This window comes from Argopecten irradians, unplaced genomic scaffold (genome assembly GCF_041381155.1).
Source record: "Argopecten irradians isolate NY unplaced genomic scaffold, Ai_NY scaffold_0165, whole genome shotgun sequence".
Classification (NCBI taxonomy): domain Eukaryota; kingdom Metazoa; phylum Mollusca; class Bivalvia; order Pectinida; family Pectinidae; genus Argopecten; species Argopecten irradians.
This window is the reverse complement of record NW_027187632.1, coordinates 1-70,845: the sequence shown is the minus strand read 5'-3', so window position 1 is coordinate 70,845 and position 70,845 is coordinate 1. Positions and strand designations below refer to the sequence as shown.

At 35.1% G+C, this 70,845-nt stretch overlaps 1 protein-coding gene and 1 pseudogene across 1 annotated transcript; both read left to right on the top strand.

Annotated features, from left to right (window-relative positions):
* The first annotated feature begins 12,745 nt into the window (after positions 1-12,745).
* On the top strand, positions 12,746-35,718 carry LOC138311964 (putative RNA-binding protein EEED8.10; annotated as a pseudogene).
* Positions 35,719-46,481: 10,763 nt separating this feature from the next.
* On the top strand, positions 46,482-49,631 carry LOC138311963 (uncharacterized). The gene has a single exon (XM_069253081.1). The coding sequence runs from the start codon at positions 46,482-46,484 to the stop codon at positions 49,629-49,631; it is 3,150 nt and encodes a 1,049-aa protein (XP_069109182.1).
* The last annotated feature ends 21,214 nt before the right edge of the window (positions 49,632-70,845 follow it).

The window sequence follows — 70,845 nt, the reverse complement described above, 5'->3', positions numbered from 1 at the left end:
CAACTTTCGTGTTTTGATAATACAATTCTAATTCGATAAGAAAACCGATATACAATATAAGCGATACCGGAGATAATAGTTGCAGTTATTATGTATTTGTACATTAAATTCAGATAAAACCAGATGTCATTTAAACAATATGTCCATTATTGTTTTGATATATATAACGACACTAAGTATCGTCCAATTGACGCGGAATGGTTTTATCAAACAACTTTGATCATAAGCCAATAGCGTAGCTGGCAGACTGCGCAAGATATTAGAAACTGAAGTAGGCTACTAATATAAGACGATTTTTTAAAACCGAGAGTTACCTTATGAGATCGTTCTCTCCCGGGACTACGAAACAGTCCTGAGGAATAGGCCTGGCCTGGCAAATTGAGTCTTACCTTGTGGACATATGCTTGTAGGTATTGTGTAAGACGAGGCACTGTCGAATTTTGAGAAGTTGAATTAGTTAATGAGAAATCAGTAATATTTTTCATAAGAATTGGGTTTTTTTTCGGTCTGTTAATCACATGCTGAAAAAACTTTGTAACGAGGGATTCAAGACAGGAAGCAAACTATCAAGAAAAAGCTACATGTAACAATTAACGGTATCTAAGGCACAAAGAAATAGCTAACAATACACGGTAATACTAATAATAAAGTCTTGTTAGTATGGTCAATAAGGATGTTGTCAGTTTGACAAAAAAATAATGATGAATATCAAAATAAAATAATTGAACAAATATCAACAATGTAACATCTTGCAAAATTTATTGTTATTTATGTTATGTAAATAGCGACATCTTGCAAAATTTATTGTTATTTATATTATGTAAATAGTCTTGTCAAAGGAGGAACGTTGTCCTTGTTTTTCTTATGAACATCGAACTGTTTGGTTTTCTGTGACTGATCTTTTGTGGTTTTGACGATTACATAATGTGTGCGAATAGGGTGGCAAAATAAACATAATTGTCAATTCCATGAAGCGCGCTTCATATTGGATTTGTCTCTGCCCAGTTGGCATTCTTTTGGGCTATGAATGCCAACTAAAAGACGTTCAATGCTTATATTTACATTTGGTTACAATTTTATGTTGACAATTGTGGCGTCACAATGATAATGATGTCGTATTAAGCGATTGAAGTTCATAGCCTATATGACTGCCAACTGCGTTTAGTAAGATTACAGAGTGGAACTGCAGTAAAAATGTAAATATAACCGCAATGAATCCTAGGGAGATTGATCACTTACGGGTAGCTATCCATTGTGACGTCATTATTTTGTGGGTAAAAGGGGCGCAGCAGCACCAGTGGGAGGGCCCTGGGGTAAAGATACTATCGTTAATTCTTGTGGAATTGGAAGGTTGAGTTTATTACGTGAAACTGTTTAAAGGTTTATGCGCCATTATTGGGCTATACTTGACATGTTATTCTTTCTTCAGTAATCTATTGAAAACCATCAGGTTTGATGAAATAATCCAAATTGTCTTTATTTGTACTTACATGTGTCATGCAAATTAAAACCTATATGCATTGTAAGTATTTTAAAGGATTTGTGCAGTCAAAAAATGATAATTTCAGTTTATGCTGGAAATGGCTTTATAAGCACGTGTAGAAACCTCTCCGTTAATTCCGCGCGCTACCGGAATAACCTGTTAACCGTCGATATCGAGGTCCAAACTTCTGATCACCCGATTATGCATATTTTCTAGCTCTAAACCGTGTAACGTCATAATAGTTAGTCCGTGGCTTATAGCTGTACTATAACTGATGTGCTATCACTTACATCGACGGTCACAGGAAAAGCCGATCAACGATTTTTTTATAATTACTTTTGAGTGAAGTTAATCATACAATAACTTTGGCTCGAATGTAAATAACTGAAAGAGTGAAATTCGATGTTTCAAATACTCTTATTTATGCTCTAATAGCAGGTATCATCGTGTAATTATGAAAGAAAATCCACACAGAAATAAAAGATTAAGATTTTTTGGTCGAGGAGTTCAGCAACGAGTAAGCTTTAATTAGATAATATTTAATATTGTTTTCGGTATAAGTTCGGTATTGTTACTCCAATATCACGTAACTGATAACCGTCCACATTTTATTTTTACTCAAAATCTGTGCTGTGTTTGCATCGTAATGGTAGAAGGTTGAAATAAAAACACGGATTCTAGATATATTCATGCTAATTTTTGAGATTTTAATCGTAAAAAGATAGTGTTACATTATACTGTTTTTTTATTACACCGAAATTTACATAATATGCTATCTCAATCTCAGACTGATCCGAACATCATTTTGATATCGCTATCAAATTGGACTGATTAATTAATCTAAAGTTAGATATACGCTTGTTTGAATGTTTGAAATGGTTTGAATGTTTTGAAACTGAAAATATCTACATCATAAAGCTAGAATAACCATTTACTCGAAAAACTCAAATTGTATATCTAACGTTTGTATGTGCTGTATAGATGTAAAATACTGGCTTACCTAGCCGCGGATACTGTGACAAGCAGAGACCAACCGCCTATCATTATCTCTGAAAAAGTCGACACTACCCGTAAATCACGACCAAAACCAAAATAGCGCTAAAAGCTAGGCGATTCGTATGGCAAGCCAAGTTACTTTTTATTCTTTTATTCCGATATCGGATTGAATTTCCGATATCAGAAATTCAATTCCGGGAAATTCTAATTCCGATATCGGAAATTCTAATTCTGATATCGAAATTAGAACAAAAATTCTTGATATCAGAAATTCTGATTCCGATTCGGAAATTCTAATTCCGATATCGGGAATTAGAAAACAATTTCCGATATCGGAAATTCAATTCCCGATATCGGAAATTCTCTCTACTCATTATTTGCATTGCAGATTATACTTCATTTCCGATATCGGAAATTGAATTCTCGATATCGGAAATTGAAATACCGATATCGGAAATAGATTTACCCATATCAGAATTTGTTTTCTTATTTCCGATATGGGAATTATAATTTCCGATATCGGAATTAGAATTTCCGATATCAAAAATTAATATGAATTCCCGATATCGGAAATTGATTTCTCGATATCGGAAATTGAATTCCCGATATCGGAAATTAGAATTTCTGATATCGGAAATTGAATTTCTGATATCGGAAATTAGAATTCCCGATATCGGAAATTGGAATAAAAAGTAACTTGGCTTGCCATAGACGTATTATCAAAAAAAATTTGGCTGCACAAATCCTTTAATTCTCAAAATATTGGCACTTTTTGGTGGTAGATGAAATATCGAACGCTCTTCTTGAGTATTCATGAGTATGAAAATTAGAGCACATGGGATATCTCAACTTCGCTAGCCAAGGGCATTAGTCAGATTCTCTTTGAAGAGAATTGGGGATATCTATAACTTCAAAAACTAATAAAATATTGACGTTTAAGGATGTACTCCTCTGAGAAGTCAAAGTTTTCTTGTATTAAACTTTTTTTCTCATATAGATTTTTGGAAATAGGAGTTCATGCCATAAAAGAAAATAGAAGAAAAAACATATGTCCGTGTGCTCGTTTTTGAGCTATTGTCACTCAAAGATACCCAATTGACAAAATATTGGATTTTATATTAATTTTGCCGCTTTGATCATATACACAAGAGATTAAAGCCATAATTTCCTAATGAGGTGTTTGATATGTATGGATGTTTTTAGAATTTATTTTCTGGTTGTCTTCTTTAAAAATATACCAGTTTTGATCAACAAGACTTATATTTTTTAATAGAATAACAACATATGCTATCCCTACCCCTTAATTTTGAGCTACAAAATGCACCATTTTCAGTCATTTTTGCCAAAGATAGCCCTTTATAGAAAAAGTTCTGGTATTAAAAATTTTGTTACATGTAATATTTTGCATATCAACAGGGAAAGGGTTGTTCTTTCTAAATTAGGCAGAAAAATGGGGGGTCCGGGTGCTTACTTTTTTGTCCCATTTGAATATTTGTTATTTTTCAGTATTTTCGGGTAAAAAATAAATGTGCTCAAATAACCATTAAATGTAAAAATAAAGAGACAAAAGTGTATCATATCACACATTTATGCTCAATATCTTAATGACCACGAACCCAGTAAAGATTTACAGCAAAAATTAGCTCGATACAGCTAAAAATACTGGCGCAGTGATGATTTAAGTAAACACAATTTCAGTAAAAAATGGTAAAACTGTGGCTCTACCCAAAGCGAAAAAAGACACAATTTCAAAATGGCCGCCAAATGGGCCATTTCTTAAAATCCCCATATAAAAAAATCCACTAAAATAGAAATGTAATTTTTTGACAAAATTTTCAACTGGTAACTTCCTACAGATACTGATAGATTTTATTTGAAAACCTCATAACTTCTTTGATCTAGGCCTATATCGAAACGAGACTTCAACGGGACAGAAACCTCAGAAGAATACAACCTTAATTTTAATTTCTCAGGAGTTTCATGACTGTAAACAGTTACTATTGATATATTGGTACATCAGAGATTTTGATTGTATACTACTCTTAGATCTCTGAGTACATTAATAATAAAGTTTGTTGAACAAAAATTACGTATTATATAAGGGTACAATGTTTCCTAAAACACATTGTATCATATTATTTTACACAAATTGACTGATCCGACTATCTACTGAATTAATTAATCTAAAGTTAGATAAAAACACCAATGAGTTTTCCCCATTGCATTTAATACAGGCCTATTATATTAAGAATTATATTTGATGCTACAAAAATTATCTTCACATAATGTGAACGTTTTTCTCCACTAATTTGCATGTTTTCAGAAATGAAAACATAAAATATGAAAATTGAAAACAAAGTTCTTATGTATTGTCATTTGTTTGGCAAATATCTCTACTTTTTAAATCCAAAAGGGCTGGCTCTTATCTTTACTCAAAGAAAAAGTTATAATTGTTACAGCCAACCATCATAATTTGGTAAAGAACAGATACGTGACTTTGTTAAAATTAAATTGAGGTATGTCATTAGAAATGCCACAAAATATACATTTTAACTGAATTTTTGCTTTAGTTTTGGACTTTTCTTTCCATTCAAAGCCATTTGTCCGTCTCAAAAGCAACTTGTCTTTATCAATTGCAGTTATGAAAAGTTCATTTGTGAATATTGGTTTGTATGATTCATAAGTGTGTTCGAATAGTTTCATATAAAAATAGTACCAAAGTATTTTGTTTTTATATTTTTCCTTATTATCAAACTGTACCTTTATCTGCATCAGTACATGTCAGTAATTTTGTATTTGTACAAATCACAAATTACTCTATAGAACATTAAAATCCTGCTTTAAAAGTAACGTATATGTTACAACATACTTAATATATGACTGTAGAAATCATGACAGGATTATTGTGTTTTTCTATTTCATAAATTCGTCAAAATGCATCAAAGAAAAACGTACTTATCAGCGGTTTTGACTTTCTGCAATACTTTAGATGATTTTTCCTAAATTAGCAATAACGTATCTGTTCTCTTGGTAAATAGGTCTTTATGAAGTATTAGAAAATAAACGAATTCAATAACACGAATCTGCTTCAAAACTTGTAGTCAAAACTACAACATCGAAATTATCAAACGATAGATCAAAACTACTGAGTGGCGTCGATGAAGGGATGATTATGTTTGTACTATATTTAACGCTAAATATCTGTCTACACCGATTCCCATTGACTGCGAATGGTTTCGGCGTTCTTGTCATTTAATTGGAAAAAAAAACGACTCGCAAGGCTGACAGGTAGATGTGATAACTCAGGATAAACAGTTCGTCTAAACGAAACCTCACTTGTCCTTTGTTGATGTTTTGTGACATGAGGAAAAGGAATAATTCATTGTCATTGTCCTCGCCTTCCTTCACCTGAGAAACGTATCAGTCTACGTCATACTTGATTGCCACAAACAACCCTAAACTTACATTTTCTGACCATATCTAGTCTGAAACAAAATTGCTACAAATGAAACCAAGTTCACTCAAATTAAGGTTTACGTAAAAAAGTACAGATCCGTATACCAAATATGACAGGTACGTTACCAAATAAACCGATACGTTATTACATGTTTATATACACATTACTGTAAATCATATAATAACAAACATCCCAACAATATCTGGCTATAAATGTATTGAATTAGTCGATGTAACAGTATTTTTGTTGTTATAAAACTAAATATTACAGTTAACGACGGTTACATCGTTTTTCATCAAAACAGGGATACGGTGATTTTTTATTATTCCATATAACGGTCGTGTTTGGTACATTTTGATTATGTTGTTGTGTTGTATTAAGACCATTGTAACAAATAATCTATATAACTAATAAGCTTGAATCAAATACAGAGCTATACTAGTGTTAGGGAATCACGTACCGTGGTAGTTAATTAATCAAAGAAATGTTATATATGTAGTGTTTTAGCTAATGTTAACCAGGGTTAGTATACTTAAAGGAAAGTAAAGGTTATACTTATTGTCGAGTTTACCAGATCACTGGCAACACAACGACACGAATCTTTCCCCGCTAGTAAAACTTAATGGAGAAACTCTCGGACACTTGCCACGCTGTGTGTTAAGGCTAATTTCAAATGTTTTAAAGACAAGCGTGAGAAGAGGAATTTCTTTCGATATGGGTTGATTTTTGCCGATAACTCGTTTCTCGTCGGTAAACGTAGCTTGACGGCGACACTAACCCCTTCTCAACATTTTAAAAGACAACCGTTGTGACTTTATCGACTCCTAACCACATACATTTTAAACACTTAGGTCTGTATATATACTTTTGCCAAAAACTGTGATTGTGAATTGTATCTCCTGTGGGAAAGTGGCAATCTTAGGGTAGATCATCGAGTACATAGTTTAGTGTAAACGTATCAGTTGTGTTTGTTGTCGTTGCGTAAATTGTATACTTTAACGAATTAGATCGCACCTGTCCAGTTTAATTGTAAATGGTTGTGTCCTTGTTCAAGAGAAAGGGAATTATTAAGAATATGTTTAGTATTTTTATACATTATTAAGAGTACATTATCAGTCGAAAAATAAAATAAACCGTTTGTAGAGAGACATTTAATACTAATGATTTAAGTGTTGTATCATGGATTTTAATTTGTTTTGTTAAAAGTAGACTGGCACAGCATAAGTTTGCGTTGACGAATGTTTATTTTAAAAATGAGTTAAATAAAAAAATATCTACATGCCATTGTGTGATGCCATAGTATTTTGTCTATTTCTCATAGCGTACCTATTGCGCAATATCCTTTGATATAATTGAAAAGAAAAAATGTAACATTAACCCGTATTTCCCTTTGTCCACGAGTTGTATTTACGAAAGTGTCACTTATAGCTAAAAGAGGACTAAGTCGAAGATTCGTCACGAGAGCCATTATTTACTGTGATGATGAGATAAAAATCGCTAATTGGTCATGATGGAAACTACACTTGATTATTTTCGAGTGAAGATCAATCTAATAAATTTTAAGTGATGAAACGCAAACAAGAAAATACCAGAAAAGGTTATTTGTTTTAAGTCGGAACAGGTATATGATATAGGACACATAATAATTGAATATTTGCACTTTTAGTGGAGACTATGAAAGTGTGAAGATAATTTTTTGTAGCTTCAAATATAATTTCAAGGGGAAGTAACTATACGATTGTAGATCTTTTGTATTGGAGGTAAATTTGTGTAAGGACCAAAATATGTTCCGGTAGCGGGTATATTTTTTTGACTAATTACACGTGGGAAACCCCTTTACGCACGAAGCGACGGATCTACACGTAAAGTTTATTTGAACGATATATAAACAAAAGTAAATACTGAATGTAATTCAACATCGGGGAGTGCGCAGTAAGATGGCTAACATGCTAACCGGTAGGCAAGGGAGGTAACTGAGGGAACCAGGATTGTAGACTGGTACCTCCCTTGCGTCGCTTCATGAGCGGAGCGCAGCCTGGCTAGAGAACTAAGGGAAGGGAACCAGTCTACAAAATATTTATATTACTGCATGTGTAAACAACGAGAGGAAAACTGAAGTAATTCAACCAAAATAACGACTGTCAGCAAGGGATTGTCGGTATTTAAGGATGAACACATCTCAAATGTCAAAATGTTCTTATATAAACTTCAGTTATAATGATTTTTAACTCGGAGGAAAGTCATGCTCAGATAGGCATTAGAGACTCTAATCCCTATATTCGGACGTTTGATAGATGTCTCCTCTAGAGAGACATCTATCAAACGTCCGAATTAAAAGAGTATATATTCGGAGTTTGTTAGTATGTCATTCTCGTGGCGAGAGAACATTATACAAGTCTCGAATATAATAGCTGTAAGAGAGAGGAATCTCAATCGGCCTTAGCGATCATGCTCTAGTTACATTAATGATGTGAATGTATTATTGTATCACAGTATAAAAAATACCACTAATATAGTTCTTTATGGGTTTTTTTTCTTTATTACTTGTTAAAATATATTAATGACATGATAACGTACAAACAACTGTGAACTGTATATATTGATTCTCTACAGTAGCCCCCATCAAAATTAGTGTGCTTAAACATGTACATTATGTATTCTCCACCCCTAGGACTATCTCACTTAGATGTAAGCAGAACAGAACTGGTACTACAGTTATATTGAAGTTTTTTGCAGGCTATGTGATTGATCATATTTTTTTTTCGTCCTGAATTATACTGGCAATTGCATCAGTTTTTAATAGAGATATTCAAAGCTACGCAGTGAATAACTGTGTTCCGTTATACAATTTCGTTGATGTACATCAAAGGAAAATAGTACAATTAAAGAAAATATATTATCTGTGTCTGCCGTTTTTTTCCAGTTGTTTAAAAAGGAGATGTAGTCCAGGGAAAGAAAACAATATACGTATCTCGAAATATTAAACATTCCGCAGGAGTATGAAATAATGCCCTGTGTGTCGTAGTGGAGCACTGGTCCCCTTCGGAAAATCACTAAAATTTTTGGGCACAATTTTTAATAACTTTGTTTGTAGGTTTCCAATCCTTTTAAGCATATTACATACCTTGCAAATATATCATTTTTTTGTCGAAAACAAACATACAATCTGGTTGGTAAATTTTGACATACGTCAGTGAAATAACTTACAACTGTTGCTATACTAGTGTTTCCTTATTGATTTATTGTTAAAGAGTTGGCAGCTACATTATATGTAGGTCATATTATCCCTAATATACACAAAGGGGAATAAAATGTATAATTCCTTTTGATTAATTGCATGGAGCAACAAAATTTATGTTTCTATAAATAGGGGTGTGGGTACATACATAGATTCTTATTCCTGGTAAAATTTCAGATGATGTATGATTTGGTGATTTTAATAAGCTATATAGGTACAGAAGGAAGCTCTGATAGCCCATGTCAGAGGAGACAACTTGTGATGACAAATACAACCTCCAAAGAAAAATATTTGTGGGGAATATCCAGCGTACAGGGTGAGCTGTCCTTTGATCTGCTCTTTCTCACATCACATGTGCTGCTTAAATGATCATAGACAAATGGGGGGGGGGGGGGGGGGGGGGGGGGGGGGGGGGGGGGGGGGGGGGGGGGGGGGGGGGGGGATTTAGTACCTTTTTTAAATGTGTTTAGATATTAAAATACTTTGACTATACCTACATGTAACGCCAGAATTATGTAGCTGGACAGAAACAGAGTTATCCATCCTTTACAAGGGTGATCGTAACAAAAAATCAAAAAGAAATAACCCATGTCCTGGGATATAATTCTTGATATATCCATCTGGAGAGGGCCAGTAAACTTGTGCATTACTGTGACACATATCAATTTTTCATAGAAGTTTAAGGTAGTAGTATGATAAATCATGATACTGCAAATGTACCATTTTGAAATTGAAAAATAAAATTAAGATAGTCATTTTTAACCAAATTGGGTAGCTCTTCTAATACTTCTGTATTATATAACATAAAAATACATGTCTCTTTTACATACTTGTATCTCTTTCATTTCTGTTTTAATAGGTATAAACACTCATTAGTGTTACTAGTTGCACTGCAGTGGTGAGATCATGATAGTAAATGTTAAAATAATGTTGTATTCAAAATTGAAGGCCATCCTAGTACCAGATAGGGTAATGTTGAAACTAGGACAGACATAGAACAGTTCTGAGATTCTAAGGTTAAGTCCATGGAAAAGTAATGGTACTGAAGCATGTGTTTTATTGTATGCTAGGTGATAACAGCATCAATTGGAAAAACACTTCAGTCAGTTTGGAAACTGTGGATTACTGTTACCTTGTCATTAAGATCACCTGAAGAAATGGTCCCGGGGGTAGGTACATAGGTACATACAATGTATATATATTTATGATGTTTTGTTGATAAATATATTGTTACCGAACGTAGGTGTAGAATGGATCCCTAGGGTAGGTATATATTTTACCTTGTTATTTCTCCTATAAAATTAGTTTCTATATAAACTCTATTGACAAAAATTCCCAGTAAATTAACCGTCCTTCAAGCATTCAAAGAACTGTTAAAATTGACTGTTAAAATGTGCTGTGGGACTGGAGTGACCTGCGCGTACGCCACACCTACAATTCGTGACGAGTTCAATGCATTGTTTTGAGTCAATGGGTATAACGAAACAGTTATCTGAACTGGGTTTTCGGGCAAAAGATGATTTGTTTGACTCCTCCCACACAAACTGTTGCCACTCGGCCTTCGGCTTCAGGCAACAGTTTGTCTTCGGGTCCAACAAATCATCCTATTGCCTCAACCCCAGTCAGGGGAGGGGGGGGGACCACTTGCATTGCATCTTTCTTGAAACATATATTTAGAAAGTTTTTTTTCTTTATTTTGGAAAATATTTACAAAAGAATAGGAAAATACAGCCAAATTTCTCAAGAGGAAAGGGCCTTTATTTGGCCTCAAATGTAACTAAAAAAATCGCTGAGTAGGTATATCATACTGAGAGTAGGTTGGTGTACATGCAGACCTTGGATATAGATATGGTCTCAAAGGTAATTCTTTTACACCATCTTTATTGGTACCATGAGGAGGGAGTTATAATGGTTAGGTAATAGTGAGGAGGGGGGAGGGGCATCCACTAGGAATAGTCTTGGGGGATAATTACACTATGCAGTCCCATAAGCCAGAGATATAGAAATAGGTCCTTTGGGTACTGAATTTTTCTAGAATGTGAATGTAAAATAGAAATACTAGAGACAATCTCTCAAGATTGTTTCAAAAGCGTCGGGTTATGTGTTTGGTAATCAAACATCTTTTAGTTGAAAATTCTGAAACAAGCATTTACATATGATCATCATGATTATAAATGCATAATTTTAGGAGGAGAGAGGAAAATTAATAAAAAGACGAAAAGCTGGCATCTCAGGTAGTTAACTACACGTATAATTGATATTTATTTTTGCAGTATTGCCTTTTGTAACATTTAAAGACAAGGAGGGAATGACCAGTAGCAATGGAAGAAGCTAATGAGGAAATTGTGATAGATGGACGGTCTGCATCACTGCTTTCTCAGTTTTCAGAAACTAAAATTAGTATTAAATAATAATACCGTAATCTCTTTAATAGTTTTGTTGTATGTGTCTAAATGAAGTGTTGAAGTCCACAACATTAACCCTAACCAAAGGATGAAATGTCAGCTTTTTGATATTCTGAACTAATATTTATCTCACAATATATGTTTCCATAATTTATCATTCAATGGTTTACCATGTTGAAAAACCCCAATATAATTATATAGGAACAGTTTATCCTATTACTAAAATCATATTCAATTTGGTTTGATTATACAGTTTAGTAATTATGTCACAGGCAACTGCCAGGGTTTTTAGGTTCTAAAGGTTTTATTTCCTGTTTTAGACAGATGCGTGTGGCTCCTGCAGAGGAATCCAAGCGAGTGTCCTACACAGATGGGTGTCAATCGACAGCAGCTCCACCTCCTTCTGCACAGGATCACAACTGAAAATGACGCTGGGGGATTTTCGATGTTCTCAACAGGTAACAAAGATATTAATTAATTATATTTATTCTAACTTTAATTAGCTGAATGTATTTATATATGATATGAAAACATTGACATCAGTAATTACAGTCAAATATTTTTGACAAGAGGGGTACTTTTATGTCCTTACCATGTTGAAATAGAGAGGGTCTCATCATATCTCTCCATAATATTTTCATCAAACCATGTCATGCATAAATAAGCATGATCTCTTGCCCTGTATGTCTCTTTTATGTTTTAATTGTAAACATACTTATTTAATGGTGGTCAAATTTTCAGCGCAAATTCATAAAACTGTAAATATTGATGATTTATTAGCAGGGATATAATTGCAGCATAATTCGATGGTTCAATAGTGTAAATACACTTTTACAAAATTTAGCACTGTAGATAAATTAACACCTGTATATGAATAAGCACTTTTATATTAAAGACATTGTGAAAATCGTTTAAACAAAACTTTTGTTAAAAATTTTCAATCAGTTGTCTCAAAACAAATTTCCAACTATAACTTTTCAAATGTTTATATTACTGTAACAGTTATTGAATGCTACATTTAGATACTTGATCTGCCCTCCTCCATAGGATCACAAACCAGAACCTGACATGACTACCCTGGAACTCGATGAGTGTGGAGCATGCGAGATTTGAACGTTCTTTATGATGACAGCCTCATTCTCATCTTCTCCTTTCTGTCAAATCAAAGAACGCATTCGCATTGAAAGAGTTTGTAAAAAATGGCGCCACCTGGCCAAGAAGTCCTGGAGTCGACAATACAAGCTTCAGTTTCATAACATGTTCCAAGGTTTTATGAAAGGTATGTTATCTTAAAATAAGATTATAAGAAACATTATATTAGGTTGATTTTATTTTTTTTGTTTTCTTGCAATAAAGATGACAATATTTTTTCGTTTCTTAGGAAATTAATTTGCCTCATGAAAAATTACTTATTAGTTATTTGATTATGGTATATTTTTAAAGTGTTTTTTTAAAAAAAAAATAAGAAAGAAGAATGAAAAAAAAAAAAAAATGAGTGAAATGTATTACCTTGTATAGAATACAATACATGTAGATATGTAATGTAACGAGTTTATCAATGGTTTCTGCTCCGCTGGTCAACATAGAGCAGTGAGTTGATTGGCACTCACCTATTTTCAAAATACTATGGATACTCGAGTAAGGGATCTGTTATTTCAGTATGATAGCACTATAAAGTCAGACAAGGTTTTCTTGTTACCACACAGGAGACACATCGCTGATATTTTAAAAACTGTGTAAAGGAAACACATCGTCCAGATACATAATTGTTGTCCCTCAATCATATAACAGAGTGGTGTTATTCTGTGTTTACAGGTCTGACCGATTCCATCCTAAAACAGTCTGTTACTTCGGTGTGGTGGGGGGTGTATCTGCGGGCGCATGGATCTCTCAGCTTCATCCAAACTAACTCACCGACTTATGTGCAGACAGTATTGGTTAGTGTTTTTAATTCTGGTATTCCTAGTATTTATTACGACATTTTGATTTGAAGATTTTATTAGTTTAAGATCCTATTAACAGCCAGGGTCATGTAAGAAGTGCCAAGTTTGTTGGTGGAGGAATGCCGGAGTACCTGGAGAAAAAACCATCAACCAGCAATCAGTACCTGGCAACTGCTCACTTGGGATTTGAACTTGTGACCCACAGGCGGGTGAACCTGTGCTAATATGTTGAGACACCCTTAACAATCGGCCATTGTACAAATCAAATTACAGTTTAGTGATTCACAATGTAACAATATGTGTATTAATGGAGTCTGCACAGTGTGCAATGTCGAAAGTTATCACAGGAAAATATGTGCAGTCATTGCATTATTGATCAATATAAAACTTACAGAACAATTTTGAAAGAGTGAGCTCGTATTACATTTATGCATATTTAAGAACTTAAGTGCATGAATGATTGGGAATAGAAATTAATACTGAAATATTGAAACATATTCAATGTCCTAATGGTTCTTTGTCTTTGTGTCAGGTGTCCATGTCTTAACCTAGTTTATCTTAGTTATCTTTGTTACACAGGTGTCATTTTTCCTAACTCTGGTTATCTTTGTTGTACAGGTGATGTCAATTGTTGTAACTGAATTATCTTTGTTACACAGGTGTCATTTTTCCTAACCTGGTTATCTTTGTTGTACAGGTGTCAATTGTTGTAACTGATTATCTTTGTTCACACAGGTGTGTCATTTTTCCTAACCAGGTTATCTTTGTTATTCATGTGTTAATTGTCCATAACCTGGTTATTATCTTTGTAATATTACAGGTGCCAACTGTCCTAACTTGATTGCCTTTGTAATATACATGTAGGTGCTAATTGACCTAACGTGGTTATCTATGTTGTACATGTGTCATTTTACCTAACCTGATTATCTTTATTATTACAGGTGCTAATTGTCCTAACTTGAATATTATCTTTCGTAACACAGGTGCTAATTGTCCTAACTTGACTGTGATTAATGTGTCGGGAGTAAAATGTTACTGATGTCTCATTGAGAACCATAGCTCAGGCCTGTCCTAAACTCAAGGTATTTACTGCAATTATTGCAGCCCCTTGTTTTGTTCAAATATTTCTTTTTTGCATCAGTTTTTGGCTCATTACTATGGAACACAGGTTTGATTTACCTTGACAGAAATTCCATGAGCCTTGAGATTTCGAGGATGTATATCATAATAACAAATAATATAGCTGTATATTGATAATCTGCATTGATAAAGAAAAAAACATTTCTTTTTCAATTTTTCCCATTTTCTCCAATTATCACTTAGCATAGACGTCACCTTGATATAAACTTTTATTGTCTAGTTGTGTCTAAATAAATTTAATGCTGTGTTGTTTTTCTTTTGATGCTTTTATACTGTTTAGGGTTTTTTCTGCCCTTTTCTATTGTAAATGTGAAATTTACAAAATGTTTTATATGCATTGTTTGACAGGAATTTGTCCAGCAAAGCAGTTTCTATGTAGGTGACAAAGGGTAAGTAAAATTCATTAAACATTACATCTGATTGATTTTGGGTCAGCTCACTGTGACTGAGAAAACATTTACTCTCCAATTAATATCTATAGACAATAGCTTGGTCTGATTGGTCACATCATACTGCCTTGCACTTGTTGGCTAGATATAGTAATTTTATTCTGGGGAGATGAGCAAGTTATTTAATTTTGACTCCTCTTGCTTCCAAACAACCTCAAATTAATGACGACGTCTACTGTCTTTGAGTTAACCAAATTCAAATTAATGATGAACAACTCTAAGTATACTTAAATATCCATATCATAAGATGATTTAAATGTACGAGGAAAGTATAACATACTTAACCTTCAGTACATTTGATATGCAGGTTGACATGGCTTTTTCCAAGGCTGTGCATCTCTTGAACGTGTAGATTTAGAAAGTAATGCCAGGATAATAGGATGATGTAAGTATACAAGTTCAGCTGATTATCATAAATGTTAACTACTGTATAGAAGTATGTACAAGGCTAATTGTAAGTAAAAATTGGCAATATTATAAATACTGTATTAAAAGAATTCCATATCAGATCAAGATGATTTAAGAAATACTGAAAAACAGCACAGTACCGTTTTATAAAGTCCTGCATGACTAGGATCAATTTTAAAAACTAAACTAAAGACCTTAAGCCAGTATGCTTCTACCTACCTATTCTATCACTAAATCTCAACTTAACAAAGGAAGAGGATCTTTTTCAGATGGATGTCATTTATTTAGGATAAACATTTAGCAGTATAGGCATACATAGCAACACTTCACTCATGTGTCATGTCCAAGTCATATTGTGCTCATAAATATGAACATATATGTATACAGTTACCAATACCAATTATGAATAAGATTTTATCATATCAGATGAATAACAAGCAAGCTAATGATCTATAGATGCTCCACGGGTGACAAATGGTGGTTTTTTATCCATCAATAAACCAGGAAGGGGACAAATTAGGGAATTTTTCATTCAGTTACAAAAATTACTTACTTGTACCACCATTACTACCATTGGAAAAGTTTGAAGCTTCTCAGTTTTGAGCTTTTCATTTTACTTCAAGATAAACATATTAAAAATAATTAATTGCATCCCGAAAAAAAATCATGTGTCTCAAGTATGTCCTTTATGGAATGACATACTGATTGCACATGCCACCAAATGCAAAATAAGTTTATCTTATATTATTTTTTGTGTTAATTATAATTGTTCAAATGATGAATATGAGGGTTTATGCTATGTCAGCTTGGGAGCATCTTTAGTTCAAGCATCAATTTTTTGTAGTATTTCTTGATATTGACACATGTATTATGCAGATGATTGATCAACTCTGAATCTATGTGTTCTTATAAATGTTGTATGTTGATGCTGGAAATTTACTTTGTAGTGTTTCCAATTCTGTGCCAACAACACTGAAGTTCCCTCAACCTTACTCATTGTACAAAGGTAGCGTTCACTAAACAATAATTCTATTTTGGTCATGTAAAACTGTTCACTATTGTTTTCTAATTGTAACAGGGTTTTGAAAATGGATCTGGCTTACTAGGCATAAATTCTCAACTTGCCAAGCTGGAAGATTATGGTCTCTTATGAATAAATTAGACTCCGTTATGAATAATATGAACGGATCATAATGAATCAATCTTAATCCTTGTATTGGTCCATAAACTATGTATTTTTAAACAGCTTACAGATTTGGGAATAAGGAAGATTTGTCTGCGATGTAAACACCTATAACACGAGTAATTGATCAGTCAATGTAAATCTCTGACTGATCAGGAGCCTCGTTCAACCATTAAACAGCGGTAAACATATAATGGCATTATTGAGCAATGTTGTTTAAGGGAGAAAAATAAAGGAAAATTTTAAGACTAACTGAATCATAAGTCATGCAGTGACAGGGGAATCACATGCAGAATCAAGGACTTAATTACTTTTAAGAGGCTAGGTCGAGGTATTTTGTCATCATCTTTCATGAATGTTAGCATGAAAAGATTGCTAATATTTGTATTTTATGAACATCATCCCCCTCATTTTCTAATACTTAAAAGGGTTGTTGCCTGGAAGAATAAAGGTTGTTCAAATAATTCAATTTGCGCAATGTATATTCATTTTTATCCACAACTTGCCCTGTGGTTGAGTATAATACCCCTGTTTGGGTCATGATCAGTTATTTAGCAATCGAATTCTAGTTTGTTATTGTTGTGTTTCTGTGTGTGGATTTTGTCCAAACAATGAAATAGAAGACATTGAAGTATTGTTACCCTATCACTGTTTTGCATGATCCAGTCTTGCAAAAGTTGCCTTCTTATCTTTTGATCTTTGTTATAGATCGAGGCAGAAGTGTTTGTCTAAGATATATTTAGTGTGTTATCTTCTTTTTCTTTCAGAATCTTAAAAGGTTAAAAGTCTTTAATTTGGAAGGCAGTTACTCAAAAAGTAAGCATTATATAAAAGTAAACATTCTTGCTTGATCATGATGTGAGGATGTTTTTTCATAAGGTTTATCACACATGAAAAAAGAAACCCATATTTTAGCATGAAATTTTTGAATTTTGATAATTCACAACGAAACCAATATTTACATTTGGTTGTGCTACTTTGATTTACCAGTTAATTGTACATGTTGTGTACATTCACTTTTGAATTAGCATCTGAATGTTATATTTTTTTCATTGTTTTGTTTGAATTTTCTTTCAGTTCACACCATTAGGTTTGAAGAAGATTGAACAGTTGGTTTGCCGCAATTCTGGTGAGTACAGTGTTTATGAGAACCAGTACAGAACCTAGCTGTCTTTGAAGATACAGTAAACTGTATCAATATGGTATACCTTTATCAATGAAGACAGCCAGGTGATGCACTGAGTGACTGTCAGTTTTAACCTTTAATTGACCTATAAATCAAAGAAACAGCTTTACTAATATTAATCCCAGTGTTTAAAACAGCTGCAATACTGTATACTTGTTAAATTTTGAATGTGTACAATTTCAAAATTTACTGTTTGGAATGTATTTTGTGAGGTTTTATTTTCGCAAATTATCTTTCTAGCAATTGAAGGCGCCATTCATGCGCAAAATTTACCAACTATACAGTAAGCTACATGTTTATTTTTTTAATTATATACATCAGGTAAAGGTCAAGGTCAACCAGTAGTAACCGTTTGAAAATATAAAGATTTCTGCTGACCATCTTTAAAAATAACCAGGCTGTAAATAGGACTTTAAGCAATTAAACAATTTAAAGAATAGCAAATAAAATAAACAAACTAGTGTAAAAAACTTTTGTAATTTGCACATTTTTTCTGTGCAAAAATAAAATTTTAAGTTAGGTGGTGCGCAAATTAAATTGACAGAGGAGATTTTAAAAAAAAAAACAAAAAAAATTCAGGGAAAAAGGTCTGTTCATTCTGAGGGACTGACGAATGAATGTTGAGGGTACTGCTCTGTTTATGGTAACCTTTTTATATGATAAAAGTAGCTAGTAATAACCATTTTAAAAATGAAAAGATTTCTGCTGACAATCCTTAAATACCAAGGCTGTAAATAGGGACTTTAGGCAATTAAATAATTTAAAGCAAATAAAATAAACAAACCAGATCTAAATTAAAGAACTATTAGGCTATGAAATGATCAAAATTTTGGCTCCAGGCTCATGAAACAATCTTAGACTTAAGTTTAGATTTAGCAAATCAGAAAATTAAATGTAACTTTTTGTTATATGTCCATCTTTGATTACCGTATTTCACAGCAATAAAAACCCCTCCCTCAAGATAAGACCCCCCACCTATTTTGACACATTTTTTCAGACTTAGGGGGGATGTCTGCAAATAAAAACCACCTAACCCACCTATTTTTCAGTTTACTGGATGATGAATTTCAGCAATGGAGTAATTAAAAATATCACCAAAATGACTTTGTATCGGAACTTTTTTTTTGTTTAGTTTTTTATCGGCATAGAAAAATCACGTAGTAAAGAACTAGTACTGTTTTGTGTGCTTGTTATTTTTGTCATTAACTTCAAGTTAATTCACCGGGTGATTTAATTATCAATAACTACGAAATGTGAACAGTGCTTATATTTAATTGGAGGCTATTTTCAACAAAATACGTCGATATATGTTTCCATGAACACTTCAACACGTTTTAGTGTTTCGTACGGCTTGTCATTTTTTTACATGAATCAGCAAAGAAGTATTCGTCATTGATGCAGATTGTTTCTGCACATCTGTGGATTCTAACTCAATACAATCATTACCTAAAACATCTACTTATGGCAATTGAATTCACGTGTTTACTAAGACGTGAGATGTAGTTGTGATCATAAACAATAACCTAATTTGAATATTTCAAAAACATAACAAATACGATTATTTAAACTTCTAGATTAAAATGACATTGCTTATGATGCTGTAGTTTCTTCGTTTGATTCATTGGTTGAATGTCCGCGTGACTCTTGCAAAAATGTGCGTTTCCTTTCAGCACTTACGTTACAACTGCCCTAATATTGTTTAACAAATTATATTTTAATTTGTCATAACATTTGATTTAATTTTACTCATGCGTCTTCATTATTATTATAAATACTTGAATATCTTGCTATTACCCATCTGTCATTAGACGACTTACAACGATGACAGGACATTAAAAAAATCCAAGATGGCGACCTCATAGATTGATGTTGTATTAGGCGGGTTGTCCGCAAATAAGACCCCCCACCACTTTTGAAAAAAAGGAAGACCTTTATTTCTTCTTTTCTGGGAGGGGGGGGGCTCTTATTTTTTTTTTTGCGGTGAAATACGGTAGCTACGTCTGAAATTAAGACACTTTTTGGACTTAAAAAGTTTGTTTCATGATCCTGAGGCCTGATCTGTGTTTTTAAATAAAAAAAAAAACCCTGTAGGAGGAAGTGAGCTTTGCCCAGAACTCTGCAGTTGATGATGAAGTTTTAACACAATGTGCTGTAGGCTGTCCTAACCTCACGTAAGTCTATGTAATTTTCTTCATAATAGACTTTCTCACTCATTTAATTAGGAAGGAGCATCAACTAAAATTATAGTATATTTTGCAGAAGTATTGAGTATGCATGTTCAATTCATAATGGGACCAACATAAGGGATTAACATAAGGAAATCTGTTAATAAAAAAATAGAATAAAAGTTTAAATTATAATAGCATGTCCTGATGAATTATATCCATATTTCAGTTGTGTAGATGTGTCTGCCTGTTACAAACATGTTACTGATCGTGGTATACAGGCCTTAACACGATGTTCTGATCTGTTAAATCTCAACATCAGCTACCTCTCACATGTAAGTCTTAATTTCTTTTCCAATACTCTACTCTATTGTATAGGTGTCAAATGTATCACAATTCTCAAATGACTCTTCCCCGCCAGGCAAAGGGTCATAAATTAACGAAAGTAACTAAACACAGATGAATGAATGCCATACTCATTAAAAGGAATGGTCATTGACCTAATTCAGGTTTTCCAGGGTCCCAGGATTTTCAGTCTTGTCAAATTACTTTTCTTTCAGATACGGTAACAGAAAAAAGACAAAATGAACTAGGTACCTTATAATTGCTGAACATAAAACAGCATTTTTTAATAGCAATTAGTTTGTTCAAAATTAATGAATCAAGATAACTGTCAATGTCAATGCAGCTATTTTAATATACAGTAATATGTCAGTGTCTTCTATAACTCTGAATACTATTTTTTGCTTTTTTTTTTTTTTTGGAGCTTTGACGAAATATTTGTGGGCTAATTCCATGGTAAAACTCAGTTACGCTGATGTTTTTATAGGACCTTCAGTGTTTTATAATGATGGCTCCATAACAATAATGACGAGCCATTAAAGTTTCTACAGCTCTGAACATAATTACACAAGTTATAACAATTGGAAGGTCTTATCAAAGCCCATTTTGTCACAAACAAGTGTCACATCTTCATATTTCAAACAAAGGATCAATTTGATTTTTAAGCAGGTAATTGTATGCATACAGCTTATTGTAAGTAACTTGAGGCTTAAATAATGATTATAACTTATTAACTATTGGTTGCATTAAAAGCCTGTCCGCTTCGTGCTTTAGGTGAGTGATAGCTGTGTGAGAGGCTCTAGCTATGTCCATGGGAAGTCTACGGGACACTGGTGGCCCGTTGGTATGCTCTGGGATAACACATCAAGGTAACTCCACAAAGTGTCTTTAACCTCGACCACAGTTACAAGTACTAAGATTGAACTTTAATCTAAAGTGACCTGATGATATTTTGTGTTTATTTAGGAATGTTTACATTAGCATACATGCATTTCAAGTAAAGTATAAAATACCTCCATTTGTTACTGTAAAAGTACTTTTGAACACATTGAATTTCACAAGAGAGTCATCTATTAAAATTATTTTGATTATGGGGGCATAATCTAATAAAATAAGCTTAAATTGAAACTGATTCATGTGGTTTTGTAGATGTCCTGGAGTTCTGGCCAAATAAAGTTAATGAACAACGGAGGAAAATAGTGGAAAAAACTTCTTTAATGGTATCAAATAAATGAGGTAAATCTGTAAAAAAATCAGAAAATAAAATATTCTGTTTAGTTCTGAAATGTAAGTAAATTAATACAGATGTTAATTCCTGTTGAATGATACTTGGATTCACCATGCACTTTAACCTGCCTTATCGTGTTTACAGTAAAGAGTATATAATCTATAGTTCAATATTCAATTCTACATTCATGTCAATCGATTGTTTAGTTCGCATTGCTAACCTTTGATTACTCACTACCTTTTCAGGCGGATGTTGACCTTTGCCGAGCTTTGTAATGGACCTTCGAACATGCTGGACCTAGAGTGGAAACTTTGACATCAGTAATCTCAGTGTGGAGAGAGTTAGTTGCTACACATACTTGGGAAGATTCCACAAACCTCTCACCCTGGTCCTCGGGGGTAATGTGTACAGGTGTTACCAATCTCTTCTGTTTTTAGACAGATCTAAAAATTAACAAAAATTGTATCAAATATTAAAATTATTAATTTTATACCCAATAAGATGTTCCTGAGTCATGACGCATTCATTCTTCATGTTCTCTTGGTTTTTCCAAAATATAGACATTCTCCTTTGCATGTTTGGCACTTTTGTATTTGAAACTCAGTTGGAATTATAGGCCAGTTCTGACAAATGGATATAAGCTTTCAATATTTTGGAAGATTTTATTTCTAAAAAGATTCACTGATATTGTAATACACTGCCGTCCAAATGTTTTGTAACAACAACTCTAATTTACTGTTATAAACAAAATTATTATGTATAGAATATTTTAACGAAGTCTCAAGTGACCTATTCTAATCGCCTTTTGTCCGTCGTCGTCGTCGTCCGTGCGTCGTCCGTCGTCCGTCGTATGTCCGTAAACAATTTACATTTTCAACTTCTTCTCCAAAAATTGCTGAAGCAATTTCAATGAAATTTTGCACAAACCTTCTAAGGCATAAGGCCAATCAAAAATTGTGAATTATATGATCCTCACCCCCCAGGGAGCTATGGGAGGGGCCAAAAGGGGTAAAATTGACTAAAATTTCAAAAAATCTTTCTTCTCCACTCACAGATGTGATGGAATTAAATACTCTTCATAGATAGAAAGGTCCTAAGGTCCTTTACAAAAATTGTGAATTATATGACCCTGGGGTCTCAGGTTTCCCCCTGGGGAGGGGGTTAAGTTTACTATAGTTTATATAGGGAAAACACATTTTTGAGTATTATTTGATCATTTGTAATAGGAAATGAGTCAAATATTGTCAGAATTATCAGTATGAGATGGCTATTGAATCCTATTAACCAGTTTTCCATGACTGACCCCCTCGGGGCAGAGGGGTGGGGCCAAAAGGGGCAAATAGGCTCAAACTTTAAAAATCTTCTTCTTAAATACTGGAAATGGTAGAATCTAATACTCTTCATAGATGGACAGGTCTTAAGGTGTTTTATGAAAATTGTGAATTATATGACCCTTGGGTCTCATGTTTCCCCCTGGGGAGGGGGTTAAGTTTACTTAAGGTTATATAGGAAAAACACATTTATGAACATTATTTAGTCATTAAAATAGGAAATTAGTCAATTGTTGTCAGAATTATCCCTATGTGATGGCCATTGAATCTTATCAACAAATTTTCCATGACTGATCCCCAGGGGGCCTTAGGGATGGGGCCAAAACGGGTCAAATAGGCTAAAAGTTTTAAAAATCTTCTTCTGAAATACTGGAACTGGTTGAAATCAAATACTCTGCATAGATGGAAAGGTCTTATAAAGTCCTTTACAAAAATTGTGAATTATATGACCCTGGGGTCTCAGATTTTCCCCTGGGGAGGGGATCAAATTTACTATAGTTTATAAAGGAAAAACACATTTATGAACATTATTTGCCTATTTTTCATAGGAAATTAGTCAATCTGGGTTAGAATTATTAGCCTGAGATAACATTTTAACATCATATCCATATTGGTCTTGGCCGACCCCCAGGGACCAGAGGGGCGGGGCCAAAAGGAGTCAAAATGGATAACATTTCAAAAATCTTTCTTCTGAATTCACATAATCTTCATAGATTAAAAAGTCAAATTTATAAAATCACTGACTGACTTCAAGGGCCTGATGGGCCAATATATAGTGTTTATATGCATGTCTTTGTTTCATTCTGTAACTGAAATCAGGTGACCGTTAAGGCCCATGGGCCTCTTGTTTAAATTATGTAAAAGAAGATTTAACACAAATAATTTTCTTAATTAAGTCCCAAATTAGGATTATAATAAGTCACTCTCCATATGACTCCCTTTGAAGAAGGGACTTGTTAAATTTGGGATTTGATGAGGACTTTGTTGTTTTAGGTAGAAAAATGATTGTTTCAATTTAAGTTGCTTTCTCAATATTACCAATTTACCTTCGTGATGGTGTTTGACCTACATAAGAAGCATCACTATGTATATTTATTTTCTAAATCTGCTGTAGTAAATTATAAAGTTTTATTTAAAAAAAAGTATCAAATCCATTTTCTTTTAAGCTGTTAAGTCAGAGTGCATTTTAAATTTATACTTCTCTCTTCATTCCAAGAACACTTTTTTGTCATTCTCAGTTAATGTAATTTTTATCGCTTACAGAATGCTCTGATCACATATTGTAGGTACGTCTGGTGGAGCCCCCCTGGTTCACCTTGATTACAACTGGAAGTAGCATCACACTGAACATGTACAACCTCTCACTTCCTCACCTAAAGGCAGACAGGGAAATCATGTTACGACGAGGTAAGAATCACACTGAACATGTACAACCTCTCACTTCCTCACCTAAAGGCAGACAGGGAAATCATGTTACGACTAGGTAATTAAGGGGGGGGGGGGGGGGGGGGGGGGGGGGGGGGGGGGGGGGGGGGGGGGGGGGGGGGGGGGGGGGGGGGGGGGGGGGGGGGGGGGGGGGGAATCACAACTGAACATGTACAACCTCTCACTTCCTAACCTAAAGGCAGACAGGGAAATCATGCTACGACCAGGTAAGAATCACACTGAACATGTACAACCTCTCACTTCCTCACCAAAAGGCAGACAGGGAAATCATGTTACGACTAGGTAAGAATCACACTGAACATGTACAACCTCTCACTTCCTCACCTAAAGGCAGACAGGGAAATCATTTACGACCAGGTAAGAATCACACTGAACATGTACAACCTCTCACTTCCTCACCTAAAGGCAGACAGGGAAATCATGCTACGACCAGGTAAGAATCACACTGAACATGTACAACCTCTCACTTCCTCACATAAAGGCAGACAGGGAAATCATGCTACGGCCAGGTAAGAATCACACTGAAACATGTACATAAACCTCTCACTTCCTCACTAAAGGCAGACAGGGAAATCATGCTTTAGACCAGACCCGTAATGAATCACATGAACATGTACAACCTCTCACTTCCTCACATAAAGGCAGACAGGGAAATCATGCTACGGCAGGTAAGAATCTACACTGAACATGTACAACCTCTCACTTCCTCACCTAAAGGCAGACAGGGAAAATCATGCTACGACCAGGTAAGAATCACACTGAATATGTACAACCTCTCACTTCCTCACCTAAAGGCAGACAGGGAAATCATGCTACGGCCAGGTAAGAATCACACTGAACATGATACAACCTCTCACTTCCTCACCTAAAGGCAGACAGGGAAATCATGCTTAGACCAGGTAAGAATCGAAACTGAACATGTACAACCTTTCAACTTCCTCACCTAAAGGCAGACAGGGAAATCATGTTACAACGAGGTAAGAATCACACTGAACATGTACAAACTCTCACTTCCTTACCTAAAGGCAGACAGGGAAATCATGTTACAACGAGGTAAGAATCACACTGAAACATGTACAAACTCTCACTTCCTCACCTAAAGGCAGACAGAGAAATCATGCTACGGCCAGGTAAGAATCACACTGAACATGTACAACCTCTCACTTCCTCACCCTAAAGGCAGACAGGGAAAATTCATGTTACGACAAGGTAAGAATCACACTGAATATGTACAACCTCTCACTTCCTCACCTAAAGGCAGACAGGGAAATCATGTTACGACGAGGTAGGAATCACACTGAACATGTACAACCTCTCACTTCCTCACCTAAAGGCAGACAGGGAAATCATGCTACGGCCAGGTAAGAATCACACTGAACATGTACAACCTCTCACTTCCTCACCTAAAGGCAGACAGGGAAATCATGTTACGACAAGGTAAGAATCACACTGAATATGTACAACCTCTCACTTCCTCACCTAAAGGCAGACAGGGAAATCATGCTACGACCAGGTAAGAATCACACTGAACATGTACAGGTGGAAATTGTTGGATCTCATTAGATGTTCTCCGAACATTGCTTCCCTATATAACCTTAAAGTTAAATATGAGAATCTGGGTTTTTGTGCAGATCTCACTTGACGCCCAAACACTCCTCACCATAGTGAAAGCAGATTTTGCATAACCAATCCTGGCTGCAGCACCCCCTTCATTTCCTCCTAATCAGCACTTCCTAAGTAGCAAGCTCAATCTACTTCCTTGATTGGCTCCCTGTTCACAGTGACTGGTATGCTTACAATGATGTTCATTTTTATCAGTTTGGCTTTTCTTCTTTTTTTTTCTAGGCCAATTCAAAGTTGATATGACCTCAAGACCATTGTGCATGTGCAACCTCTATTTCAACCATCAGTACCATTAGACAGCAATAGGATTTTTTCAATAACATGACGATTTATTAAAAAAAAATTATCGGACACTATCACATATAAATAGCAATGATAGAAATAGTGAAGAAATGCGTATACATAATAAGTGTAGATACATAGACGCAAACATCAACAATTATGTATAAATCTTTCTCTAATCGCATGATATATTTTTCAAATTTTATTTACTGTTACAGCTGACGGAAGCAGTGAGGAGGAGGAGGAGGAATGGGAGGGGGAGGCCGTGTCATCAGAGATCAAACATTACCAGTCTGTCATGGCTGCTGGTGCTGAAATCACGTCGGACACAGAATGGGATGATTATGAATTGGAAGGATTAGAGTGTGATGACTTCCTGATCGGAAGACGATCCGCTCGACGAAAGGAGAGATGGTCTATGTCTTGAATTTCATTGTCACTACTAAAGGAAAAAGGTAATTTTTCAAATTCCCTACCACCTCTAAATAAAGAAGGTTCATCATTCCTACCCTCTCTATGAAGGAAGAGGATTTAACTTCTGTAGGAACAAGGATTTAATATTGTACAAGCATAGGAGTATGCTTTGAACAGGAATAACCGATGTATACGTTAACTACATGTATGAATTGAGGACTGATTGATAGCTAGATTGTGAGACACAATGAAAATACGAAATGGTTTGAATTTGTGGGCATTGTTAGGGGGGGGGGGGGGGGGGGGGGGGGGGGGGGGGGGGGGGGGGGGGGGGGGGGGGGGGGGGGGGGGGGGGGGGGGGGGGCAATATGCAACATGCCATTGTTAATCTCTCCCAGAATGTAAACATACCATTGTTATCCTCTCCAAATGTAATCAATATACCGATTTAGTTATCTCTACCAAATATAACGTTGCTATAGAGTTATCCCTCCCAATGTAACATGCCATTGTTATCCCTCCCAATGTAATAATACCATTGTTAACCCTCCCAATAGTAACATGCCATTGTTATCCCTCCAAATGTAACATTACCATTTGTTATCCCTCCAAGATGTAACAGTTCCATTGTTATCCCTCCCATGTAACATGCCATTGTTATCCCTCCAAATGTAACATGCCATTGTTTATATCCCTCCCAATGTAACATACCATTGTTATCTCATCTCCCAATGTAACATGCCATTGTTATCCCTCCCAATGTAACATGCCATTTGTTTTATCCCTCCCAATGTAACATGCCAATTGTTATCCCTCCCCAATGTAACATACCATTGCTATCCTCTCCAAATGTAACATGCCATTGTTTATCCCTCCCAATCGTAACAATGCCACATGTTTATCCCTCCCAATGTAACAATGCCATTGTCTATCACCTTCCAATGTTAAGCATAACCATTGTTATCTCATTTCTACTCCCAATGTAACATGCCATTGTTATCATCTCCCAATGTAACAATGGCTATAGTTATCCCTCCCAATGTATCATGCCATTGTTATCGTCTCCCAATGTAGTCATAGCATTTGTTTATCCTCTCCCAATGTAACATACCATGTGATATCTCGTCCCAATGTAAACATATGCTATAGTTTATCCCTCCCAATATAACATGCCATTGTTATCTCCTCTCGAAGTAGTATACGATGTTGCCATTGTTATCCCACCCAATGTAACATAGCCCATTGTTATCTCTGTCCCCAATGCAACAATGCTCTCATATTATCTCCGTCCCCAATGTCAACATGCCATTTGTTATATCTCTCCCAATGTCACATGCCTATTGTTATCCCGTCCCCAATGTAACATGCCATTGTTATCAGCTCCCCAATGTATACGTGCCATTGTTTATCCGCGCCCCAATGTAACATTCATTGTTTTAGTCTTATCTCTGAAGCCACTCCAATAGATACATGCCATGGTTATCCCTCCCAATGTAACATACCATGTGTTATCTCTCCCAAGTGTATACTTTGTACGTGCCATTGTTATCGCTCACAAATGTAACATTGTCATTGTTATCCCTCCCAAATGTAATATACCATTTTGTTATCTCATCCCAATGTAACATGTCCATTTGTTATCCCATCCTAATTTATACATACCATTGTTATCCTCTCTCCAATGTAGCATCGGCCATTGTATCCATCCAAATGTAACATGTCTTTGTATATCCTCGTTATGTATGTTATGGCCATTGTTATCTTCTCAATAATGTACATCCCATTGTTATCTGCTCCCAATGTAACTTGGCCATTGTTATCTCTCCCAATGTTAACGTGGCCATTGTTATTCTCTCGCCAATGTAAAATACCTATTTGTTATCTCTCCATTCTAGCATGTCATGGTTTTCTCTCACACTGTATACTCGTGTAATAGTTATTCCCTTACCAATGTAACGTTGCTATTGTTATCCCTCCCATGTAAATTAGGCTCCATTTGTTATTCTCTCCACAATGTAACGGGCATTGTTATCCTCCCAATGTAAACGTAGCCTTTGGGTTTCTCTCCCAATGTAAAATGCAATGGTTATCGAGTGCCAATGTAACATCCATATGTTACACTCTCCATATGTAATTTGCCATTGTTATCCTCCCAATGTACATGTCATGTTAAACTCCCCATGGCGATACCTCTGCAATGTAATATGATCCTCTGCCTTGTCTCTCCAAAGGGTAACATGCCATTGTTATCCCACCCAATGTAACATGCCATTGTTATCCCTTTCCAATGTTACATGCCAGTGGTATCGCGCCCAATGTGACATTGCCATTGTTAATCTCTCCCTAATGTAACTATCATCTATTTTTTATATCTCCAAAGTAACATGCCGATTGTTAAGCCCTTCCCTTAATGTAACATATCCATTGTTATCTCGGTCACCCAATGTAAACATGCCATTGTTATCCCTCCCAATGTAACATGCTATTGTTATCCCTCCCAATTGATATACATGCCTCATTGTTATAGCTGCTCCCAATGTATACATGCCATTGTATGTCGGATCTCTCCCTACCAATTTAACATGCTGATTGGTTATCCCCTCCCAATGTAACATGCCATTGTTATCCCTCCGTCCCAAAGTAACCCTCCCAATGGGCATACAATTGTTATCTCTCTCCAATGTATACGTGCCATTGTTATCCTCTCCCAATGTAACATACCATTGTGTTATCTCTTCCAATGTAACATGCCATTGTTATCTCTCCCAATGCAACAACGCCATTGTTATCTCTCCCAATGTAACATACCATGTTTAACATAGCCTATTGTTATCTCTCCCAATGTAACATGCCATTGTGTTATCTCTCCCAATGTAACTATGCCACATTGTTATCTCTCCCATGTTAACATGCCATTTGTTATCTCTCCCAATGTAACATGGGCCATTGTTATCTCTCCCAATGTAACATAGCCATTGTTAATCCCTCCAAAAATGCAACATGCTTATAGTTATCCCTCCCAATGTAACATTGCCATTGTTATCTCTCCCAATGTATACTGTGCCAATGTTATCTCTCCCTAATGTAACACATACATTGTTATCTCTCCCAATGTATCATGCCATTTTGTTATCTCTCCCAATGTAACATGCCATTGTTATCTCTCCCAATGTAACATGCCATTGTTATCTCTCCCAATGTAACATGCCATTGTTATCTCTCCCAATGTAACATGCCATTGTTATCTCTCCCAATGTAAATTTTGCCATTGTTATCAATTATTATCCGCCTCCCTCAATGTAACATGACCATTGTTAATCTCGTCACAATGTAACCTGGCCATTGTTATCTCTCCCAATGTAACATAGCCATTGTTATCTCTCTCCCTCGACAAATCGTAACCATACCATTGTTTCTCCTCCCAATGTAACATGCTATACGTGTTATCCTCTCCGATCCAATGTAACATGCAATTGTTATCTCTCCCAATGTAACATGCCAGCGTATGCCATTGTTATCTCTCCCTAATATAAGATACCATTTTATCTCCCAATTGAACATGCCATTGTTATAGCTCTCGCCAATGTATACATGGCCATTTTGTAACCTCTCCCAATGTAACATTGCCATTGTTATCTCTCTCCCAATGGTTATCCCTCCAAATGTAACATGCCTATTAGTTATCCTCTCAATGGTAACACCCCATTGTGTATCACATCCCCAATGTATCATGCCATTGTTATCCCTCCCAATGGTAACATGCATTGTTATCTCTCCCTAATGTAACATGCCCATTGTTATCTCCTCCCAATGTAACATGCCATTGTTATCCCTCCCAATGTAACATGCCATTTTTTATCTCTCCCAATGCAACATGCCATTGTTGATAATGACAGGGTCCCAATGTAACATGACATTGTTATCTCTCCCAATGTAACATTGACGCATTGTTATCCCTCCCAAATGTAAGTATGGCCATTTATATCTCTTCCAATGGTAACATGCCATTTGTTGTCTCGTCTACTCCCAATCTGTAACATGCCATTTGTTACCCATCTCCCAAATGTAACATCGGCATTAGTTATCAACTATGATTGTTATACATTGTCCTCCCCAATGTAACATGTTTGATTGTATAATCACTGGAAAATGTAAGAAAATTAGGTAATCTCCTCCCAATTGTACATGTCAATTACCCTATGTATCAACCATTGTTATCTCACCGTCCAATGTAACATGCCTCATCAGTGTTATCACTCCCAAATCAGAACATGCCATTGTTATCCCTTCCAAATGTAACATGCCACAGATGTTATCTCTCCCAATGTAACATGCCATTGTTATCTCTCCCAATGTAACATGCCATTGTTATCACTCCCAATGTAACATGCCATTGTTATCTCTCCCAATGTAACATGCCATTGTTATCTCTCCCAATGTAACATGCCATTGTTATCCCTCCCAATGTAACATGCCATTGTTATCTCTCCCCAAATGTAACATGCTATTGTGTATCCCTTCCCAATGTAACATGCCATTGTTTATCCACTCCACAATTAAACACATTGCAATGTTACAAGCCATTGTTATCCCTCCCATTAACAATTGTAACATGCAGCATTACTTATCCATCCACAATGTAACATTTAATCATTCATTGTTATCTCTCCCAAATGTAACAATGCCTCCCAATGACATTGTTATCTCTCCTCATAATACAGTTCATGTAACCTTCCCAAGGAACTTGTTATCTCTCCCAATGTTACGTGCCATTGTTATCTCTCCCAATGTAACATGCCATTGTTATCCGCTCCCAATGTAACATGCCATTGTTATCTCTCATAATGATACATGCGTATTGTTATCTCTCCCAAGGGTAACATACACATTGTTTGTCTCCAACTCCAAATGTAAACATGTATATCATTGTTATTCACTTCCAATGTACATCTCGCCATTGTTATCCCCATGTGAGCTCCGCGAATGTAACATACATATGTTATCCTGCCCCATTATCTATACCAGTGTGTCTCCCCCCCAACGAGTTTATCTCTCCCAATGTAACATGACAAATTGTTTATCTCTCCCAATGTAAGGCATGGCCATTGTTATCTCTCCCAAATGTAACATGACCCATTGTTATCCCTCTCCCAAAAGTAACATGCCATTGTTTATCTCTTTCTCCAATGTAACATGGCCATTGATTGTTATCCCTCCCAATGTAACATGCCATTGTTATCCCTCCCAATGTAATCATGTCCTATCTGTTATCCCCTCCCAATGCTAACATGCCATTGTTATCCCTCCCAATGTAACATGCCATTGTTATCCCTCCCAATGTAACATGCGTCTTTGTTATCCTCCCAATGTAACATGCCCATTGTTATCTCTCCACAATGTAACCATTAACCAGTGTTATCCCTTCCAAATGTAACATGCCATTGGTTATCCCTCCCAATGTAACATGCCATTGTTATCCTGTGATTTATGTAACAAAGCCGTTGGTGTATCACTCCAATGTAGACATTGCCATTGTTATCTCCTCCCCAATGTAACATGCCATTGTTATCTCTCCCAATCTAACTGCTGGCCATTGTTAATCTCTCCCAATGTAATATGCCATTGTTATCGCCCTATGTAATCTAACATCGTCATTGTTATCTCTCCCAATGTAACATGCCATTGTTATCTCTCCCAATGTAACGGTGCTCATTGTTATCCCTCCACAATGTAACATGCCATTGTTATCCCTCCCAATGTAACATGCCATTGTTATCTCTCCCAATGTAACATGCCATTGTTATCTCTCCCAATGTAACATGCCATTGTTATCTCTCCCAATGTAACATGCCATTGTTATCTCTCCCAATGTAACATGCCATTGTTATCTTACCCTCCCAATGTAACAGTGCCAATTGTTATCCCATCCCAAATGTAACATGCCATTGTTATCTCTCAACCAATCTAACATGCATTGTGTTATCTCTCCCAATATGAATATCCATTTGCTTTATCCTCTCCATGAGTAACGTGCCATTGTTATCTCCTCCCTCAATGCAAACATGGCCATTGTTTTCTCTCCCAAGGTAACATGCCAGTCGTTATCTATCCAAATGTAATTGCCATTGTTATCCTCCAATGTAAATATATGTCATTGTTATCCGTCCCAAATTGTAACAATACCATTGTTACACTCGCCAATCTGTAATCACGTGCCATTGTTATCCCTCCCAATGTGTCACATACTTATATTATATCTCTCCAAATATGCCATTTAACTATGCCCAATTGTTGTCAGTAGCTCCCATAATGTAACATGCTATTGTGTATCCCTGTACCAAATGGAACATTGCTTTAGTTATCTCTCCACAATGCTTGATCATGCCTTTGTTTATCTCACACCTAATGTAACATTGGCACTTTGGTATCTCTCCCAATGTGATAATTGTCATTGGTTATTCCTCTTCTCAATGTAATGTGCTCCATTGTTATCTTCGCCCAATGCAAAACATCCATTGTTATCTCTCCCAATGTAAACGTGCCATGGTTATCTCTCCCAATGTAAACATGCTCATACTTTTATCTCTCTCCCAATTGTAACATGCATTGTTATCTCTCCCAATGTAACAATAGCACATTGTTATCCCTCCCAATGTAAACATGCCACTTGTTATCCCTCCCCAATGTAACATGTCCATTGTTATCTCTCCCAATGGTAAACATGCCAATGTTTGTCTCATGACCTCCCAAATGTAACATGCCATTGTTATCCCCCTCCCCAATGTAACATGCCATTGTTATCCCTCCCCAATAGCTAACATGCCATTGTTATCTCTCCCAATGTAACATGCCATTGTTATCTCTCCCAATGTAACATGCCATTGTTATCCCTCCCAATGTAACATCCGATTCCTATCCTCCACATGTAACATGCCAATTGTTATCCCTTCCCAATGTAACGTGCCATTGTTATCTCTCCCAATGTAACATTGCCGTTGTTTCCGCTCACGATTGTAAACATGCCATTGTTATCTCTCCATCAATGTAAACAAGCCATTGTTATCTCTCCCCAATGTAACATGCCATTGTTATATCACCTCCCAATGTTGAATGCTATGGCCATTATCCCTCCACCCATGTAACATTGCCATTGTTATCCCTCCAAATGTAACATGCCATTGTTATCCCTCCCAATGTAACATGCCATTGTTATCTCTCCCAATGTAACATGCCATTGTTATCTCTCCCAATGTAACATGCCGATTGTTATCCGCTCCAGTTAACATCATTGTCTTATCCCTCCCAATGTAACATGCCATAGTTATCTCTCCCAATGTAACATGCCATTGTTATCTCTCCCAATGTAACATGCCATTGTTATCTCTTCCAATGTAACATGCCATTGTTATCTCTCCCAATGTAACATGCCATTGTTATCCCTCCCAATGTAACATGCCATTGTTATCTCTCCCAATGTAACATGCCATTGTTATCTCTCCCAATGTAACATGCCATTGTTATCCCTCCCAATGTAACATGCCATTGTTATCTCTCCCAATGTAACATGCCATTGTTATCTCCTCCCAATGTAACATGCCATTGTTATCCCTCCCAATGTAATATGCACAAAGATTATCTCTCCCAACATGCAACATACCAATTGTTCTTTTCCAAATGTAACATAGAGCGTAGATCAAGTAAGATAGAGTTTGTCCCATGAAAGACAGCTATGTAAGGATAAATCTATCTCTACATAGCTGTGACGTCACAATTGAAAACAATGAGATGCCGGTCACGAGTCATGTCAGCCAAAGATTGACGTCATTTTTCTTCTATTTCGATATGTGTGATTTGTTCGGATTTATTTTACCTGTTCATTGTTTAACTTTGCCATTTCCAAACCGTTTTAAACCTAAGATTTCTTGTTTATTTTCAATATAAACCAAACTTTGATGAGCTCTTTCGAATGGCGTTCTTATTTTTAAAATCGATCGATTATTTAAGAAGTTAAGATTTTGTCACAAAACGGCTGCCTCACCTGTGTCGTGCAAAGTAATTCTACAGAAGCAATGTGAGAAAATAACTCTCTTTCATATGTAAAATTATGTAGGAACTATTCCAGTTCCAATCTATTCCACCCTCGGGTACAGAATTTGGGTCAGAACCTCTCGGCAAGCCACTGGGATCTGACCCAAAATTCTGTACCCTCGGGTGGAATAGTTCTATCCTACATATGTACATATGAAAGAGTCATATAATCCCTCCCAATGATACCTGCCATTGTTATCTCTCCCGATGTAACATGTCATTGTTATCTCTCCCAATGTTAACATGCCATTGTTATCTCTCCCAATGAACATGATGCCATGCTTGATCATGACTCTCTCAAAATGTAACATGCCATTGTGTTTTTAACATGCCCTTGTTATCCCAATGTAAACATGTCTATTGTTATCCCTCCCTCCAATGAAAGACCTTGGTCCATTGTTATCTCTCCCGATGTAACATGCCATTGTTATCTCTCCCCACTGTAACATGCCATTGTTATCTCTCCCAATGATATGGCCATTGTTATCTCTCCAAATATGTAACATGCCATAGTTATCCCTCCCAATTTTAACATGTCATTGTTACCTCCCTTCCCATGCCATTTTTTATCTCTCCAATTAAACATGTCATTTTTATCTCTCGCCAATGTAACGATGTTGCCCATTAGTTACGTCTCTCCCAATGATAATGGCCATTGTTATCTCTTCCAAATGTAACATGCATTGCATTGTTATCTCTCCCAATGTAACATGTCATTGTTGATCCCTCCCAATTTAACATGCTATTGTTATCCCTCCATTGTTGATTATCGGTACTGTACTACATGTACCAAATTGAATGTATATGTGGTGAATTGTTATTATTTTATAACACAGGTATCGTTGGTGGGTGGAAGACCGTGCTTCTGGAGACGTCTGAACAGAACGAGAAGTTTCAGATAATGTGGGAAAAGTGATGTTTAATTATCGAATATGATTCTCATCGGCCACAATGCCTGAGAGATAGTGCATATGGACAATCTATACTACATGTATATTAAGAACATTCGAGTGGACGTCACGTTTTGAGAGGGAATGAGGAAACTCTTATCGATGTGAGAATCTTTTGTTTAAGGCCCAAAAAATTGATTCATTTAAAATGGTTCGTTATTCAGGAATCTTGCTATGAATTATAAACATTAAACAATGTCCAGAAGGACAACCAAGTGAGGTAAAGTTTTTTTACGTTTCTTTATATTTCTTCAATTTCATTAAGAATGTTGATAATCGCATAAATTACTAGTTCGCATTGGTAGATTTGCACGGTCGTGATTTGTTTACCATGCAAAACTGCTAAATTACAGGTTTTGGTTTATTACAAAGAATGGTGTGTTGTGACGAAAAATCGCAATCATCTAAGAATATACGATTAGGGTACATGTAAAAGGCAAAGTGCCATCATGTACTATATGTAAAAATTCAGTGTTTAAAAAGTCTCGTCGTCTTCATTGATAAACACAGACAAAATAGAATAAAACATTAATTTGCCTTTAAAGGCTTACTTATTTTTAAACGACCCTCCTTATTCCCCCTTAAACTGAAAATTAGTATATAATTTTATATCATAACTATGGAAATCACAAGCGACTGTCAAATGCAATCTTATCCTCTCTCTATAAATACAAAATATATATGATATAAAACCAAGCCAGTGAACCTGTAGGGCTTCCACTAAAACACATTCAGGCAAGAAGAAAGGGCAACGGCCTGAGTGTATGCACAAGAAGGCCTTATCGTTGAAACAAATAAATACTAGCTATGGACATGGAGGAGGAATTCAGACTGTTTTGATGATGAATAGAAAATGGATGTAAGATAATAAACAATTGTCCTATTGTTCCCTAACGAAACACTCATCTTCTGGGCCAAGATTTTAATTCTCTTTCGAGAAGAATATTACAAACCAAACATAAATAAAAATCCTTCTATTTGTAAAATTACTCCTAATGGTCCGTTTTCCATGGATGTTTCAGACTAAATTTGGTAATAATATCAGGAGTCGTTCATGACTAGCGATTTAAAAGAATTTAGCTCACATATAAACGGTCATTGTTGCTATTCTTAATATTGGTACCTATTGAAATAAAATGAATCAATTTCTACTTCATCGAGTGATATACAAGTACAAATCTTCAAATATCTACTATTTTCACTACTATACTACGTTAATCTACTTAGTTTTGAATATTAAATTATATATACATGTACATGCACAAATAAACATAATACCAGAAACATTTACCAGAGATCAGTAGATGTTCCCCTGTATGATAATACGGTGTATAAATATTACATTCCTCAATAATAATCATATAAGTACAAAAGAGAAGGGAAAATTTAATATGCATTAAACTTTTAGTAATTTTCAAATTACATGGGGCACACATTTTGAATAATATTTTTATTCATATAAAAGATAATACACTTCCGATCTTGAAATTGTTCATGCTAAAATCATATTTAAACATCATATCAATCAAGGATATTATTAATATATTATTTAATGTGTATTTATGGGAAAATGACATATTTAAACCTGTTTAAACCAGTGTACACACAAAAACAATAAACAGATATTTCTTACTGTTGTACAAAGTTTTACAGCACTGATGTTTAGTTGAATCAGCAAGATGTTCGTTGTGAGTAGCAAGGTGTTCTACGGACCTAACATACTTTGGATCACGACAAATTCTGAATCTCAGCCACTGTCTCTTTTTCTTTCACTTACTGAACTGTTTACATTTTGGGGCATCAATTATGAGTATTGTACAGTGTAGAGTTTGTATATAGACTTGTCTTGATCATGACTTGAAGAACTTATTGTGTACAAACTGAATGAGCATCGATTCTAGATGGTGAGGAAGTTGGAGATGACTTCACTCCTAGTGGGATTTCCACATGGAATCACTTTTGGATGCTGATGATTGCCATTTCTAGGATTTTATGGTAATGGTCGAATATTTTTTGGAGGATGAAAGTCTTGTGGAAATATATTTCGGCGTCGCGATTGATTATGACGTTATAAAGCTTGCCGAGAACTACAAATGTACCGCTTCAAACTCGGGTAATACCTTTGGTCTTGCGTGTATGATGTATCTCTCATTAGACGGGATCTCTTGTTCATTGACTTAGTGTATTTGAGTTAGCAAACAATGATCAAAATTGACGCTACATGCTATTTAATGTCACCTTGCATCTTTTTGTGTCGCTTGCAACGCAAGGGAGATACATAGGTATCGCCGTCCGAGAAAAGGTTTTCGCTTCAATAACTTTAGCATTTATGCACGCGACGTCGCTCATCTTGATTTTGGAAAAAAATACATGTCCCTACCCACTACTAATATAGTAGGGTAAGGGTAGATTAATATATTTTTAGCCCACCATATTCAGATGGGGGGCTCATTCAATTCGCCTTTCAGTCGTGGGTCCGTCCGTCCTTCCGTCCGTCGTCCTTCCGTCCGTCCAGTTAACACAAGATTATATTGTTACCGCTAATTCTCTAAAAGTGCTGAAGTGATTTTTCTACATATTGTCATCTGTTGGTTTCCCTAGGACTCATTTGTTGTGCATATTGCAGTTTGGGACCGATTCGTGACAACAAGATGGCCGACATGGTAGGCCATCTTGGGATTTTGATTAGTTAAAAGTTGTGTACCGCTTATTTCTCAAAGAAAGCTCTTGAAGGGATTCTTTCTCAAATTTCATAATATAAGGTTCCCTAGGGCCCTAGTTGTGCATATTGGGTATTTGGGACTGATCGCGTCAACCAAGATAGGCCGACAGGCAGAGCCATCTTGGAGTTTGATAGGTTAAAGTTTGTTTACCCGCTATTTCTCAAAACAGTAGCAAAAGGGGTTTTATTGAAGGGGATCGTTCTCAAATTTCATATGTAGGTTCCCCCCCGTAGGACCCCTAGTTGTGCATATTGCATTTTGGGACAACCGATCGGTCAACAAGATGGCTGCTTGACCAGGCAGCTGCCATCTTGGATTTTGGATTAGTTAAAGTTTGTTACCCACTATTCTCAGAAAGGTCCTGAAGGGGATCTTTCTCAAATTTCATATGTAGGTTCCCCCTAGGACCATTGTTTCTGCATATTGCATTTTGGGGATCGATATCGGTCAAAAAACAAAAAGATGGCCGACCAGAGTCAGCCATCTTGGATTTTGATAGATTAAAAGTATTGTTACGGCTATTTCTCAGAAAGTATTTGAAGGGATTGTTCTCAAAATTTCATTATTACAGGTTCCCCTAGGACCCTAGTAGTGCATATTACATTTTGGGATTTGATCAGTTGAACAAGATGGCTCCAGGTAGCCATCTTGGGATTTTGGACAGTTAAAGTTTGATTACCGCTATTACTCAAAAAGCAACTGAAGGGTTCTTTCTCAAATCTTTCCATTTATAGGTTCTAAGAACTGTAATTGTGCATATTTTATTTTGGGATCGAATTGCCGAAAGATGGCTAGCCATCTTGAATTTTAGTTTAACTGTTTTAAACGCTAACTTTCAGAAAGTACTTAAGGAAATCTCTCAAATTTTATAGATTTTCCCCTAAAAAGTGCATACTGGAATTTGATGAAAGACTGACCGACAGGCAGACATCTTGTATGGTTTTGATAGTTTAAATTTGTTAAAGCAAATTGGAATTTTAAGTCATAAGATTTATGTGAAATTAATGTCACTATCAATTTGATGAAAAAGATTGAATAAAAAATTGGTTTGAAATTCAACTTTAAATTTAGTCATCAATTCGTAAATACTTTTTACAGATTTGAACCAACTTTGCAATGCTTATTTCGTAGCAGCACACAGGTGCCGTCAAGGCCTATCATTGGGCCTCAATTTTACTATTGATTTGTGAAAAAGAATAATTGTGGATCTATTGGTTTTATTTTCTTTATAATTAATTGTATCTTTTGAAAGCTTTTTTACAAATACAAAACAAAAGATTATCATCACTCCGTCATGTCAATCAGTTTTCATTAAATGATCATCATAATAATGCATCAGCTATAAAAATCATATTTACAAAACACAATTGAAATTAATAATTCAAGCTATTCTTATTGCATAAAATTCATCAAAAACAAATAAAACTTAAAATAAAAGTAAATTATAAAATAAAAATAAAAGTAGTGTTTGGTGGGATTTGAACACCCAACACTACAACAGGAAGTCCAGATCCATATGTGTGGTGCATTCTGGGAAACTGAAGGTAGGAAACAGCATGCTGTTCTTTGATCACAGCTCCAAAAAAACGTTTAGAAATGATGTTCTGTGTAGAAATTCAAGTAACTTTATGTATATGTTGATGTTAATGTTTCAAGAAGTTTTACACACATATATAAATAGATAAGCTTTTTAAAGGAGTTTTTAAAAATGTGTTTTGAAATTAATAAACATTAATAATGCATGTCAGTATGATCCCTACAGTTCAACTTGACACTCTCACCAAACCAGTTATTTAAATGAGCAGAACGTTTATAAGATTTTCATATTCTTTAACAGTTAAAGAATGTTTTTTTCGTTTTTGCGAAACAGTCTGTATTTTGTAAATATAGTTTCAGTAAACATAAAAATGGTGCCCCAACTCATGAAAAAGCACCTTTACAGCATATCCAGGCTGTCATTATCAACGTCATGAGCTAACTAATATAACAGGAGCTTGCAATTGATATTTTGTCAATAATATGGTTTTATAAGCAATATATATAAAAATACCTATATAACTTTATATAGGGGTATTTTTATATCATTTATGCCCGAATATATGTACTACAGGATGAATATATATCATCATTTACACCGTCCGTCGCCGTGCGCCGTGCGTAAAACTTTTCATTCAAACGACTTCCTCTCAATAACCGTAAGGCCTAAAGTACTCATATTTGGCATGTAGCATGCTGTCCTAAAGAGCTACCATTAGTTTTGTGAAAAATAATGACCTTGACCTACTTCTTTAAAAAGGTCGCAGAGTCAAATAGGTGCAAAAATTTGAACGAGTTCTCCTCAAACTAACCATTATTGATACAGATTAACACTTGGCCTGTAAGCCTCGGGATGAAAACTATCCGAAGTTGTGAAAACTAATTACCTTGATTACTTTCATGGTCACAGGGAACCAAAAAGGCTAAAATTTTTTAACGCCTTTCGTGCAATAACCATAAGGACAAATGTACTCAATATTTGGCCTGTAACATGCTGGGATGAAGGGCTACCAGAGTTGTGAAAAATATAATGACCTTGACCTTACTTTAAGGTCGCAGAGTCAAAAATAGGCTGAAATCTTGAACGAGTTCTATCAATAACCATTAGACCAGAGTACTCACACTTGGCCTGTAGCATGCTGGGATAAAAAAACTACCAAAGTTCTTCAAAAAAATGACCTTGACCTACTTTCAAGGTCACACAGGTTCAATCAAAGGCTAAAATCTTTGAACGGCTTCTTCTCTAAAACCATGAGGCCTAGAGTACTCATATATTCATGTTTCCTGTAACATGCTGGTATGAAGGGCTACCACAGTTTGTGAAAGTAATGACTTGACCTATTTTCAAGGTCACAGGGGTCAAATAGGCTAACATCTTTGAACGACTTCTTCCCATAACTTTAAGGCTCAGATACTCATATTTTGCCTTTGATGCTGGGATGAAGGTCTACTAAAGGGTGTGGATGGATTTTATTTAATTATTATTATGATACTGATGTTGCCTTTGTTGGTCAATCCACTGACATCCAGTCATCAAATGCCAAGTTGCATCAAATTGTTATACATGTATATATATATCAGATAATTATAAACTTGCATGAACAAAAAAAACTAATGGTCACTACATGGCACATGTCGGTGTTCCCCTTCACACCAGTCCATGGGTGATCTATATTCATTGAGCCTCCTGATATAATATAAACAGATGATCAGTGAACCCTGTCCAATACATGCACTATTCAGCTACACATTGGAATAGTTTTAAATTACACCCAAATATTCCAAAATTATGCTGCTCTGAATGTTGAAAGATATAAAATCTTGACTACCACTGAGTCCTAGAGAAATTGAATGAATCCCGGCATGGGCCATGGGAACCCATTTGATTTCCTGACAGGATCCCGGTCTAACTCTTTGGTAAAATCCCAGCAAGGTTTCCTATTTAATCTGGACAATATGCACTAGATGCCTTTTGCATTATTGTTCATAATATTTTAAATAAGAATACTTTTCATCAAATGGAACGTTTACTTCAGATGAACAAAAAGGTTTTTAATTCAACTAGTACTCAATTCCTTGACTTTCAAACAATTGTGACTTTGAAATACAAGCTGCATGTCTTAATATTTCCATAATTATGTAAACTTTAATGGGGACTTTTTCACGTACACGTGATACCTGATAACGTTTGTGGGGGGACTATTATGTTTCTATTGGTGATGGAATGACGTCAAAATTAAGATGATATTACTGCGCACGCTTACGTCATGTTCAGCAGGAATGTATGAAGATATTGCGTTCCGTGGTACACTGGAGATACTACTGCCGCATTCAAAATGTTAAGGTATTTATCACAGGTAAAATCATGTTGCATTCCAACATGGCGACGGTACAAGAATACGAGTTAGTCCCATCGTACTGTCCGGATGTTCACTTAATTACCAATTTCCAGCATGGCGACTGTACAATAATAATCCACGAAAATTATTCTACATGTACATATGTTTTTCTCTGCATAAAACGTAGATGTGTTCCCCAATTATAACAATTTTAGCAAAATTTGAAGCACAAGTCATATGTACATTGTATGTTGTTACATTGTACTTGATAAGTATGTTGAATATACATGTTATAGCATGATTCTTTTCTGGATTTATGAAATGCCAAAAAAAAGACATGTCATTGACCCTATTACATTTTATTCAATCTTTTTGCAGCAATCTGGTTTAAATAATTCAGTCTGGTAATTTTGAGTCATTAAATTTCATTACAAGTGGTTGGAAACAATAGGAGTCTGCCTGTGACTTTTGTACTAAAGTTATAAATTATGCGAAGCTGAAATACATCTTACTTAAACATTTTCAAATATCAATATTAAAATTTTTATGTATTAAATGTACATGTAGTTGGTAAATTAATCCTAAAGACAACTATTAAATTGAATAAGTTTCTACTATTCAAAAATTATTGGTGAGTTACCCTATTCACGATGTGCAGTATACCCTAATCAAAAAAATTGACATTTTGAGTTAAAGTATCATTTGTAAGACATGCTTGATTCCGACATATATGATTATTCAAACTTTGCTGATTTTGTTATCAACATTTAATCGTTATGACAAGACGGTACGTACTGCAGGTATCCATGAACAGACAATACGAATGTCCCGTAAGCACCGTCGAGATGTTGGATATTGGTAACTGCAGATTAGCTGATGCTTTGTGCATATGCAACGCGTAGTGTTGTATTAAGCCACATGTATCCATACTGATAGTGTATGGACTAGCATCTAGTGAAAACCTCTTGAAATGCCAGGTTCATAAACTTCCTCATTGAAGTAACTTTCCATTGCAATTATCCCACCGAGGTGATTACCTGTAAAGCAGTGTGATGGGAGGAACGACCCTTTAACTATCTAAGGCATTATTATATATCTGAGAGTACTTCAAATATTTGAGGTGATTCTGTGTGTATTAAAAAAATGGTTTTAAATGATTGTTGAAAACAGATATGAGACTAATAAAAATAGAAACAATACTTATGAAAAATCGAACATGTATGCATGGTTTTACCTAAATAAGTTATGTGCAACACAAAGTCAAGAAATAGGACAGAAACTCATTTTTTATAAATATACAAGATTATTAGATAATAAAATCTTTTATTTATGTCGGAATCAAATTAAGAAGAAAGTCAAACATAAAACATAGAAATAATTTTCTGTAATCATTGAAGAAATAATTGATATTGCAAGTATAATGGTAAATGGTTAATATATTCTATTTTCTGTTACTTGCAAAATTTTGTATTTGCATTACTTCGATTTTATGTTGAGTATACATGCATGTAAGTAGAATGAAACATATAAAAAGTTAACGATTTCATGCCCTTGCGCAACCATATGCATGCTTCATGTATTTGCCCGTCCAGTTTGTGTTCAGTAGGCTATGAATGCCAACTGACGAAGAATTTAATGCTTAAATTTTATTCAATCTTTTTGCAGCAATCTGGTTTATACATATTCAGCGGTATATTTGAGTCAATCCTTTCATTACAATTGGTTGGAGACAATAGGAGTCTGCCTGTGCTTTTGTACGTAAATATTATAAAGATATGCATGCTAATGATATACTTTTTCCGTTGTACAGAATACTTAAATTGGTTTGAAAATTGTAACACAAATTGGATTTCATAACATGTGCAAATTAAATTTCTCTACTACTAATGGAACCAAATTTGCAGTAGATTTACTGGCAATGTACGATATAATAAAAAGTACATTATTGTAAAGTATTAAGAATGCATGACATATATGATATTGTATTTGAATGTTTGTTATCAACATTCAGATGATGGGACGTAGACGACGTATGTCCGACAGAGAGCGGATCCCGAAAGCATTTGTAAATGATTCAGAGAGGAGATACTGATTGCACGAGTCAGGTATCCGACAGAGAGTTGGAATGTTAATTGAAGAAGAAGAAGATCCTGTGTCTGCCGAGTCATATTGTCCGACAGAGAGCGGAGTTTGCAGAAGATGAGAGAGAGGAGAGAGAAGTTCTGCCGAGTCTATGAACACCACAGAGAGCAGTCCAAAAGCAGAAGATGAGAAGCGAGAGCAGTTTCTACAGAGTCAGCTGATGCTTTGGCATCCAACGGTCTGGGAGAACCATCCCCAGTGATGCTCACTGAGGGAAAATCTCCATATGCTCTGAGGTTGGTAACTCCTCAGGGAAAGTCTATCCCATGGAGGGATGTCGCACGTAGGTCTGATTCGCTACCGTGCGTCTGTACACCGCCGAGTGTACCACCAGAAGCTACCAAAGGTAAGTGATGGTGCATGGCAGACGAACACCACTGGCTCAGTACCATATGTTTGCACAACACGTGTGTCATCACCACTACCTTGTGATGCAGTGGTGAGAAAAAATTGAAACAAAAGTTGCAAGAAATTTGAACGAAACAAAAAAATGAAACAAGATACGAAATTGAATCAAATAAATTGAATCAAATAACAAAACAAAACTAAAAAATTATCAGAAATTAAAGAAGAGTCTGATTCCCAGACTAGTAAACTGACCATATCAAAGGACCAGAAAGATAAATTTATCGAAGAATATCTGAAATAGAAAGGGAATGCAAAATAAACAATAGATTCTGCAAGTACTGAAACATGTTCAGATAGTATTGTTGATGATGTAACGGATGTTTATTTTTTGCAAGAGACCGAGCCAGTAATCTATTCCTTTACGCCATTATGTTTGGAAACTAAACAGAAAAAAAGCAAAACAGTTTGGATATTGTGAATGCGTTTTCAGAACGTTATGAAAGTGCTCTTCAGGTAAAATGCTATAAGCTAAACCAAACGACTGTAAAAACCAATATGAGATGATGGAAATTGTTTTTTTAGAGCATTGTCTTACAGTGTATGCGATCATCAGAAGAAAAAATCACATGTTCTTTCGTACAAATATTGTAAATCATATGCATTTAATGATACCCTTTTCAGAAGTCACTTAAGATCTGGAGAACGATCTGTAAAATTATGTTTCTAACAAACGTATAGCTGCATAATGGCACTATGGTCAACCGAGTTGAAATACTAGCTGCTGCAGACTTTCTGAAGACTGACATCTATATTTATGAAGATTCCATGGTCTACCTGGCTGAAATTTTCTGCCAAACAAGTGCGATCATTGGAAGAATTCATTCAGAAGGTAAAGACTTGATCACAATTTTCAAGCTCATTATGACGTTATTGTAGATGTTATGGAAAAAAATGTCCTGAGAACATTTGCTGGAAACAACAGAGTATGTGCTAAAGCTCGAAAAGTAGAAAATGTTAAAAGAAGAAACCAAATTAAACCAGTACAAGGCATTTTGACCAAAGTAACCCCATATTTCTGGACAAAAAATGCTGGTAAACAATGTTTTATGAATAGTTTATCTGCTCTACAAGTACAGTTGTAATGCAAAAGAACTACTACTTGGACAGCATGTGATGACTGTAGATCAAGTCCTGACAAAAGGCAATGAAATATATGAATTTTGCAACGTAGAAGTAATTGAACATGATCTAAAGCAATTCAGAGAAATACCAAGGAGTATCGAGTACAATGATGAACTCGAAAAAAAATTTCAAGAATCTCTCAGAGGGATACACTTGGCTCTGCACTGAAAAAATTTAGAAAATTTCAGTTTTTTACACTGGATGAAGCTTTAACAAAGTATAATTGGAGAAAAAAATAGCAAAGGTACATTTGTAACATTCAAAGGAATACATTTGTTATCAAAGAGTGATGATAGTATTTACAAAAAGAGAGTAAACAATGCAAGAAGAGGCGATTTGGGGACAACATTCAAGAATGCATTACTGTCTTCAAAGAAAAACAGAGAGAGGACCTGAGTATGTATGTACATGTTGTACTCAACAGACATGGTTTACTGAAAAGTGTTAGAGAAATATGCCCCATTCCACTTTTCCACAATACAAAGATTTCTATACAGGATTCAAATCAGTTGATGGGAAGGAATGGATATGCCATACATGCTTGGCTTCATTGAAGAAATGCAAAGTTCCTAAACTCTCAGTAAAGAATGGAATGAAGTGGCCTGATAAACCTCCAGAATTGGACTTGCATCCTCTTGAAGAACGGCTTTTAGCACTAAGGATACCTTTTATGCAAATACGTGAATTACCACGAGGTGGACAATACTCTGTTAAAGGAAATGTAGTTAATGTTCCAATCGACATTCAGCCTACAATAAATGCATTACCAAGACAACTAGATGAGCATTTCACAGTTGCTGTTAAACTGAAAAAAAGACTGGCATATAAGTCATGTGTGTTATCAGAGAATGTTCGACCTAATGTAGTACTTTCTGCCCTTCACTGGCTGATGAACAATAGTGACTTGTACAAGAATTCTGGACTTACAATTGATCATGAGTGGGTGCAGAAAACAACCAATAGTGCTGAAGAAATTGTTAAAGAATTCACAAGAGTACAAGGTAATGCAACAGAGGCAGAAAGCAACCTTTCTTGTCCAAATACGTTAGGAAGGGCACCTACTGATCAGTTCAAAATCAGCCACTTCCAAAGTTCTGACGACGAAACCAAAACCAAAAAAGAGGATGAATTCATTGAGATTTCTGAAGATGAATGTGTTCAAGGCAATTCTGATACTCTTATTGATGAAGCAAACCTTGATACAAACAAAGAACTAATTTTTGCACCAGGTGAAGGTCAGCGACCTATAAGTCTATATCATGATGACAATGCTGAAGTTCTGTCTTTTCCATCAATATATTGTGCACAAAAACGAATGGAAAATAGTGAGAGACAAACACCTGTTTCATACAGTGATTTATCAAAATGGGAACTCAGAAGTGTTGATCGAAGAGCAGCCTCTTCTGTACCAAATATATTTTTCAAATTAAACAAAATACAAAGAAAACAGGTTGCTGACAAAGTAAATTTGGCACTTCGCAGGAAAAAGAATGATGGAAAGAAAATAACAGCTTCAGAAGCACAAAACCCTGAAGTAGCAGACAAGATTGTTAGCTTAAATGAAGGATACTACATCTTCAGAACACTGAGGAATTCTCCTGCCTACCTTTCTTCAAGAAAAAAAGATGTTTTTGCAATGATAAGACAGATTGGGTTACCAACATGGTTTATGTCATTGTCTTCTGCTGATACACGATGGACTGAGTTACTTAAAACCCTTGCAGTGTTATCTGGTACACCATGTTCTGATGAACAAATACGAAATATGACATGGTCTGATAAAGTAAAGCTTGTACAAAAAGATCCAGTGACTTGTAGCCGATATTTTGACCACAGGGTTCAAGTTTTTATGAATACTATTTTGAAAAGTGAGCATGCCCCAATCGGAAGAGTAACAGACACATTTCAACGTATAGAATTTCAGAACAGAGGTTCCCCACATGTTCACATGATGATCTGGACTGATGACGCTCCAAAATACAACATTGACTCAGAACAAGACATTATTCAATATGTTGACAATCATGTGACATGTTCGCTTGATGTAGATGATAATGTACAGGAGATAATTCAAATGCAAGTACACAAACATTCTAAAACCTGCAAGAAAGGTGGCAGATCTGTATGTAGATTTGGATTTCCACTCCCACCACTACCAAAAACTATGTTATTGGAACCACTTGAAACAGATGTTGATGAATACAGACAGAAATACTCTGAAATTCATGCTAGGATGAATGAATTCAAAGATGGATGTGACATGTCCTATGATCAGTTTCTGAGAGAAGTTGTACAGATTGAGGAGGCAGAGTACATTAAGTGTATAAGAAGCTCATTGAAAGGACCAAAGATTTTTTTGAAAAGGAAACCAAAAGAAATGCGAGTGAATTACTACAATACTATTGTTCTTCAAGCATGGAAAGCAAATCTGGACTTACAGTTTGTTTTAGACCCATATGCCTGTGCAATGTACATTGTATCATACATAAGCAAATCACAAAGAGGTATGAGCACAATGTTAGAGCAAGCATCAAAGGAAGCTGCAGAAGGAAACATGGATCTTAAACGCCAGGTCAGACATATTGGAAACAAATTCCTCAATTTTGTGGAGATCAGTGCCCAAGAAGCATCGTATCTTGTACTACAAATGCCATTGACTCGAGCTTCTCGTGAAGTTGTTTTCATCAACACATCTCCACCCAAAGACAGAGTATTTCTCCTGAAAAGCCAAGAACAACTGAAAGAGCTTCCAAAAAACTCTACAGATATTGAATCTGACAACATCATCAAGCGATATGCAAAGAGACCAAAGAAACTAGAGAGCTATTGCCTTGCTGATTATGTTTCTGAGTTGGAAGTGAAGTATAAAAATCCAAAACAAAGTTCTGATATTGATCATAATGATGATGATACAGGTGACCATGCAGCTATAGACAATGATTCAGAGTCTGACAGTGATACAGAATTCAATGACGGAATCACAATTATGAAATTAAGAGGTGGTATCACAATCAGAAAACGCAAGAATCCGAGAGTCATTCGATATGTCAGGTACAGTAAAACTACAAATGCAGAAAACTATTACAGAGAAAAACTATTTCTGTTCATGCCATGGAGAAATGAGGAACAAGATTTACTAAATGGTCATGAATCACACGAAGAACACTTCAATAGTAGACAACAACATATCTTGCCCATTATTGACAAGTATGAACATCATATTGATGAACTAGACATTGCTAGACACCAGGCAGAGGAAGATTTAGTCTCCGAGTTTGATACTGTTGCACCCAACACTGAACAAGTACAAGCAGAAGACGCAGAACAATCAGTTGATCACTCAGAAGAGTTTATTCACTATGTACCACCAGAACCATCACATAGAACAGTAGATATTGGTCAGGACCTGAACCTACCAGAAACTACAGTGACAGTTGAAACAAGATCAGTACTTTTGCCAGATGATGAATATGCTGATATTGCTGCGTCTTTGAACAGAAAGCAAAGAGAAGTTTTCAATCATGTTGTGAAATGGATATCTACAAAAATGAACTATCTATGCATTTCGATATCTGGCGGGCTGGTGTTGGTAACAATCATGTAGTTATACGGAGCACTGTTCACGCATTGCAAAGACAACTTAACTCAACAAGAAGGTGATGACCCCGATAGCATAAAGATTGATTGTTAACTGCTTTTACCGGAAAAAGCAGGCAATACAAAACATCAATGTGTTTCAACACCATTGGCATCAGCAGTTCGTAAGCAAAATGTTTCAGGACTCAGCAACACCATGGACAATCAGTGATGAGGCTGAATACCATCAAGAGTATGATTGCCCACCTACAACATGAATCTCATCTGTTATCATTATTGATGAGATTTCACTGGTTGGATAATAAACTGTTTGCTCTTCATGCAATGAACGACTCACAGAACTGTAGCAGGCACAAGAAACGAGACTTTGGAGGTATAAAGTAAATCATAGCAGTTGGAGACTTGTTTCAACTATCACCTGTTGCAGACTCATGGATATTCAATGACCTAAAGATTGGTTTAGGCAAAGAACTTATGGAAAGAACATTTTCAGCTTTTTTGTACAATTGAAAGAAATTATGAGGCAGAAAGATGATTTAACACTTTGCATCAGATGCTTAATAGGCTGAGATTTAAATGAACTCTTACAGAGGACAAAGATCTGATTAAAATCTCATATTGTAAACACCCAACATCACTGCTTATCCAAAGAACGTCTTGCATCTTATTCACAGAAAATAAGCGAGTTGATAATTTCAACACCCAATTGATACAAGATTTGGACACAACAAAATGATGAATGTGCTAGCTCTATACAGATGTCATTTGCCCCAGCAAATAGTTCTTAAAGAAGCAATCAAAAAATCACTTAGTTGCAGAAAGAAACGATATAGGCTAGAAAACTCATATGGCAAAACTGGAACTCTTACCAAGTGGTACTCAAACTTGCAGAAGAGAAATGACATATGATGTGATTGTGATTGTTGAAGTTACTGATGGATTGACACTCAAGAAGGCAGCTTCAGGCTATCGTAAAGTTACATTGAATTTAAAGATGTGACACGTGAACAGTTCCTGCCATTGTATGGATTCATTTTTCAGATGAAAACATTGGGTTTCTAATGAGGAGAACACAATACAATAACTATCTATATTCATAGAGGAATCCAACAGGTTTGGATGGATCACGCATGTTGTGAAAACAAAAAGATACTTGTTTGCACAACAGGAAAAAACTTATGAACGCATCCCAGTTTCAACTTAGACCCATCAGCGTGTCCAAATCTGTATCCATAAGCACAAGATAAGAACCAATGTTGATGAAACTTGTTGTCTGACCTACGCTCCAGTTACAAAGCTCAACATATCCACCTAAGTTGCACTCTGTTCAGGGTTCGGACTCATTATCAAATTTGCATATCCTTGATTTTATATGACAAATCATTAACAGTTGATAAATACATGTAAATGTGGAAATGGACAGGACTCCGCATCAACTCCTATGTCATTGTTGTTACCATTCCAATTATTATAACCTTGACAATGGCGCACGTGAAAATCTTGTTCAACAAGTGCAAGGTCTCTACATAAAATACACATACATCGAATGTACAATGTGGATCTCGCATCATTCAAATTGCGGATATCATTGTGAAATATGATGGTATCACGGCTTGTTGACACAGACTTGCAAATGTAGAGTTATGGAATATACCCTGGCTTATTAAACAACACAGACTGCGATGATGATCATACTGGTATACTCGAGACCATAACCATGGAACTTGTTGTAGGATGTGAAGAGAAGGAGAGTTTACTGTGAGCAGATTTGCAATACCATAGGACTATGAAGGAATAGATTACATGATTAATTGTGCCAAAGTTATAAGAAGCTGATCTTCAAGTTATTCTACCGTTTACAAAACACCGAAGATTGGAGTGCTTAGTCATTTCTTGTGTAATAGCTTAAACAGACCACATCAGAACCATGTAATTGACACAGAAGTATAGTCACTTTGCATCTTGGAGACTTCAATATCAATATTCTTGGCGCTCCTCACAATACACCATCATAAAGTTTTCATGGAAAAGCGAAGGAATGCTCATGCAGGACAAGTTAATGACGCAGAGCCAACAACAATGTTATGGAACCACTACTCTGATTCACGTCTACACTTACAGAGGACACATGTTTCAGACCTTGAAGGTCATCCTCCACATACTGGTCAAGACGCATTCTCTAATTTTCTGTTCCAAGCAATTTTAGAAATAATTTACACCTGAAGTAAAAAGATAAAGTTAGTAATTTATGTTATGTAAACAAGAGAATAACATAGACAAACATTACAAATAATCATTTGTTAACATGAAGAATTTCAATTTTGAAAGGGTTTCGCTTATTCAACTTGCATTATAGAACACACTAGCAATGTAAGGTAAAACTAAAAAGGGAAATAACAACACTTTTGATTGTTTAAACAGTTAATGATTTTGAGACAGAACTCAACTTTGTAATTATAATGGGTAAGATCCACCCTTTTAATAAAGATAGTCACTGAAAGTACACTGTACAAGATATAAATGACATTACACCATTACAATGTGTGCTTTCCACATTAATTCAAAAATCCTTATTACAAAGTGAATTGCAAACAGTTGATTGTCTCGTAAATAAGTCGAAAGGATGAATTCTAAGAATACATAGAGAAAATTTTAAATGAAAATGGACTATTAGTATTGTCAAAACTGTAAAACAGACAGGATTTGGTATGATGAACATGTACTTAGACAAAATTACTGTTGCACTCACAGGAAAGCATTATGAGAACGGACATATAAGAAAAAACAACTTTCTCGTAAGAAGTGAAAAATATGGTGTACTATGATGTTGCACATGTAGTAATGACTCTCAAGGATTGTTCTCTCTTCTTTTCGAGGAGGGAATTATATGGGAAAATTTCCATTGTGGGTTGGTGAAAATCTATTCCTGATATTTTCCTCTTTAGTTTGTTGTTTGATTTCCCATTTTAAAGTTCGGTATTTTCTGTATCTTAATGTGCATTTTGTTGGTAACAGACATGATTCGCCAACGTCTCTTTAAGATCTGTATTCTACTTTATTTTAAAAGAGTTTTTATCTGTGCTGATATTTTAATTAATTACACTTCATTATAAATGTATGATATCTGTGCAATTTTTTCACTTTTTTCAATTATTTTGCAACTTTATTATAACTTATTCTTTGGATTTTGTTAGTTATGTATGACATTTAGTTTTTTATGTGGATTGAGAAACAGGCTCATATTAATATTCGCAATTTCATAAATACATGTACATTATTGCTTTAGGTTATCAATGGATGAAAATTTTCAAATTAGTGGACATTTCCTCCGACGCTATTTACAAAGTGTCTAATGATAAACAAAAAGACTGTATCAACAGATCAAAATAACAGCAATGCAGTGCACTGGAACATACTTGTAGTGCATTCAGATAATTGGACATAATGTTTACAAGATGTTCTTGTCCTCAATCTTTGATTATTGGAAAATGAGTGCTGTGTGTCCATATGGTGGCTTACAATACCTAAAATGGTATTATTGGTCAAATTGGTTATTCCATGTGTTACAATCCAAAGACTATCCCCAAGAGTCCACATGTTGGCTATTACCCGTACAGCACGAGATAAGGTATTTTAAATTGTTCATCTGTTCCATAGATATTCAATTGATTATTTGTTGATCAATGTAATTGATTTTATATGATCATTATTTAATTTAGATTTGTTTCCTTTTAATGCTAAGTTTAATTATGATTCCACTTCATTTCAGCATTATAACGACGGAAGGGACAGCAAATATGATAATCAATAGCGGACAGGATCTAGACACCATAATATTTCTCATCTGGATGTAAGTATTGTTATGTTTTCTTTTTCCGAACGTTGACCATCTGGTTTCAAAAATTGGAGCTAAAAAAGTTGATCTTTTTCTAATTCTCTGTTAATATGTATAAACTGATACATGTTTAATGTTTATTTGAATAATGGCTCAAACATTTGTATATAACATCAAGTTTCATTTTAATTTGTGTCCTTGTTTTGGAAGGTTAAAAAGCACCATCGGATCATAATAGATAAAACATACAGATTTATCATCTAAGCCTTCGTATTGGGATTCAGATTAATAATCCAGCAGGAGATGAGTACATTCGAGATAAGATGGTTGGGTAACTCTCATCACCCGCTTCAAGTTTTTCAGGTTTACATTGTATATTGTTGTTTTTAACTGGTAACTTAAAATAGGCACATTTAATATCATTGGCAGATTCTTCCTTGCAGACATCGATATCCCTGGTTCGCTAATTTTCCATGAAGATGACCAATATTTTTTCGCATGTGGCCCTGCTTGCATGAAGATTCATACCACTCCTGTATTATCGCTAGATAACACTCTTTTATTCGAGATCCATTCTGCGACTGAGCAGTTTGTTAGAACAAATTCTTCGCCCACGTATTACAATACAAGTGAAAGGCTGTGAATTACAGTTAGCTAGGACAATCCACTAAACATTTGAACTGTAATTAGAATGTTGATGTCATTGGTTGTGGAAGTTGGTACTCATAGTTGATATTAATTCATGTAAAAAAAAAACAAACTATGAAGTTATGCAAACAGACAGTAAAGTGACACTAATGTTTAATATAAATGTGTTCTAACATAAGCATATGTTACAATATATGTACATGTCACATATTAAGTACTAAGATGAGATAAATAACAATAGACAGTGGTTAACAGGGTAAGTATCAGAAAGAAACGGTCGATCCTGGCATGGCATGTAAATGTCTGTAAACCAGTTCTGTCTAAAATATCATTTTTTTCGCACTCAAGTCATTTTGTAAAATTCAAGATTTTCACTTTTTGTATAAGGATTTCATGTCTGCATTGCAAGTGCTCACATATTTTCTAACTGTGTTAATATCATCTCAATGAATGTTACCAATGTATTATATGTTTTTATTTTGGTCACACAAATGTGAAGAACTAAAATTGTTATAATCTTAACGCGCTCTGATATGTTTTCCTTAGTGTTTACTTACAGTTGGTTTGCCAGGCAGTCAAAAAGTATGAAGGGATCGTTTCTCAATCTTTATCTGGTAGGTTCCCCTTAGGGCCCTAGTTGTGCATATTGCATTTTGGGACCCGATCGGTCGAACAATGATGGCTGACTGGCCACCATTCTTCGGATTTTGATAGTTTTAAGTTTGAAAAAGACAGAGAAAAGAAGAGATTAAATTTGAAAAGCAGAGAAAAGAAGTTGAAGTTATGAAAAGCAGAGAAAAGTAGTTTAAGTGGTGAGTGAAAGAATAGTTAAGTTTGAAAAGCAGAGAAAACAAGTTTAATAAGTTTGAAAAGCAGAGAAAAGAGGTTTGAGTTTGAAAAGCAGAGAAAAGAAGTTTAACTATGAAACGCTGGAGAATAGATCCCTCATTTGTCTTCTATAGATTATTCTTTGGTGAGCACGCAGATCCCGCGGGAACTCTTTGATTAACTCTCTTTCTTTCCACCTTTTTTGACCATAATGACGGCAGATATTGAAAAACACCGGAAGTAGGTACTTTTTCAGTGGCTCCCGGTTTAAATCTTATTTTGATTGTCTTGGCTACTCAAATGCCATTTTTAAGCTTTTATCAAAAATTTCAATCTGTTATTTCATATTTCCTCCGGGTATTGATTACGAAAATGCTGGCTAGTATTGCATTCGAAAATGAACGCTTTTTTTGATAATACTGGAAGTAGTACTGTTTTCAATGGTTCCCGGTTTTTATCTTATTTTGATTATTTTTGCCACTCACGTGCAATTTTTTATGCTTTTATCAAAAATTGCAATCTGTTATTTCATAACTTCTCCGGTATTGCTTACGAAAAAGATACATTTGAAGCTAGTTCTGCCTACGGAAAATGAATGCTATCTTGAATAATACAGGAAGTAGGTTATTGTTTCGGTGGCTCACGGCTTAAATCTTATTTTGATTGTCTTGGCTACTCAAATGCTAATTTGCAAGTTTTTATCAAAACGTGCAGCGTGTTATTTCGTTACTTTCTGCATCAGTGATCGCCTACATAAATGGCGGGCCACTTGAAAAATACCCTGAAAGTGATACCCCTTTTTCAGAGACTTTGAATATTTTTTTTTCCTATTTTGGTTTTCCTTAGCTACTCAATATGCCAACTTTTCATGCTTATTATCAAAAATGTAGCATTATAATTTCGATTAGTTTCAATATTTTCACCACGGAATTATGGCGGGTCATCTTGAAAAATACCGGAAGACGGCACTATTTTAGGCGATGGCTCCCCGCTCCCAGCCTTTATTCTCTTGAAATAGGTCATAACTCATTGCATGCCAAGTTTCAGTGTATTATCATAAAAATCAAACGATTTGTCTCGTGTATTTTGTGTGCCAAAAGTGCCCCGCTTTAACCACATGGACATAAATAATTGAAAGTCAATTGACTATTATTGTTTTCATGGTATGTGGTTGACGTTGTATGAACAGGTAATCCTATTGCCACATGTTGGATTGTTACTTTCGCCTGCAAGCAAACATACCGATACACTTGTATGGCACATTGTCAAGATGTATAAGAACAACCATTGGCGCCATTTGGCCATTTTGAGTAAAACTATCACCCCTTTGAATTGCAAACGATAATGAAAATTAAATTTAGATGCACTCAACAAGAGCCTTTGAACGGCAATTTTCCTGTAACACATATAAAGGAACTGTCGTCCACCCAGGGAATACATCTTCTTCTTCCGGATACTCATACACATAATTTTTTTATGCTGGTTTTGATGTATGCTGTTTATTGTCCGACGTAAAATATCCCTGAGGTACATTGAGGTATGTGTAAAGGTAAAATGGAACGACAGAAGCTAGCAAGTCTTTTAATGTTGAAGAACTTAATCAACTTCATTTATCATTCTGCAGGAGAAATAAATTTTTAAGAATAGTGCTACATATCCCCTAAGGGGGGGCCCAACCCTCAAACCATTGAGATGTGGATGAGAGCCTGAAAAACTCAATCGTTACACGATCGTTTAATTACAAAGCTTGTGCCCCCATTCACTCAAGGAAATTTCATAACTACATTAAAAATGCAATCCCCCTCCATTCCATATCAAAAGATGAATTAAAAAGAATTATCTGTACATTTTTGCTCATCCTAATGGTGGGCTCGGCCCCTTAGGCCCCTGAGGACCAGACCCATTATAGCCGAAGAAAACTTACAGGTCCAAGTATTGGTGTCACATCCATTAGGCAATTCAATGACCTAGTGGGGAATTTTGATCATAAAGTGAGACGAACCGAGACGGAATTAGAACGGACGAACGGACGCTCTGTATTGTCATAAGCACCAAATGGTCCATATATACCGTGTATAGTGAAGCTTTTTAATTGTTTGCAAAGTAAGAGTTTATAATTGATAGGAACTATCCTTTCCAGAAAAGCCTTTATAATTTGGGATATAAGGAGGCCATTTCATAACAAAGTGGTCGGCGATATATATCCTGTTGTAGAAAGGCGAATTATTCGTTGTACACGCACTTGTACTCCCAATTAAGTGTGTTAATAAAATCACCCATGGATATTAGTTCTTTTTTCCTTTTTTGGTTAATATAAATCTTTCATTCGATTAGTTCCTTTTTAACGTTTCCGTTGGTTCGAAGCGAATTGGAAAACGATTTAAAAAGCGATCGTCTATTTCGATGAACGAGCATCGATATCAGTTTGCTGGATGAAAACCACCGAGTTTTTAAATCACGTTCAAAACTAGTATGTTCATTATAATTCAATATAAAAATGGCCTTTCCCATTGCCTGAGCCATTTTTTGGCAAATGTGTGCTTTCTTTTCGCTTTGAACAATAGTAGGAAATAAAAAATCTTTCGCATGTTTAGGTGTAATTTGATTATTTTTGTATTAAATTGTGAGAAGGATTCCTGATGGAATTGTGAAATCCTACCATTATTGGTTATTTATTAAATATTTATTGTGTAGTATGAAGTGAATGTAATTCGTTTAAAAAAATGGCTAACAAATAATAAAAATATGATAGAACAAAAACTCAAGGACATTGCCCTCCCAGGTTATGTTAATTCCAGGAACAGCAATAAGTAGCAAAATATTAAACAAAGACAATCTGAACTTTTTGTAGGAAGAGATGAAATCTGTGAAAGATTAAGAAAAAATATGGATATGCTGGTATGTAGAATCTACAGAGATTAGAGAGGGTAGGGAAGCATGTGCATAAATCATATCCAAATCAAGTTTCATTACGGCCAGATTGGCCCTGCAGGTAGTGCGTTTATAAGAGTACCCTTTTGCTGCCCTCCCTATGCATGATCGTAAAAGTGCGACTAAATTTAGGAATCTTAATCTTTATCTCTTCGGGGTTCCTAACTGGCAATATCTTTCCTAATGCCTCCCTTAGGCACCGACCTCACTTTTGGCCATGAGATGAGCGTTGTCGCCTCTGTGCGTAAGTCTCATAGTTTAAGTCCCCGTCTGGCAGATACAGTACCAAAGTCAAAAAAAGTTTAGTTTTTTCTGCACCTCGCTTACGCTTCACCAAACAGGGTGAGGTGGGGACGACTGGTTCGCCCGTATGTTCAGTATAATGTGACCGGTTAGAGTGGGTTTGCTTGGTGTCTTCGCCGCAAGTGCTTTCGTGATATAGCATTATAAAAAGTAATCGCAAAACACGTTTCCACTATACAAGAAGACACAACATGAACCTACCGCAGTCTCACCAATATACACGCACCTCGCACCACATACATGCATACACACCGCATACATGGGGAGTGGCGACCCTTACCAATGAACCATGAGCCTAGTTTAATAGGACGTTTAATTAATCAAACATACAAACAAAAAATCAATAACACCGATAAAATAACGCTTTATATATCTTTCGTTCGCCCATAGTATACCAGTATTTAATCCATAAAGTTTTTGTTTGTTGTGTTCTTCGTAATGTTAATCTGTGGATAAACAAAGCCTATCATTCATCGGACTGTATTATTCTCGTTGTTATTCATGTTTTGTGTTTTTAATAAACGAACGATCATGGATTCCCCCGAAACTATCCAAGCACGCCAAGAATTTTTGCATTTCTGATTTGATTAACAATTTAAACAGTGTCCACCAAATGATGAAAAGTATGGATTGTCAATAAAACTGATAGGTAAGGTTTAGAACCTCTGGCCTACAAATCTACTTCAATTTTGTAACCATGTATGGCTTGTCTTGCCCACAACCGATAAACTGCCTATTTTTAAAAATAAAAAAATACCCCGAACAATGAACCACAAATAAGTCAACGTAACAAAGTAAAGAAAGGCGGACCTTGATTAATAAATGAATAACATTCATTTCATGTAAAAATCAGAAGAAAACTGTATGCTACATAATAAACGAACCAATTGTGGCATTTCAAACTGGCCAGAATCAAAGTAGGTAATAACATGTACTTAAGTACTATAAACCTTAAGTGTAGAAGTAGGAACTTGGACATAGGTATAAGTATTATCATAAGTGGTGCATAATAATGCGTCTTGGTATCAAAATAGGTATCCAATTTGTGTATTGGAGAACTTGCACGAAAAGTGATTCGAACCAAATTATAAAATGAAGAGAATTACAAAGAGATTAATAATGTCTTATAATCGGCATGCACTTCTAACAACTATGATAAACAACATTGTATATACAGCACATTCCAGCAGGTGACGAAAGGTTAATCATACGTATCATAATAACACACTTACAACATATATATATCAAAATCTTTGGTAATAAGTAAATACTAAATAATGTATTACCTAAACAGATTAAATTAAAACAATAAAGCCGGATTCTTAATGTTGGCATGAATTGGCCTAGAATTTGTTTGCAAGCAGATAACAACCGCATATTCCTATTACTCTAGAAACCCCGACAACCCCAAATACAAGTCATGCAAAAATCATGAATATTTCAACAACGTAAAAAGCATCTAGGGAACAATTTCCAGACAAAATATCGAAACCTACATAACACAATAAAAACCCATTTGTGCGAGTCAAGCAACTATGTTAAAATTTACATTAAAATGTTTATAGCTCCGTAGGCCCGCAAGTAAAGCATAAAATGTGTTGAAAACTGCATTAAAAAAGTAAATAGCGCCTTAATTGCAAAGGTAGGAAAAATGTTGTTTTGGTTTGGTTATGTTTTGATTTATTAATAACGTCCTAATAACAGCAATGGTCATGTAGAGGACGGCCTCCCTTGTATGGCGCGTGTGTTGCGGTTTATGTTGTGCTAGGTGAGTGTAACGGGATACTCTTGCGGAATTTTCGAGTTGAGTCTTCTTTAATAGCGGGAACTAGGTGCCCTATTTTATAGTGCTATATCAACTGAAGCACTGCCGCCGAAGACTACACCAAGCAACACACGGACCCCACCCGGTCACTATTATAACTGACAACGGGGCGAACCAGTCAGTCGTGCCCACTCCCTGTATGCATATCTACTAAGTCAGTAGCTAAAACTATAACTATCACTTTATAGACTTTGGATAATTCTGCGGCCAGTGGACAGAAATGGAAAATATTGAAAACTGAATTTAAAAAGAAAATGCTCACCCACAGCCGCCATTAAGACTCAAACCATAATAAAAATGTTGAAAACTACATCAAAAGTAATAATAAATGCATTAAAATGTGAATAGCCCGTGCAAATCGCAAGGTAAAGGTCCAAAATGTTTGAAATCTAAACTCAAAAATTCAATAGCCCCGCAGCAGCATGTGCAGGCAAACATGTTGAAAGTGCTACATTAAAATATGGAAAAGCATCATGGATTAGCATGTCAGAGATAAAATTTTTGAAAACAACCATCAAAAGTGATCATGCATGCCCGCAGGCAGCCGCAAGTCAGCTCAAAATTATATTACATAAAGAATTTTACATTAAAAGTGAATAGCCCCTGCAACTGAAAATCGGCGGGCAAATAAGTTTAAAATAAATATATTAAAAGGTGGAATAGCCCGTGCCACCGTAACATATTTTTTTTTTCCAAAATCGAAGACAATTTTTTTTTCTTCAAATCGTGTTCCATGGTCGCATAATGACATTCACAGTTATCGTTATCTCTTCTCCGTCAATTCACTTTATTATTCAATCAATCAAAAAAATTTCTCTTCCACGGCAATTTCGAGTCTTTTCTGTTCTGGTTTGATTTCAATTGGATGAAATTTTCCTTAAGACAGTCCGTAAAAATTATTACATAATAATCAATATGTATTTTCATGTATCAGTGTATGATACATATATAAAAAATGTTTTCGGAAATAATATTTGAGATAATCCATAACGAAAAATAGATTTTACCTGCTATTTGGAGGGATGGCGGAGCGTACAAGCTGTCGATGTACGTAGCTCTCTGAACGATCGGACGGTAAGATTTCTGACAGATGGTGCCGTCGTCTAGAGCTACGATTTCCGTCCCATTGAACCGAAGTTTTGCAAAACATCCGCCGGTGAAATTGTTTGGCATTTCCACGTGGTGTCAATGTAAGATTTGTAATTAGAAAGGACTAATTCACATCAGTTATAATTGCTTGTTTACATAATCAAGAAAGGCAAATATGGCATAAAAGGAAATAGGTCCAACATTTCTTTCTTATGAAAACACCATAAGCAAAACAAAGATACTCAGAATTACTTGCAAAAACAACTGCAGCAGAAACAGAAAAATATAATGAAATCAAATGAATTTCTCCAAAATACAAAAAATACATAAACCATATTCTAAAGACCTTTAATATCAATTATTTTCAAGAAACATTCCAACTGGGTCCCATGACAATACATATGTATTTGTTTGACCGTTTTCTTTAATTAAAGGTCCTTGACATGAAAATTTCAACGAAAAAAAAAAGTTCCTTCTTTTTTCAAATTCATATGTGCCACAGTAACACTTAATTTGGGTAATACCAACCACAAAATGAGGCACAGCCGATTTAAGTAATTTTGCCTTTATGTGTATTACCCTCAGATCAGTGTTATTAACAATCATTTTAAAAACATTATTATAAAAACACACAAAAAGGGCATATTGATTAAGGTTTACTGTTAAACTTATTATGTCTTAATAAGGCCATTGATAAGTAAGTCCAATTTGAAATTAATCCTTAACAGAGATCTATGTACGAGTATGGACAGAGGCGTCACCAGCAGGCCACATGTTGAACCTGAGATTGGCTGTGTGAGTTATATCACCACTTCTGTGTAATTCAATAAACACTCTGTGTATTCTAACCATCAGAAGGCATTGTTCCCATGACTACTTGAATGGGTCCAAAGTAATCTGAATGAATATTCAATGAAATAAGGAATTAAAAGTAAGGAAAGTTATTATGAAATAGAAAATGGGTTCAAGAGATGTCACCACAAGATGTTCATATGTAGAGCGAAGGTCCTACGCCATTCTTACACCATCAATCGTAAAACCGGATAAGCATAAAACAATAACTCTAGGGTCGCGTTTGTATTAAAAATTATGTGTACAAATTCCACGTCATTGGTTTTAGAGTATATTTAATTAATATCCGTGTGAAATATCAGAAACGCGGTTGATCAATACAATAAGAGCATGGTACAAACATGGACGCAGAAATAGGTTACAACAAATAAACAACATAACCACTTGAAGAAAGGTGATAAAAATGATTTTTAGGGCAAAGACAACTTCCACCTTAATACAAGTAAACACACTAGTCTCAGCAGCGATTTGAGCAGTTCTAGCACACAAGCTGCAGTAACAATAACGAGCAAGGGACAGGTTCGGTCGTCATACAAGAAGTGCGAACCACAATGAGTATTTGGCGGACAGCGAGCGATGTCTATAAACATCTACCCACAAGTCACAACCAATGGCTTGTCAGGTCATATTTACCAGTAAAACCGCGACCTGATACTAATTTCCAGTAGAAACAGTGGATATACGCCCCGATATAAATACGAATTTTTAAAATGTTCTATCCTAGACCGAATATTGTCCCTTTTAAATTCAACAAAACTCAAAACAATTTTTAAATATAAAATGATTTTTCTTTACCTACCACCACCATGTTCTAAATTTATGTTTTAAAACACTTTTGAGAATGGCTCACCATCATCCCGTACATCGGCGTCACTTGGCCGCCATGAATACTTCTCTTAAGAAAGATCTCACGCGCTCCAAATATGCAAACTTAGTAACATATAATGGAAATACCTACAGAATTTTTCACTACGAAATGAATATTAAACGTCACGAAAGTTTTTAAAGTGAACTTTATAAAAATTTCTTTATCCGCCTAAAATTTCTAAAAATATATTAACATTTCTCAGTCCACAATGGTTTTATACATAGTATTTTTTTTTTTAAACTTTTAAACATATATTACCTGTGTGAATGTATCCAATCTTGGCGACCTTATTTGACAAGAATTATACATGAGTGCTGATGTTATGCCTGAACTTTTACTACCTAAAAGATTTGATGAAACCATTATAAATCGATAGGAAGTTTTTGTGATTTGAATATTGATCATGAGATAGTCATAACAATACTGATAACAAAAGGATACTTACCGCAATAAAATAATATTTATTATCATCTCAAAGTGCGCCAGGTGAATCACAAGCGGGGCTGTGGCAACACAAACGGGCAACGGGGGTTGAATTTCATACCCTGCCTGGCGCCATGCCGGAACCGAGAATGAGGCAGGGTATGATTATTCGTTTCTTCGACTGCTTACCCCGTTCGATGTTTTTGCGGTGTCCCTTAGAACACGTTTGCGGGAGTGACTGCGGTGACGTCCTAAATGTATGTCAGATCATAGTATATATATAAAGTAGTATAATCAGATATAAAGTATTATAGTAAATATGTATCATGTAAATATGTGTGTTGTATGTGAGTAAATTTGTTTTACTACAGAGATAATTGTGTTTATAAAAGATGTTACAAAGTTTAGAAAATACATTTTCATTGTTCTGGACCTGGCAACACACCGGATCTCACGATGGTCCGTGCATGTGGTTTGCATGTATAAGTTATTGTTTGTGTTGTTTATTATCCCATAGTTTATTTACCTATGGAGCTAAATTGGTGTTATCTTTATGTGAGATTTTCTGACTTGTTTTCTCTTTCCTCTGACCCTTTTCTCCCTTCAATTGTGCCCTCATAGTAGCCGTTAATTAGTACTTTTTCGACTGTCGTTAAAATCCAGCCTTTGGAATAATTAATAAGCAAATCCGAATAATTTTACTGTTTTTTGAGTAGCAATTTGTTTTTAGTTTCTACCTCGACGCTGGTAAGCGCAGTAAGTAGTGTAGTAAAGATATCTGTACTTTACAGAAAATTTGTTCTAATCCAATAAAAATACATATTATTTCACAGGAAAGCGGCATTTTTTGAAGTTAAGGAAAATACCTATATTTAAGGGATTTTCCTAAATTATCGTTTTGTTTTGTTTGAAGTTTAACGACAGCGAGTTAATTTATATGGGCCAAATAATAGGGAATTGAAAAACAACCAAAAATACAAGCTTTTAAAACATGATATAAAGGTAACGAAATAATGAGCATGTGCGTTTGTACAGAATGGAAAATCTGCTTTGTTATGTGTTTAAAAAATGTATGTAAATTATCAAATGGTGATTTTTTTTTACTAATAAAACAGGAGGACAATCATTGGCGGGGGGAATCAGAAAAAGGCGAGTAAAATTTTCCTAAACTAATAAAACTTTACTCTAATACTACGAAGATCTTCGTTGCCGGGTCTGCAGCCGAATTCCCTCATTAATCTTTGTGTTAAAAAAAAAACCTCGAGGCAATGTTTTTTTTTCGCAATTATGTAAAACTCTCGAAGAAAATCGTTAGATACAAAGTCTAAATGTTATGGTTGCGAATGTGACAAAAAATCCAACATAAGTATGTTCCGTATATATACGAAGTGAGATTTTATTTGTATAGCAATTATCGCTTAGTTTAGTAATATGTATCAACAATTTTCAAGGTGAAATAAATTGTTACGAGTTTACCTAAATCGATATTTTTGATAAACAGTAGTATTTTCAGTTATATTAATAGTTAATAACTATTAAATTAAAATCGGTTACCGGTTATATTCACTGATTCGAAATACTTCTTAATTCACGTCAACGACGAATTCCAACGGTCGCCCTTTTATTTTGGTTATTGATATTTTGTAAATCTGAAGTAATCTTTGAAAATATTTTCCATTCCCCAACGACCTTCCAATTAATAGCGATTTCCATAAGTAAATTATAAACGATTTTTACACACACCCTTGGCTTCTGCACACGGAACTATGTACAATTGTGTACACTGAAGTGAAGGAGATTTGACAGTTTGACTTGGCCGTTAATTCGTAACACACCGGATAACTTGAAAAACTATACTCATGGACCCTTCGAGAATCGTCTATAAGTGAGTTTAGACTGTATATCAAAACAAAAAACAAACATTGTTTATGACAAACATAAAGATTGAAATGAGGAAAACAAGTATATCAGGAGTTAAGTATAACTAGAGAGAGTTTTGTATTAATGTATTTGATTAGACAATGCGCGTTATGACAGAAAAAAGGACTTAAAATTAATATTTCTTTTTGGACATTCCTCCCATTTTAGAGTAAAAAGATTATTATGCGCATTGCTGTTATCAAACCCATCAAACTGGGAAGAGTCTTATATTACAATACTATTCAGAGAGAACGTCCACCACCTACTATTTTTGTCGGATCCTGGATTGAAGCAATGTGTTTTCATAGTCCCAACCAACGCCGAGTTTCATACAACGTCCTGCTTTCTTTTCCGGCGCATATGGTTATCCGCTTATTAAAGCCATTTGAGTGTATTCCGTGGGCCATTTTTTTTCTGAGTTCTGCTAATGACTTACCAATAAGCAGAAACAACCGTTTTTGTCCGATCGCGAGCATGTGAAGCATGTGCGGCAAATGGTGTAAACAGCCACTCTGTGACCCGCTCAAAATCCTGGTATATAAATCGTTCATTTGGATCGGTGTGTTCACGCAACCGTCCTACAATTCTAAATATTATAAGACCGATAGTAAAAAAGATCCAAAGAAAAGTGTAAATTTATCGTCCTGTATCAAGTTTTCCTTCCAACATGTACTTACCTGGAGTTTGCCTTAGGCGTACATATAATGATAATAGAGTGTTTACTTGTCCCCAGAGTTGTTATGTGTTATAAATATATAAGTCATATTTTACTGATATACCTATAGAATCGATTTATTGGAGATGAAATTATAAATTATTATAACACACAAATGTTTAAGGGCTGTATTATAGTTGAATTTTCCCCCCTGCAAAAATATTTTACGGCATCATATATTGTCTTATCAAAATTTATTACAAGTACAAGTGTGAAATATAAAAGATATCAAGTTTATAATGTCTATCTGATTGGTCATGTTTTGTAAATACCAATTTTTACTAAATGGCTCGATTGCATGGTCAATTAGAAATTCGTTAAATTCATTATGTTAGTCTGAGATGCCATCGTTTTATTTGTCGTATTTGAGTTTTTTTTTTTTTTTCAAAATAAGTTCCTCCTGACGAAGTGATGTTTGCTGTCCATAGTTATCACAAAATAGGACATTTTTAAAAAAATCTATATTTTGCAAATGGGTTGTATCAGTTTATGAACTTGAGTGTTATCAATAAGAGACTTTCACACAGTGGGTAATGTATGGTGTGTGCATTAATACTTTTTTGACCCACGACATACGTATTATTTTTTTTAATTTTGTGTTATTCAGGTTGAAATTCAAATATCGAGTGCAAATTTTCTTCAGTAGAATAAATACTTGCAGGAAAGGGGAATCCGCTTAATGGATTTCATAGAATTGGATACAGATTACATTGAATAACCATTTAAACCTGTACTGTGTTTAGGCCATTAAGGGTGTTGGACAAGGGAATGACTTGTGTCAACTTTCAATTGCTTCAATAAAAGCCCGAAATCTACACGAATAATCATTAAAAAATAGGGTGCTGAAATGGGAAGTTATCTGAACTAACTGTTGTGTCTTTAAAAGGGTCTTACAATGTAGGAAATTTAAGTTGTAGAATATACCGTTGAGATATACGAAATTCAGCTGAAACTTATTGAGAGGAATATGTTCCCATGAACTGAAAAAAAAAAGTCATGTGTGACCGAAAAGATATAGGTTGAGTGAAATATCTTTTGATTTCGCATTTGTGATTTTTTTATCTTCCTGAAAAATTAAAATAAATATACTTAAATGGCCCCCTACTGACGAATGTACTAAAACCCATGCGTAAACCACCTTTTGCCCATAATACTAGAATTAAAAGAATAATTACCAGAGTAAAAAAATCCCGGTAAAACTCCAGCACAGGAAAATTAACTCATTTATTGATAACAGACTATAAATCGTTACGAGTAATAGACAAACATACGTGGCTGGTATATAGTTTTTAAAAATGTATGCGTTCTGGAACAAGCCAACTCAAGTTCATCATTGGCGACCACATTACTATGTGAGAACAATTATTCCACTCTGATATTGAGAAGAATCGACATTTATATAGTTAACAAACCGATTTCTTAGCCATATTGTAAATCTACACATACCCGATTCCCCTCGGATACGAAACAGTTTGGAGGTTGCTGCGTCAAGCGAAATAATCATCCCCTCACTAGTAAATCTAGCTGCAATTGGATACATTGGAAAAAAACGTAAATTGCAACCTTCAATGAAACTCACATCAGAATGCACAGGCTTCCGTCTATACTACAAAACATCACAATTCATGTGTTCCATTTTTTCCAGACATACACATTAATGTGTGCTATTTGATATAAATTTATTTATACATGCATTTTTGTCGAAACTGTACACATAAGATTCAAAATTAAGCTAAGTGAATAGCTATTAACGATAGGAGATTACGAATAAACCTATTAAAAACTAAGGTCTTTTATTGTAGGCAATAAACAGACCTTAGGACCGTACAATACAACTTAATTAAAGGTGGTTTACAGTATGCTTATGTAATTGTGATTAAAGTAGTATGAATGAAATTGATTTACCTGTTATGAATCGAGAATCCTATCAAGGCGTCAAAATTTAAAAAGGTCGGGGTGGTATTTACAAGTCATTGTTGATTCCTTTACTAGTCAAAATGTTACCTCGCCCATAAGACTCATAGACTCCCTCCCTAAAAAACGTTCTCTAGTGGCTTCGAAAATTGATACAATATATTTCTAAAGCCTTTAATGATATATATATCATGAAAAAAAAGCAATACAATACGTTCTAGATGTAAAGTAAGTAATTAATAGAGAAACTGGTTATTACACGGAAGATATCCAATAAAATCAAATAGTATTTTTTTCATACAATTCAACGTTTATAAAGTAATGAAGGGCAATTAGAAACAAGGAAAGAAACTAATGGATGGGTACCCAAAACGGAGGGAGATGGGAAAAAACAGAATTGTTGCTGAAAAGGGCGGAGTAAAACAAGATAATGACAACGAAAGAAAACGTACAAACAACCAACAAACCTTTGAAAGTCCCTTAACTGATCGTAATTCACAATGGTGAAAACCAAACAACAGGCATCCTGTAGGAAAATTTTAAGCTACTATGTTTGCAACCTACAGTGTATAGCAGAGTTAGCAGGAGCAGTCCGAGTACATGAACAAATGACACAATCGAACAGGAGACAGTTTCACTAATTTGTCCAGTCAAGACGACTACAATTAAATGCTATACATATATAAGATAGTATCTACACACCAGAGACTCCACAGCATCAGTGCAGTGGGACTGTTTGAAGTAAATCATTAACATTGATGGACAGTTTCAGGTCGAATGATGTGTAAATGTTTTGTAAGAGTAAAAGATAGATTTTAAAGTCAAAATGGCCTGAGAATGTGGTATCAGTACATTTAATTCCGCATAGGGGGTAAAGTGAAGGGCGCAGTACTCAAGGTCGAGATACAGGGGGGATTGACCCACGTATGCCCTGGTTTGTGAAGGCCTATAAAATAGCCCTACGATAGTTTGTGATTAGAGTAATAAACTATAAATCAATGATAAATCACAGAGAAATACTAAGTTACAGAAGTTCAAAAATGCAGCCCTCTAGGCAAGACATGATAAATCCATAGATCCAAGTTTGAACTGTTTAGGAGTTAAAATAGCTTTCATCAGATCAATGTCTCTGACAACATGTTTACACGACATGGACGTACAGTGTCACTACAGGCAATGCCACATGTCTACAGACATGGACTATGTGACTACATACATTGTACTGTTTAAAAACATAATAAGGTAATTCAATGGTACAACTAATTATGATTTAGAAAATAACTTATGTATCCATTAATTTAATACATGGTTGGTTGAGATATGCTATATGGCTTAATAACTTGAAGAAAAAGATATGAACGTTTTCACAGCAAACCATTTTGTCTTAGTTCAAGTATCCACATAGAAAGACACACCAGTCTGAGTTATTTTATATACTAGATTGACAAATACGGTGGTAAGGATCAGCATCAAAGAAAGATGAGATGCATAAATAATTTTTAATATTTGTTATCATAGAAAATCCGACTTTTAAATATGTGCAGATACTTTTTCTGGCTAATAATACTGTTGAAGATAAAAATCCGATTATGGCGCTGAAAACCTCGACGATATCATATCGTCACAATAGTAGACGGTCGTGAAGTTAGCGTATTTTGATATTAAGAAAAAAAAGCCAATCCATTGGTAAGTTCAATGAAAATCGTACGTTTAAAAAACGTATTTTTATGGTATATCAAGAAAGGTCTGAAAAAATTAATTATGAGCATAGAGGTCACTAATATTTTAACCGTTCATCGGGTTATAATAAATAAATTTTTATTGGCAAAACTTTAAGAGAATCCAGCTAACGGCGATTCACACACACATTTGCAAAAACAGATTATGAAATAAAACAATATCATAATTGGTAACCTATAAATACTGAGTAACGTTTTATCTACTACAAAATCACAATGCTGGGTGATAACAAGTAGTGTTATAATAACTTGGACTATATTTATGGATAAACTAACAGATAGTTAATAAATATAGTTAACAAATAAAATATTTGAGAAACGATGTCCTTTCAATAATGTTCGTAATTAGGATTTCTGTAATAGTAATTAGGTCAGACATGTATTTAACAGATGGGATGCATGACAGACAAAAAAGTAACAATAAATGCAGCAAGAAAATATGGAAAATAACATACATCTTAATCATTTTCATAATTGTAAAACTATAAATATGAAACAACTATCTACTGCATAATCACAAGGCTGAGTGAGACAAGAGTGTTATAGATAACAATGACATAATGATGAATGAACAAAACCAGATATGTAATCTATAGGTTCTTGTATATAAAAATTGAGAACAATCCTTTTTCATGTATTATGTTGTAATTATAAATTTCTGTAAATATAAATTATGGGATATTTTATACTACGCAGATATGGGCAACCAATTATGGGTTGATACACAACATACTAAAAAAAAAAGGCTTCGTCTCCCGTAGCACTGCGGCAACAAATATTGGACATCACTCTATCTTGACGTTGAATCTCCAGCCCATCATCCCATATCAACCCGGAAATTTTATATTTGAGTTTCTTAAATATATTACATATGGTTTTTCCTGTCTTTTTACATTTAAGCGCATAAATTAAATCTTCGAATCCAAAATTGGTATATTAAATATAGTGTATGTCCGACCTACTATTCGGCGTGTTTTACTAATTGGTTGTAAACAATGTTAGGATAAATTTGGTCTTGCAATTTTTGAGTATATAATTAGAAATGTAGATATTTATATAATTAGTGTAAACAATTTCCTCTGATGTATCCAAACAAAAACTTAATGCCAACCCTGGTCCGTAAAATTATATTAACATATAACATTCCATGTAAACTCCAAATCAGAACCAGTTAACATGAGGAGTATAACAACAATTTGTACGACTAAAACTAAACGTTTTGCTTACAAGTGTATAGAAGGAATCTAACGCAAAATTATAAATCATTTTAGTTTTTAAATATTAATCGTAAGGATGATACCTGCCGGTATCTATTCTTCTCCGTAAATCAT

Coding starts and splice junctions, on each gene's coding strand:
- LOC138311963 (XM_069253081.1), top strand. CDS start 46,482: ATGCCCCATTCCACTTTTCCACAATACAAAGATTTCTATACAGGATTC.